Source organism: Heptranchias perlo, chromosome 27 (genome assembly GCF_035084215.1).
Source record: "Heptranchias perlo isolate sHepPer1 chromosome 27, sHepPer1.hap1, whole genome shotgun sequence".
In the NCBI taxonomy this organism is placed as follows: Eukaryota; Metazoa; Chordata; class Chondrichthyes; order Hexanchiformes; family Hexanchidae; genus Heptranchias; species Heptranchias perlo.
In genome coordinates this window covers 13,415,162-13,477,364 of record NC_090351.1, presented here as the reverse complement: position 1 = coordinate 13,477,364, position 62,203 = coordinate 13,415,162, and the positions used below count along the sequence as shown (strand labels likewise).

Genomic DNA, 62,203 nt, shown 5'->3' with positions numbered 1-62,203 from the left:
GTATTGATTCATTCAAATGCAAATTAGATAGATTTCTTTCAGAAAATATTTTGGGATACAGTATGTGATTAATTTGAGACAGGACATATAGTAAATGTAGCATGCTTGGGAGGAACAAGTGACTTTGGACTCTTGGATCCCAAAACCTTCCACCGCTGGAGATTTCCTCACCTCCTGTCTGGGTCTGTTGTAGACTAATTGATAGAGATTGATTGGCATGATTAGTCAACAACTCTATTACTATGTTCCTATTTTATCAACTATTTTTATATTACCTATTGCAAACATGCTTTTTCACAATCGTACATGTGCAGAATTTGACACCAGATTAAGTAGGTAGTATTTAGTATCATTGTCTAGTAGGGGCTCCAAACCAACCTTTGTACAGGGTCCCTGCAAGGCAAATATTGCTCCTGAACATTAATTTATGTTTTCTGCACAGATTTTGCTGAATGTACTGTGTGGTTCCAGCATACTTTGTTTTTATTTCTATCTCCAAGACTAGGCTAGCCGTAGATGCAGTATGCACTCTTGACCTCTACCTGCTCCCACTGCTGTTTGCCTGATGTCACTTTTCCATACAGGTCTTTCACAAAGTCTTTTACTAATCGTGACCCATTCCGTTAATTTCCCACCGTGCTGATTTTCAGCCATTTGGTATACGTGCTCTCTCTGACATCTTCTGTTGCTACACAGAAGCCACTCTTTTTAAAATGTTGATCATTGATCCTCTGATGATATATGACATCCTTCTTGCATATCATGTTGAAAAAGTATCCTGGCTTTACTTTTGGCCTTCTGCAGGATCCAGCTCTCAGTATCAAACAGAAGTATCAGCTGAAGTTTATTTTCACTGATAGCACATTTACTTATATTAATAACCTCGCACCTGTACACCCAGGCAGTTTTACCAATAAACAAGATCTGCGAGTCCCACTAAAGGGGAGAGGAGATTGTGATACCAATAGTTTATAGATGGACCAGTAAGGAGCTGACAAGATAAAACTACCAACAGTACTATGTACCAAGTAGCAGGCCCAATATTCCATGCCACAAACTTGTTACCGGTCAACCTGCTCCACTTTTACTGCTTGCCCACACTAAGCCCCTTCATAATCTGACAGCTCTTGTATTGCACCTCATATACCCATGCACACAATGGAAAGTCTTGTTATCAAACCACTGCAAGATAAACATGATCACTTACTGACATCCAAGGTGGGGTTCAGGTTGGGAACATAGCAGCAGTGACCCCTGTACTTTGGATAATACATGTGTGCAGTGACATTGGGCAGCTATGTGACACTAATCATTAAGAGATATAAGTGCTGGCTATGCTAACTGATGCATCCGTCACTCATTTGATAAATGGGCACCCTCTGCAGATCCGAACCAGTGCAATATTGGGAGGCCCAGCAGCAAGATAAATCCTGAGGAGGGAGCTGTGTTCACTGCTGCATTGGGTGGGGGTGGGGGTGGGGGGTGGAAAGAGAGAGTCTGGGGCAGCAGCAGCCCAGATTATTTTTGTGGGCCTGGAGAAGCACGCCTACTTCTCCTGGTCCCACAAAAATAATTTTTTCATCTACCTTTTAGGGCATCCATTTCTTGGCCGATAGGTTCCACAGACCGCAGTGTCCACGGCGAACGCTTCACTCAGTAGGCCGTAAAAATGGCTTCAGGGTCTGATCTATGTAAGACCCCGATTTAAATGTATTCATGAAGCTCCTGCCTGAGTCAGTCAGGCACATCAGCTGCCTATTAAACCAGCGGTAAGTCTACCGCTTTGATTTTAACTCCCTAACCACCTGATTTCCGCCAGGCAGAGTGAGTCAAAATCCCCTTTTAAGTGCGATCTGTGTGTTTTAGAGATTTCTCTTTCCAGTGAAATGATTTGCAGCAGTCCAAACAACCACAGAAACTTCCAACCACACATATTTTATTCTGGATTAATCTTTATTTCAATTGCCTGGTCTTTTGAGGTAAGAGGCTTCAAAAATGATCTTTAACATTAGGTACAGGACAAGAGAACCCAACTTATCCACAAGTCTCAGCGCCATTTATCATCTTCACATATTACAGAAAGCCTTCTTGTATTTTCCATGAGTTTCTAAAATAGGTTATTTTTGGCCCCATTAAACCTGAACTAATGATGATTTATATTGGCTGAGGTTCACTTAGATTTAATTTTCAATAGAAATCTCAGTCTGTAAGGAACAACTTTTAGGAGGAAAAAAAACACTGTGAAATTGGTTCATACAGCTGAGTGAAAGGTGTACTGCATAGGACAACGTAACAAACCTAGGGAGAATTGTCCCCAAATGGTGGTTGATAGCAGAATTTCAGCAAAGGGCGTTACACACTGGCAGTCCTTAATAGCAATTTTTATAACATGTATGCCATTGAATGCCTAATGGAAGTCATGAATGACACCACATACCACATTTCAACATAAAAATATGCAGTATTCACTGGTTTCATTTTTCCAACTTTTACATTGAAATTTAATTGTATGCTTCTTAGGACATATATAATGCACAACCTAAATACAGTATCAAAAACCTTACTGTCCTGAGACTCCTGAGATGTGACATAAAAATGGTGCCCATGCCTACTTTGAGACATTAGTATAATTAACTAGAACATGAATGGATGAATAAAGCACCTTGCATGTCTAGGCACCATCCCTAATTTCTGTTCAACCATAATGGAATCCTTTCCTATGGAGATAACAGCTAAATCTGAGTCTAACTTCCGAACATAGAATTATACACATACCTTGTAACTGATATGGTCACAGCAACTATGTAAACAGGGAAGCTTGCCTGGGATGTTCAAAATAAACAAAGCAAATCAAATTATGGTATTGAAATATTTCAAAATAAATGGCACAGTGCTTTAAAGTCCTGAGTAGACATTTGTGTCTGAGTTTCCTGTAGGTACTGTATTGAAGACATGGTGAGCGAAATATCCCAACTATTCACATGTCCAGGCAGATTTAAGAACAAGGAAAAGTGCAAATGTATGATCACCTGTCTATGGGACAAGTAGAATTTGTCATGTCTAGTACTCCGGTTAAGATCAAACTGCAAAGAATAAAGATGGAAATATTAGCGTTGGCATCCATTGACATAATAGGGCAACTATTTAAATTACAAAACTATTTTGTGTGCACCTGCATCTGAAACCCTATCTGTTGGTTTTGGAAAAAATTAATTAGGGGACAAGTGATGCATTTCCAGCTCCATGGCCAGAAATATATTCCCAATTTATAATATTTCAATGGCAGACCTAGCCAGCCAGGAGTGTATATTGACTACGCCAGAAAATTCCTGGTACGAGAAAATGATTGAAGGAGGTAATTCTTGTTCAGTTTTATTATTACATTTGAGGAAAATGGCTAGGTCCCCTTATTCTGATAAAATAATGTGCACGTTCTGCTGCTAGTAAGACTGTACAGCTGCGGACAATATCCAACTACATTGGTAAGTGTGATTTTAGCTCATCTTCCACCAACTCCACTAGGAGAGCTGCATTGGTTACGGATAGTTTTAACATTTCCGGGTTCCAACTTAAAACACATCCTTACACTGGTATTTAGAAGCTCTTTTAGTACAAAAATACTATCAGTGCAAACAGCACAATGTTAGAACCACATTTACCAGGTAGTGCATAGCCCTATATAACAAAAGTAATGAAAGGAGATCTTACTAACAAAAAACATTAACCAGAGGCCATCTGTTTAAGTGATAAAAAAGACAATTTTTAACATGGGACGCATAGCCTGAAAAAATACATACGTTAGTTTAGCAAAACATATACATGATAAAGCATATTTATTGCATCTCCCACAGACATAATACCCTAATAATACTAAACAAAAACGATTTAAAAAGGTTATAACCATTTGGTTCAAAAACTAATTAAACTGATATTTATATTTAAATTAGTATTAGAGTCTATTAGACTAAAAACTTAAATCCATTTCCCCAGGTACCTTTTGCAATCACTGCATTAGGCTCATTACAAATGTAGAAATAATACAAAGACAGTTGGCGGAAGATCTCTTTCAGTTTAAGAACGTAACAGTCAATTCAAAGACAAATACAGTTGGTAATGCACCCGGAGGGCACAAACACACTAATAACACCATTAGTGCACATTTAGAGTCTGAAGCAAATAGTCAAAAAGTGCATAAATCAATTTCAGACTTTTTGTTCTGTTTTTCTTTTTATGTTCCTCTTAGCTCTCCTGTCTTACTATCAGTTGTAGTTACTCATTGCCCACATGATATTCAGCAAATATGCTTGACATCTTAAAAGGAAGTATTTGTATTGCAATAGTCACACAAAATGTGATATTGGGATGGTAAAATACCAGTACCACATGAATAAATCACCCTGGATTCCTTTAGACAGAACGTCTATCAGGGCCATCATCGAAAGAGAAATATTTCCAGTTTAAATCTTGGGTAGGTATAGCTCAAGAAACCACAAATATATTTGGTATTTCTTTGTGAATTTAATTGGATGTAATCCCTTCACAGAAAATGTATGCAAAGGTCTCCGAGTATAGCCATTACATTAACAGTCTTTATAGTTTATTCATCATGTAGGTTTCCTAATTTCTACCAGCCATCAATCCCTGCACTATCCTGCTTCAACTCATGAACAGGCAAACAGGAAACTCTTCCCTGTTTTCAAGTGCTGGTATTGCTCAATACTGATTCACAAAGTAAATAATTAGCAATTAAAAAAAAACTAAATGTCAGTCAGGACATGCAGATATTTTTTTAAAAGAAAACTTCTACCAGCTTTCTCTGTTCACACAGCAATTATTTTACCAAAGAGAATCTGCATCCAGATTTTCCAGCAATCTCCCAGCAGAATGTGTGTTTGTGTTGAATATGAATCATCAATATTTTGGGGTAAAGCTCTCAAAATGATTTGCTATGTGAACAGCATCTGGGAATCAACTGGTATAAAGTAAGCATAGTGTCTATAACCCTCTATTATATCTGGCCAGGGTCTACTGGAAAATGTCAAACGGAGTCAAGACCTGTCTTGATATGAGAAATCCATTACTACACCATTGTTGTGCACTACATACTTGGGTCCCCCTGCAAATGTCATCGACGATGGTGCAAATATACATATTTGTTACCATTCCCTCCTCCTGCCCATTGTGACATTGGCCCCACATAAAATAAATCATAAAGACACTTCCCCTACATCTCTGTGGGTTTATATAGTGAGTAGCTGAGCCATGCAGACCAGCAATACACCAGGTTCATAAGAACATAAGAAATAGGAGCAGGAGTAGGCCAATCGGCCCCTCGAGCCTGCTCCGCCATTCAATAAGATCATGGCTGATCTGATCCTAATCTCAAATCTAAATTCATGTCCAATTTCCGGCCCGCTCCCCGTAACCCCTAATTCCCTTTACTTCTAGGAAACTGTCGATTTCTGTTTTAAATTTATTTAATGATGTAGCTAATCTTCTGAAGCGCAGAATTTGGTGATCTCAAGTGGAGTGGATTGGCAACTGGCGTCAGCAACCCCAGGGTATGGAGGGATAAAGTTAGCCACATTTCTCACTCCTGAACTCTATCCAGCACCCCTGCTGGAGGTTCACATCTGGATGTTGAGTTAGGGCAGGATTGGCCTCAGCTTTGATGCTTTCTCTCTGGTCAAACCTCCATCAAGGCTCACGTGATAAATTAAATAACGGGCCAATTGCACAGGGTAGCGGAGGTCACCTAGTGCTCTTGGAACTGTACCCCAGCAAGGAGTGAACGCCTCTAGGAAAGGACTAGAAGGGGGAAAATGGCAAGGGAAGAAAACATTTAAAACAAAATCACAAGGTATTTGGAAGAAAATGGATAAAAATCACTAAAACAAATGTAAAAATAAACAGAAAGATTATACCTATTTGAAACAACAGCAGCAAAACTCATTTCTGGATTCAGGTTCCGTGATTTAATTACGTGTCACTATTACAAAGTCCCCTGTAACTGCCCTTCTTCCCAGTTTTATGCTCCAGAACTGGCATTTCTTTCCGGTTTTCACGTGTCCTGCAGCACGCTCCATTGGTCAATCAATCAGCTCCTGCTCAACCTGTGCTGCATAAGAACGACTGAACTGACAGCCAATTGCAGTAGGCATCTCCAACTCTGAAGCACCACCAGAACACATCAGAAACCTCTGAGTTCCATGCAAGAGACCCAGCAATAAAATAATTCAAAATTGTAGTAGTTAAGTCAAAACTACAACTGAACATAAAATACAAACATGGCAAAAGTGTAATACTGCACATTAATTTGTGGACTTATGGAAAAATTCCCATCTGCCACTTAACCTACATTACTTATTGGCCGACGCATAGACTATCCAGTAATCTCACTGTCAAATTTGCACTGAACTAAATTTAGTAAGGGATCTACTTTGGAACAAGCCTTTCTGGTGTCATGCAGATAGAAAAAAAAACCCTGAATGCTAAAAATCTTAAATAAAATCAGAAAATATTGGAAATGCAAAGTAGGTCCTTCAGCATCTGAAAAAAATGACATGGTAACATTTCAAAGGGCCTACAACTGGAATTCAATCCCGTTTTTTCTCTTTTCAAAATGCTGACAGACTTGCTATGTATTTCTAATATTTTCTGTTTCTGATTACATCAGTTTGTATTGATATATATCATCAGTGCAGTAAAAATGGGAACTTGGTCTGACAGTGCAGACTGCCAGCCAGCCAAGAACCAATAGCTTGGAGACGCTGCACTACTGTTCTTGTTCTACTCGTGCAACCAAATTATAGAAGCATTCCATGTTAAAATGGCTCCTACAGATGAAAACTGCAGCATTTTCATATCTATCGGAATTCAGTACTCATCAGGAAAATTAGTTGTATACAGACATGCAAAAAATCTTTTTAGAAAGTTGCTACAACATAGAAATAGGAGAGGAGAAACAAATAAATATGGATGTATCCTGTGTGCCATTGAGGCACAACAGAGCACAAAGCAGAGCTGATCGGATATGTTGATTCCCCATGGGAGTGTAACCAGACATTACCAAATTAGCAATTTTCAATGCAAAGGTATCAACCAAATATTTCATTAATTAGCAAAATATAAGAACAATTTCATTGCTTCCATATATGGTTATAATTCACTCCTTAATTAGGGGTAGAGTTTATGGCTACATTATTGCCCCCCACCCACCCCCACCAAAAGGTCTTCATGATATAAATAGAGAGCTTCATTAGTCCTGGCGTGTGTAGATTATTTGGGTGGATTTTACCACAGCGAGGAAGGAATGCTCCCATGAAAGATCCAAGATTGTAAGCCTACTACAGATACCCTTAGAACAAATGTAACCGCAGTCTGTGAGACAAGTTAGGTAAGGGGTCAGTTTCTCCCAATCCTACACTTCAACGCCCAGCAGGGAATTTACAAAGTTGCCCTCAATACAGTTTGGTAAGCAGGTATGGCTGTCAGATACAGAAGTATGAAAAAAGTGACTTAAAACACTTGAATGAAATTCTTCATCGTTAAAGAAAGAATTGCATTTATCTAAGCACCTCATCACATTTCTGTGAAACTTCTCAAAGCACTTCACACAAAGTTCTTTTGAAAGGTGGTAAATTATCTCCAAAAATGCTATATCGGAAAGAATTGATGGCTAGCCCTGTAATTTTATGACATTCTTAACTAAGTACTTCTTGGAGCAAGTTCTTTTCTACTACAGACTGTTATACAGTATAAGCTACTTTTATTGCGGCAATTTATATAATAATTTCCATACCCTCTAATTATATCAAAATTAAGACCGGCAGAATGGATGTATACTGTTGGGCTCAGCATGCTCAGTACCATTGGATAGTAATGCAAAATTTGCTTCTGACCATGGTTGCATCTACCAAGTGGAGGTTTTAGTACTGTAACCAAGATCATAAATTACAACACAAAAATTTATTGCAGAACATCAATAGTGTTGTAAATGTGTACGCTTTCCTACATTCTTCAGCTTTAATTATTATAGTTCTGTTCTGCTGACTTCAAATGAGTCAGCTACAACTAGCCATATAAAGAACAGAAAATTCAGAAGAGGAGTGCCTAGTTACAGATCTATCATGTATCCACGCGCAGACCTATTTTGAAGAGAGTTCAATGGAGCCATGTTGGTGGTGGGGAAGGGAGGATTAAGCAGTATATTGCATGTGCAATGTTTGTCAATACATGTCCTTATAGATCTCCTGTAGCAGAGGATGTAGTGAAGTGTCTGCTTCAGTTTTCTTAATCTTCTGGACAAGCTGCGCATGCTCAGTCACTAGCTGGCGCAGGTCTGCCATTTTCTGAAGGAGCTTTGGGAAGAGGTATTGAGAGTCTGGATGGTTGGTTTGCAAGTGTAGGCTCAAGGCTTGGAGAATACTGTCCTGCATCTCTTCAATCTGCTTCACACTCATCAGCCCAGGACGGTCTACATTAAAAGAAAGTGAAAATCATTAAGGACTAATTTGTTTGCACAGCTGAGACAGTGATGTCCAAGAATAGAACATTTTCTACTTTATTCCTAGCTCTTTACTCTCCTTCCCCTCCCACATCTTCCTTGAAGGCAAACATTCAACTAAATCCAGAAAAGAGTAGCAGAGCCTAAGAGATTATAAACCTGAATTCTAGCACAACTTCCTGAAGCGGTAAGTTAAAGCATCCTGAACAGGAACTGGTGATGCAGGAGGCACAAATTGACTGTATTTTACATATTATAGTGCTTGCCTTTGATGGCAGCGCTGCAATATAAACAAGATGGGGCTAGTGGTATTGAAGGAGCTTAGAATCATGCCAGAAGATGGTTTTCTGAGACTTTTCCAAAGGCAGCAGTCCCCGCCAGCAGAATGTAAACTGCAGCCAATGTGTCGATGGATGCTGAGAGCTGCCATGCGTGGGGTGACCCTCAGATTGCCTGTCTAGATTCGCAATACAATTTTTATTTTTTTGCCCTATACCGAGAGAGGTCCTGACCAGCAAATTCAAAATGGTTTTAAACTCTAATTCCAATTCTGAGATCCTGGCAGCCAGGAGCTGAATCATGGTATTTACATTGTTGAATACATTTTCTGTAACCTGGCGCCAGACTCTTAAGATCCAGTTAATTGGTCTCACGGACACTTGGCTGTCCAAATTAAAAGAATATGAAACAGTTAGAATTCTACAGGCATAGTCAGTCTTCTGGTAACTCACACAAGTATTCATTTTTTATGCATGAGCTGAGACAATTATTTTTAGCAGGCTATTCAACTGTGGGGGAACCAATTGCCAAAGTGGATACCCTCCCTGCTACCCTGTCCACAAAAGAGCACTTCCAGCAAGGGTTACTGAATAGTGATCAGAAGTGAGAATCCTGGCTGATTTTTTTCCACCACCTCTGCTAGCTCAGCAGCTTGGAGACCAACTGTAGTTTCCCGACTGTTACCGCAGCTGAGATCAGTTAACTCAGCACAGACCAGAAACTCAACCTGAGACTCTATGGTCTTTACTGCACTGAGAGGTGCCTTTATCCATCAGGTCTTTGGGAAGCTCTTTTAACTTTGTTGCCCACAATATTGCAATGCATTGCTGTACTTTGTAATTTAGTATTTAATGACATGTTTGTACCGCAGAATCCATTCTGCTTGAAGTAGTTCCATAAAGTGTAGTGGCTGATACTGCCGGGGTGAGAGAAGCGAGAGAGGAGAGAGAGGAAAAGAGGGTGGATTTACAGCAACAGAAAAACAGATGTGCAAGATTGCTCATTACCTATTGTTTAAAAATCATAACCATGACCTTAATTTTCTATCAGCAGACTGTGATCAATGTTGGGGGACAATCTAAACTATCAACAATGCAAAAACTGCTGTGTTGGAATGTATTGGCCAGATAAGCACTGGGCCCAATCATGGGGAGTCTATAACGAGGATCTACAGGCATTTGGAGAGGCAGGGACTAATTAGGAACAGTCAGCATGGTTTTGTGAGAGGAAAATCATGTCTCACGAATTTGATTGAGTTTTTTGAAGGGGTAACCAAGAAGATAGATGAGGGCTGTGCAGTAGACATGGTCTACATGGACATCAGCAAAGCCTTTGACAAGGTACCGCATGGTAGGTTGTTACATAAAGTTAAATCTCATGGGATCCAAGGTGAGGTAGCCAATTGGATACAAAATTGGCTTGACGACAGAAGACAGAGGGTGGTTGTAGAGGGTTGTTTATCAAACTGGATGCCTGTGTCCAGCGGCGTGCCTCAGGGATCGGTGCTGGGTCCGCTGTTATTTGTTATTTATATTAATGATTTGGATGAGAATTTAGGAGGCATGGTTAGTAAGTTTGCAGATGACACCAAGATTGGTGGCATTGTGGACAGCGAAGAAGGTTATCTAGGATTGCAACGGGATCTTGATAAATTGGGCCAGTGGGCCGATGAATGGCAGATGGAGTTTAATTTAGATAAATGTGAGGTGATGCATTTTGGTAGATCGAATCGGGCCAGGACCTACTCCGTTAATGGTAGGGCGTTGGGGAGAGTTATAGAACAAAGAGATCTAGGAGTACAGGTTCATAGCTCCTTGAAAGTGGAGTCACAGGTGGATAGGGTGGTGAAGAAGGCATTCGGCATGCTTGGTTTCATTGGTCAGAACATTGAATGCAGGAGTTGGGATGTCTTGTTGAAGTTGTACAGGGCATTGGTGAGGCCACACTTGGAGTACTGTGTACAGTTCTGGTCACCCTATTATAGAAAGGATATTATTAAACTAGAAAGAGTGCAAAAAAGATTTACTAGGATGCTACCGGGACTTGATGGTTTGACTTATAGGGAGAGGTTAGACAGACTGGGACTTTTTTCCCTGGAGAGTAGGAGGTTTAGGGGTGATCTTATAGAAGTCTATAAAATAATGAGGGGCATAGATAAGGTAGATAGTCAAAATCTTTTCCCAAAGGTAGGGGAGTCTATAACGAGGGGGCATAGATTTAAGGTGAGAGGGGAGCGATACAAAAGGGTCCAGAGGGGCAATTTTTTCACTCAAAGGGTGGTGAGTATCTGGAACGAGCTGCCAGAGGCAGTAGTAGAGGTGGGTACAATTTTGTCTTTTAAAAAGCATTTAGACAGTTACATGGATAAGATGGGTATAGAGGGATATGGGCCAAGTGCAGGAAATTGGGACTAGCTTAGTGGTATAAACTGGGCGACATGGACATGTTGGGCCGAAGGGCCTGTTTCCATGTTGTAACTTCTATGATTCTATGGCCTGAAAAAAACGTGGTTCTTGCAGCAGCATTTATATTTACTGCTAGTGCCACTGCACCTCGGGCTGTGTGGGTACAGACCACTTACTGAGTTGGTTCTCTGTGGCAATAGAGGCACTGAGATCACAACATTTATACTGCAGTACTACAGCCAGAACCAGGGCTGCCTCTAATACTTGTGCTGTAATATATATTCATCCTTAAATGTTCAATTTAAAAATTGACTGTCAGTACTGTAACTTTATTTGCTGCAATAGTGCAATGTCTCCAGATCAGCATCTGTACAACTCGCAGCTTTCTCATGCCCTTACATAGGAAATGTTTCAGAGCGGTTATGCTGCTTGAGGTTTGTGTTTTCAACTATTTGCATACAATTTCTCACTTGGCAAATGGGACTTGCATACTAAACAAATAGGCTTGGCTGCTTCTCGGATTAATATCAGAAGACTAACTTAAGTTCATAAACCATGTCTATGAAATTGGTGAAAAATACATTTGCAAACATGATATTAACATTTTCCCCTAACAAACTTGGAAAATGCAATGAAATTTCACAAGTCAAGCTGCTTGTGGCTGAAATCCACTATGATAGTTGTAAATAAAATTTAAACTTCGAAGTCAAGCTTTGAGACCAGCTCATGGCTCAATAGGTAAATACACCACATACTGCAGTTAAAAATAAAACTTGCATTTTATGACACCCACTCATACAGCCTTAGAAGGTCCCAGGTTCATTTCATTGACAGGATAGATGCTGAGAGGCTGTTTCCCCTGGCTGGAGAGTCTAGAACTAGGGGTCATAGTCTCAAGATAAGGGGTCGGCCATTTAGGACCGAGATGAGGAAAAATTTCTTCACTCAGAGGATTGTGAATCTTCGGAATTCTTTAACCCAGAGGGCTGTGGATGCTCAGTCATCAAGTATATATTAAAATCTGAGATCAATAGACCTTTGGATGTTAAGGGAATCAAGTGATATGGGGATAGGATGGGAAAGTGGAATTGAGGTAGAAGGTCAGCCACGATCTTAATGAATGGCACAGCAGGCTCGAGGGGCCGTATGGCCTACGCCTGCTCCTATTTCTTATGTTCCTGGTCAGCTAAGTTAACTGATCTCAACCAGGGCAGCAGTGTGGGATAGTACAACTGGCCTATGTACTCCGTATCGGTAGGAAAAGGATAACCAGCCAGGATTCCCATTCAGAATCACTGTTCCATGAAATAGGAGGAGGGTGTTACAAGTGGCCTCAGTACCTTGATTTAGGAAGGTGACTATTGGCCAGGGTTCCCAGTCCTAACAGGTGACCTGTGACCCTGCTGGAGGCATGTTCGCTATCTGGGGACAGGATCAGACTTAGCTATGATGCCTTCCATAGTTGTATAGTCTTCTCACATTCAGTATCTAGGGTCACACATGAAGAACGACCATATAAGCAAGGTACCCATGGGCAACCATTGGTGGTGGAATTGTACCCCAATCAGAACAAGCCTTCAGGAGAAGTGTTGAGAAAATTGAAATGAAAAGCAAGAGAAAAAAATAGCCAATTTGCAAATTGCAGATGGTAGCAGTAACATGAAGGGAATCAGCATATGCAGATGGAGGCTGTGATGTGAAGTGAGTCAGTGCATGCATGTGGCATTGGTGATGTGAAGGGAATCCACGTATACAGATAGAAGCAGTGATATGAAGGGAGTCAGTGCATACAGATGGTAGCAATGTTGCGAAGGGCGTCAGTGCATGTAGATGGTAGCAATGTTGTGAAGGGAGTCAGTGCAGACAGGTGGCAGCAGTGGTGTGAAGGGAGTCAGTGCACGCAGATAGAGGCAATGATGTGAAGGGAACCAGTGCTCGCAGATATAAAGATGGTTATTTCCTTACCTCCGCATAAAATAATGGCCGCCACAAAAAGAGCCAAGTCGCTATCATCCAGTTCCAAAGCATTGAATTTCACTGCAAACTCAAACTTGGGTTCCATAATTTCACTGAATGGCTTGCGCAGGCTCCTCAGGAATTCCCGAGTCACAAATCCATTCCCATTAGCCACAAGAAGACCATCCTTATTCATAATTGATGCCAACATGGCAAAAATGGCTTCATGTACACCGTATTTTAGTAATGTCACCTGGTCATTCAGGTACAGCTTTAAGAATTCAGGGATGCACTTGGCAAATTCAGTGAGTTCTCGTACGGTTTCAACAGTTGTACACTGGCAACGATGGAAGACATGAACTGCAATCTCTTTGTTTGGAATTCCATTTACAGATTGTTTCCAAACTAGGTTTTTCTCAGCCTGCCAAAGGGTCTCCATGTCATGAATAACAAAAGGCTGAATTGAGGAGATAAAAAGGGTAAATTAGATTTGCTTGGTGTACCAACTTTGTGTACTACCCTATTGCCAAACAATTAGAAAAATGACCTAACTTTTTAATATATCAGGATATAATTGAAAGCACAATCAAATGTGAAGATTTTCTACAGCTCCAATAGTATACTTAATGACAATCCATTAAAAGGAATCTAGGAGAGCAAAAATTGCTGTCAAGTATTGGAAATAATATCACATTTTATTCAGCTAGCTGGAAGTGAGTGAAGAAAATATCTAATGGCCATTTTTAAATTCACTATTACCAAGTTCATTTCCCTCAATATTTCAAAATACTGATGGACAAAAGCAGCGGTACATTATCAGGGGACAGAGGGGCAACAGGCAAGATGAGTAAGGCTAGAGTTACACAGCACTAGGTACACGCTCAAATTGATGCGACACTCTCCTGGGGTTAGCCATCTGAGTTCTACAGTAACTTTTGTGTTGACATGCACCCAAAGCCACTTTGCATTGATGTGAAACTGGGAGTTTAACTACACCATAAAGCACTGAGGGGAAAAAAAAGAGTAAAAATGAGTATTTGCCCAATAACTTTATTATAAAACTGAGTCATGACCTGGACTAATAGTATTGGTAGAAGTTTATTTTCCTGATTCCCCACTCCGCTGATCTAATATACAAGGGAGTGAAGAGCTTACGGAATGCAAGAAGGATCTGAAAAGATAAAATAGGTATAAATTTTTAAAAATAAAATTAGTCAGGATTTTTCTGCATTGGTTATTTCAATTTGTTTAAATAATAATTTGACGTGCATATGTTGGTCAGATTTCATGCCGAGAAAAATCCATGATGTAGCAATTTGAAGATAGGCTCAAATTCTCTAAGAAAAATGATAAGAGTACTGGGGTAGGGGGCAGTCCCTAGAATTTCATAGATCAATCAAAAGGGGTATGTTACTGGGGAAGGGGGAATAAAGAGAGAAAGAAAAAACATTGGTGTGTATCTCTGTGAATGCGACCATGGTGCTTTATCCTTCCTGTCCGCAGTGTTCCATGATTCACCATGCCACCTTCCTCAAGCACATCTCCTCTGTCGTCCTGTTACATGGGATTGCCGTTGCATGATTCCACTCCTAGTTTTCCAAACATAACTAGAGCATCTCCAGCAATAGCTTTTCTTCCCACCCCTGCACCATGACCTTGGAATCCCTCAAGGATGTACTGTTGACCCTCCTCTCTACACGCTGACCCTCGATAACGCCATCTACAGACATCGGGAATACCATCGTGATCTTCCTCTCTCCCACTGCCATAGATTCCACCCCCATCCTCAGACACTGTCTCTAGCTGAACCTGGCTCTTTACAACCTCAGTGACCTGTTCATCCCTAAACTGAGCTTCTGACCCATATCCTCTCCACCACAGACACTGACTTCCAACGCTACAAGAATGCCTGCCTCTGCTCCTATCCGAGTTCTTTTGCTGCTGAAGCCATTATGTGCCATTATCATCTCCAGAGTCAACTACTCCAATGATCTCATTCTATCCGCCATAAATTTCAACTTGTCTAAAACTTTGCTGCGTATAGCCTGCCCATCACTCCAGTCCTCACTGACCTACACTGGCTCTCTGTCCCCCAACACCTCAAGTTTAAAATCTGTGCTCTTATACTAAAATTCCTTTGCTGCTTCACCACACACTACCTCTGCAATTTTCTCCAGCTACATATCCCCACCGAACTCCCCATTCCTGACTCCAGCTTCTTGGCAACCCCTGCACCCCCACACAATTGGTGGAAGAGACTGCCACAAGCCTGGAATTCCTTTTGTAAAACCTTCTGCCTCTCCATCTCTCTCGTCTTTAAAATCCTCCTCAAAACTGATCTCTTTGAATAAGCTTTTGGTCACCTCTCCTTGGTGTCCATTTTCCATAGGCAAATCTGTGAAGCGCCTTAGATGTTTTTTTTAGGTGAAAGGTAGTATATAAATTGAAGTTGTCTTAATAAAGTGAGAGAAAGTGGGGGTCAGACAGAGAGACAAAGAGAGAGAGAAAGACACACACACAGAGCACAAGTGACTCAGAAGACATGCAAGCATGTGAATCTGAGAGCGCATGCACAATTGAGAGTTACAGAGTATGTGTGAGTGCAAGACAGAGAAAGCGGTGTGACACAGAAGCCATGTGATACTGAGAAAGAACACGCATATGTCCAGGGGTGAGGGGGGGAAAAGGAGAAGAGGAGAAAGAGAGCGAGCAAGTATACCAGCTAGCCAGAGTACACAACATGGAGGACAGCATGCAGCAAGACAGCAAAAAAAGATATACAGTCAGACCAAGAGGGTGACAGAGAAATGTTTCATGCATATGTTGCACATCAATGACCTTTAAATATTCCCCAAATGCGGCGTGCGTTTATCCATTTTGCTGACCCATTAAGAGCATGAAGATCTGATTCGATCCCTGGTCTATGCTGTTAGCCATCACAGTCAGGGTGATGTTATAAGGGCTATTGTCTCAGCACCCACGGCTTAAGAGGAAAACTGGCCAGGATTTGTGCTCTTAACCACTATCCAGCGGCCCCCTGCTGGAAAGAAAGAAAGAACTTGCATTTATATGGCGCCTTTCATGACCTCAGGACGTCCCAACCACTTTACGGCCAATGAAGTACTTTTGAAGTGTAGTCACTGTTGTAAGGTAGGAAATGTGGCAGATAATTTGCGCACAGCAAGGTCCCACAAGCAGCAACGTGATAATGACCAGAAAATCTGTTTTTAGTGATGTTGACTGAGGGATAAATATTGGCCAGGACAAACTGAGAACTCCCCTGCTCTTCTTCAAAATAGTGCCATTAGATCTTTTACATCCAGCTGAGGGCCTCGGTTTAAAGTCTCATCCAAATGACAGCATTGTCGACAGTGCAGCACTCTCTCAGTAATCCACTGGGAGTGTCAGCCTGGATTTTGTGCTCAGGTCTCTGGAAAGGGACTTGAACCCACAACCTTCTGACTCAGAGGTGAGAGTGCTGCCCAGCCACGGCTGACATCCTGCTAGTGGTATACGTGTGGGCTTTGGATGAAGACAGGATTAGCTTCCAACAGCCAAGTAGCTTTTAACAGTGACTTTCCTGGCTCAAAAATGATTATTAGGCAATAGGGAACGGTATCGAAGAGTGTTCACATCAATGGAACCATATCCCAACAAGGAGCAGACGACTTCAACAAAGGAAGGGTATCTTGTGTTGAGTAATATATATAGGCATGACTTAAGAGCCAAGGATTACACTTTCACTTTCAAAAATAATTGACACTGGGCATAATTTCTAAATCAAATTTGCTACAGAGTCTGATCGTCCAATGTGTTGAAACACCCTATTCACGAGTGATTTAGGAACAGGTTTGCACAATACCATCTATAGCCACCAGATGTCTCCATATGTTGTAAATGTTCAAAAATACAACACAATAACGGGTCAGAATTTGCTCCCGAAATAACGGAGGAGCTTGACAGCACTCTCCGTTTTTAACAGCGAATCGAAAGAGCAACTTCCTGCATTTGCACACGGGCATTAAGACGTGGAAGTCGTGAACTTGCTCCTATTGGTTCGCCAGCGATTTGGCAGCTTTGAATTAAAGGGTCATCTCACGCTGCAATCATTGAAATCACTGAAAAATCGCAAACTTGCTCATCTGCCCAGCTGGAAAGTAACTGATTACGCCACTAAACAGGTACTCTTAAAAATACCAGGTTTAAACTCAGTTTCAAAAGCACGGTTAGTCTTAATAACTGCCAAGCAACTAAAAATTAAATTTTTTAAAATGTGGAATCTCAAATTACTCCTTATTTTAATGGTTTTGTCATTAAAAAGAAATTTAAAAATAAAAAAAATGTTTTTAAACTTTCCCTTCTGTCTCTTTAATTCAATTATTTCATTGGCTTTTTATTGAATAAAATTTAAATTTTTATTTACATGACTTCCAGAATACTAACTTTAAATGAATGAATTCTGCTTGCCTGCTTGTAGGCGTGACTTCTCTTCCTGACAGATTTTGTGGGCTTGTCTTCTATTCTCACAGACTGTTCCACACACATCAACTTAAGCTGTTCAGAGGCGGAGTTGATAGCGTACAATTTTTTTTTTAAAGTTCAAAATTAAGCAAGTGGACGCCACGGAACCCGCAGTAAGTACATTTGTTAATTTAATTCGCAGGAGCTGCGGCGAGCGTCGACACGCCATTCTGCGCAAGTTCTGGCCCAATATTTTAGGTACCTAATTCTTCATGGTATAGCATTGAAATTACATTAATATCTATTGGCAGAAAAAGTGGTACTGGGAACTAACTACAAATGGAAAAAAATTAAATGTGGTGTGATGATTTTTCCAAATTATATTTGATCTGGCCTTACTATCGAAATTCAATCTTTTTAAACTGCAAGAATACATATTTTTGGAACCCCACTAAGTATCATGCGTCAGTTTAAAAAAGTATTCTATTCCACCCATAATCTCTAGCATAGGATTAGAATGGGCTATTGCCAAGTCAGTATCAGAGAAAAAGTATAAATGCATGTAGTATGTCCAATATAACCAATATTATTCTAGAATTTCTTCAGCGATGGACAGACCTCAGCCAGTCAGTTTGCATGAGACCTACCACTGGGGTACTACCCTGCCATTTTCAACAAAACAAAAACATGTACAGACTATAGTCCTCATCATGGGGATGGTTTTGATTTGTAACATTTATAGAGTTTTCCTGTATGATCTGGCTCAGAGATGTAGGGTGGGAAAAGAGGGGAATGACTTCTTTAATTATTTAGGGAGCGTGTGGTCATTCCCTTCTCCTCCCCCAAAAATGCCCACACACACAATCTAGTGCAAAAGAAATGTTCTAAAAAAACAATTTGTAACAGAAAAGCATGCTAACCTCTATGCAGGATTCTCAATACCATGCCAAACTAACGCAAAGGATACAATTATTATACCACAAGACCGTTTATAACGTTGACACATTCATTGACACGCAAAATAAACATATAACTAGGCTCTGCATCTTCAACTGTTTGGGTTCATGGCATGGATGTTGACATTGTTGAAGGACAAAATTCAATAGCTGTACCAGTAGTAGCATTGTTTAAAAAGGGTACGAGGGAAAGGCCAAACAATTATAGGCCGGTTAGTGGCAGGCAAACTATTAGAATCAATACTGAGATAGGATAAACTGTCACTTGGAAAGGCATGGTTTAACGAGGGGTAGTCAGCATGGATTTGTTCAAGGAAGGTCATGCCTTACAAATCTGATTAATTTCTTTGAGGAAGTGCCAAGGAGGATTGATGAGGGTAGTGCAGTGGATGTTGTTTACATGGATTTTAGTAAGGCATTTGACAAGGTCCCACATGGCACACTGGTCAGAAAGGTAAAAGCCCATGGGATACAGGGACATCTGGCGAATTGGATCCAAAATTGGCTCAGTAACAGGAAACAAGGGGTAAAAGTCGATGGATGTCTTTGCAAATGGAAATCCATTTCCAGTGGTGTGCCACAGGGCTGAGAGTTGGGTCCCTTGCTGGTTTGTGGTATATATTAATGATTTGGACTTGAATGTAGGGGGCATGATCGGCAAATTTGCAGACGACACAAAAATTGGCCGTGTAGTCGATAGTGAAAAGGATAGCTGTAGATTCCAAGAAGATATCAATGGGTTGGTGGAGTGGGCGGAGAAGTGGCAAATGGAGTTCAACCCGGAGAAGTGTAAGGTAATGCACTTAGGGAGGGCAAACAGTAAAAGGGAATACGCAGTAAACGGAAATATATTGAGGGGGTAGAGGAAATGAGAGACCTTGGAGTGCATGTGCACAGGTCCCTGAAGGTGGCAGTACAGGTAGATAAGGTTGTGAAGAAGGCATACGGAATGCTCTCCCGTTATTAGCCGATTGTAAACAATTTTACAACACCAAGTTAAAGTCCAGCAATTTTATTTTAAATTCACAAGCTTTCGGAGGCTACCTCCTTCCTCAGGTGAGCTTGTGAATTTAAAATAAAATTGCTGGACTATAACTTGGTGTTGTAAAATTGTTTACAATTGTCAACCCCAGTCCATCACCGGCATCTCCACATCGTTATTAGCCGAGGTATAGAAGACAAAAGCAGGGATGTAATGATGGAACTGTATAAAACGCTGGTAAGGCCACAGCTGGAGTATTGTGCGCAATTCTGGTCACCACATTACAGGAAGAACGTAATTGTTCTGGAGGGAGTGCAGAGAAGATTTACAAGAATGTTGCCAGGGCTTGAAAATTGCAGTTATGAGGAGAGATTGGATAGGCTGGGGTTGTTTTCCTTGGAGCAGAGGAGGCTGAGGGCTGACTTGATTAAGGTGTACAAAATTATGAGGGGCCTAGATAGACAGGAAGTACCTGTTTCCCCTAGCGGAGAGTTCAAGAACTAGAGGACATAGATTTAAGCTGATAGGCAGAAGGATTAGAGGGGACATGAGGAAAAACTTTTTTTTTTACCCAGAGGGTGGTGGGTGTATGGAATTCGCTGCCCAAATTGGTGGTAGAGGCAGGGACCCTCAACTCTTTTAAAAAGTACTTAAAGTGCTGTAAGCTGCAGGGCTACGGACCGGGTGCTGGAAGGTGGGTTTAGAATGGGCACCTGGTTGTTCTTCGAGCCGGCGCGGAAAGATGGGCCAAATGGCCCCCTTCTGTGCTATATCTTTTCTGTGGTTGTATGGTTCTAAATGTTTCTCTATTGGGCATGGTTTAGCTCCAATACACCAATAGTAAATGTGTTCTGAAATATAGCCTCAACTTTGACTTCAGAAAAAGAGAGTGTTGGAATCTATATTTCTAGGAGCTTGACATTTGCCAGCACTCTTCCCTCTCAGTCAGAAGGTTGTGGATTCAAGCCCCATCTCAGGACTTCATCACATAATCCAGGCTGATACCCCAGTGTTGAGGTGAGGGAATGACTTGAGTTGTCAGAGGGGCTATACTTTAGGAGATGTCAAACTGGGGTCCCATCTGGCTGTTTTCAGATGGATGTTGAAGTTCCCATGGCATTTTTTGAAGAAAAGCAGGAAGTTCTCCTGGTGTCCTGGCCAACATTCCTCCCTCAACCAACAGCACCAAAATAGATTAACTGATCATTCATCTCAATGCTGCTCATGTGATCAAGGCTGCGTACAAAGTGGCTGCGTACAAAGTGGCTGTACCATTTTTTTACATAATAACGTTGCATTTCAAAGTAATTAAATGCACATAAAGCACTTTTGAGACATTTCTGAATGGCATGATAAGAGGCAATATAAATGTAAGCAAGTCCTTTTCCTTTCAATCCAGAGGCTTGATTCTGGAAAAAATATACTTAAATATTTTTCAGGGAACAGCAGAAAATTCTCCCTTTATTTTTGTTTTAAAAAGATTTGAATCATCCAGACTGTTTGGATTGTTAGCTTGGGCCAGAGCGGGGATGCATTTACCAATCTCAACTGTTTGCCACCATTCTCGTCTTTGGGCCAGGCAACTTGCAGGTGAATGAATCTCAATTCATTCACCCTCTGTTTTTCAGGTGCACCTCCAGTTTCAACTGAAGTGCCTCATTTGTGCTGGGGAGATGGACAAAAACAAGCAGCACTAACATCTAATGCCAGGCCAGATTACAGTTTAGCACAAACATGACATTACTTCTCAATACGAGTAATGCATTATTACAGACCTAACTTTACTTTCAATTGGGACTAAGACAAATAATAAATAATTCTGGTCTCATTTTCATTCTGGATTAAAATTAACTTCTACAACACAAGTAGTACTTTAAGCATCCATGCTGCCATGTCACAATTTTGCATTGACTGATAGAGAAAGCCTTAGATGCCATTTTTTGGCAGTTGACACCATATAGAGGGTGCAGCCTACCATTTCCTGTTCTTTTTAAAAAGTCCCCCATTGAATCCCAACACAAGTGTGCGGTGCCTTCTCTGAATTTAAAGGGAAGGAAAAGTCTAGAGAGAGTACTTTTTATTCAAAGTAACCCCCTCCATTTCTATCTGAGAGTAGTAACTATATATTATAAATCCGACATCTGCACGTACTTCCTGTCAACTTTTTCCATCACAAATTTCTATATCCACAATTATAATGGAAACTACCCAAGTATAACTTCCTCCCAGTGGGTGGACAGTTTGGGTTATGTCTACGCTTACCTTTTTTTCATTCCATTTTGGAGATCAACTTCCATGCATTTCTCTCCCATGTTTATACAGCTGCCTTATATGGGTCACTGTGTAAGCCCATCAGAGTGTAGTTCTGGGGGTGGGCCTGGGATTGCTGTGTTATGATGCAATTGCATGTAGTGGGTGGACTAGGGAATCTGAAACTGCGCAGGTGCCATGCCTCATTGTTTGTATCATGATGGAATTTTGAAACACAACAGCTGGTACAGTGAAAAAACCAGAGGAGATCATTGTTCTGAATAAAGATCAGGGGACCTATGAAAAAACAGGTCTGCGTTGCCACCAAAATAAAGCAGGTCAAGATATTTATGTTTGCTTATTATAACAGGGTCTGCTCTTCAGAAGTATCAGCTTCTTTTCTCCACTACCAACTGTCTCCTCTCCCTTGTCCCCTCTATCCTCACCTTCAAACATGTGCGAGGAGCTCATGGACTTCTTCGTCAATAAGATTCAGACCATCCATTCAGCTGCCTCTGCTGCTTCCACCCCTTCCCCTTGCCCACCAAGCCAAACCTACCCCCAAGCTCCCCTGCCTTTGTCACCCCGGACTCGACTATTGCAATGCTTTCCTGGCCAACCTACAGTCCCTCACCCTCCACAAAATTCAATGCATCGAAAACTCTGCTGGCCCATATCCCATCGTGCACCATCTCACTCAGCCATCACCCCTGCCCTTACTGACCTACACACCCATCCCCCAACACCTCCAATTCAAAATTCTCATTCTGATGTTTAAATCCCTTCATAGCCTCACCCCTCTCTATCTCTGTAACCTCCTCCAGCCCTACAATCCCCCCCCAGAACTCTGTGTTCCACGGACTCTGGCCTCTTGTGCATCCCCCCTCATCATTGGTGGCCGTTCCTTCAGCCATGTAGGCCCTATGCTCTGGAATTCCCTCCCTATTCCTCTGCCTCTCTACCTCCGTCTCCTCTTTTAAGACCCTCCTTAAAAGCCACCTCTTTGACCAAGCTTTTCGCCACCCCTTCTAATATCACCTTTTTGGCTCGGCTTCTATTTTTGTCTGATTAAACCTCTGAAGCGCCTTGGGACATTTTTCTACGTTAATAGGACTACATAAATGCAATTTGTTGTTGCTTGACTTCATTGGATGTGAAGCACTTTGGGATGTCCTGAGGACGTGAAATGCACTATAAAACTGCAAGTTGTTTCGTTCTTGTTTCTTATAAGTGCAGCCAATGTTAGGAGAACTAAACATTTGCGGTTAGCTATAGTCATGTTGTAAGAGCACCCATACTGATCACAAAATTCAGGCCAGGATCAACAAGGTTCTCTCCCTTTACTTACTGGGTCCTTGGTAGCCTTTCCACTTAGGATATCTCGTGCCTTTTTCTTAGTCATATTGAAGTTCTTTAGATATGCATCGTAAACATGTTTTGCCAGTGATTTCAGATCGGCTATTTGTGGATTTTGAACTGTTGCTTCACCAGCTAGAAGTCCCGCAACTAGCTTTTTCTTCTCTGCTTCAGGCATTCGGCCAAAACGGATGGCTGTTACCAGAGAAAAACAAAATTAGATTTGGCAAAGAATTCAGTTTGTTTTGGTTAAGTATAAAATTGGCATACTTTCAAATTATTTATTATTAGGCTGGTCAGTGAATAGCGGGTCTGTTTTCAACAAGTGCCAATCACCACATGCTCTACTGCTATAAGAGGTTTCAACACAAGCTCGTTAGCACAAATTGAAAACAGGCAGTGCTTCACACTGGTAACAATTTTGACACAGTATCCCTTTTACTTTAACCTTCTCCTGACACGCGGGGACCAGCAATCATACTGTTCTTCACGTCTGTTCTCCCAACAACTCCAGAGATAACACCAAAGTATAATAAGGAACTATAGAGAACAATAGCTGCGAGTGTATTACAAAGATGGAACACAAACTGAGGGGCTTGGAGGACATCATGAAGCACAGAAGGAGGGAAGAACAGACAGACATGGATTTACATAGCACCTTTCACATTCTGGTTTTTGTAGGCCAATTTACATACAGCAGGGTCCCATAAGATGAATGAACAGTTAAAATGTTTGTGATGGCATTGGTTGATTGATGAATATTGGTCAAGACACTCCCTGCTCTTAGTCATAAAAGTGCCACGTGCTCTTTTACATCCATCTGAACAGGCAGGTGGGACATGGGTTTAAAGCCTCACCCGAAAGACTAGAGCAAAGCTTGAGGAGTTGCAATCAACTCTGAGGTTCAGCATCTTCAATACATTCATGAGATTTTTTTTAAAAACCAGACTCGCCTGGTTGATTTTTTTTTTGCATTTCTTTTCCTTCCTCTTCCGATAATGATCAGGAGCAGAAACCCTGGCTGATTTTCCTCCCTCCATAGCCTGGGGCACAGCGAAGCCAATTCTTACAGCAAAACTGCCACATTAAACCCAGATCAGTTAACTCAGTACAGATCAAGGCTAAACCTGGAGCTTTCCTGGCACGTATGGAGCACTAGGCACAATCATTTTTAAAGACTGGATTAATTCCTAATTGAATTAGAAATCAATAATGACGTTAAGCAATTAAAGTGAATCAGCAATGAAGTTGTGGCAAGTTATCAACTAATACTCTGATTTAAGGATATTTCTGCCACGTTGGCTGCCTGTAAAGCACAACTTCAATATAAAATAAAATGTGTTAACACAAATACTTTATAAAATCACTCAATTCTCTATTTGAAAAATTGTTAAACCTGTCAACTTATCATCACATGCCTGAATTTTCATTTGCTTATTTTGACAACATTCACTGACCATTATGTGACATTCCTAATGCCAGGCACTTCTGGAAGCGACAATACTGGCACTTATTCCTGTTCTTTTTCTGGATCTTACAGTTACGATCACATTTCTCGTACTCCAGCTTCATGCGAATTGTTCTTCGGAAAAAACCCTGGAAGTCAAATTTTGTTTTAATTTTTAAACTATGAAGTGAGACAGAAATGGGATTTCAAAACGGAGTACACGGCTCATTGATAAATCCATGCAAATTTCTGATTAAATAAAATGCTAGCTTGGACAACATTTTACTCCTTATCTTACCAAGTTGTTGGGTTATTTATAAGTTATTTGTGTTTTCCGTTATCACCTGTAGAGTAAGCCAGAACAGTCTCATTTTGAAACTCTAGAGAGTAAACAAGGATTAATTAAAAATTATCTATATATATGTACATATTAAAAGTATGCATGCACTCCCTGGAACTATCACAATTATTTCTTGTAACTTTCCTGTCATGCCTACACTACACCTATCTAAACTTACATACTTAGCTTTGATTGAGTCCTCCTACCTCCCATCTCCAGCCACTCACCCAGGACCTACTGAAAAGCTTGCTCCGTATCAGCCCTCTTTCCCACCTCATTGCTTCTACCTCTTTACCTGACCCGAAGCCCCACTGGGCCATTCCTGCTGCCTCTCCAACCTGAACCCTGAAAGAAAAGCTATGTTCCTGCCATGATCAGGAACTAGCTTCAAGTTGATTTGAATGCTTTTTTAAAAGTTTCAGTTTGCCATATAATAATAATGAGGCTTCCTAGTTTGGCATGGAAAAGCCTTTTGGTTTTTTAAACCTGGGTAGGGAAGGAGAAGGATTCTCCTTCACCCCTTTCCATCTGCCCAAGCACTCAGGCCTTGCCCCTCCCTCCTGCTTCGTCCATCCATTCGCAACCTCTGCCTCATGTACCAGTGCCTTCCTCACCCTAGTGATGCCTCCTGCACTTCTTACTAGTCCCAGCCCATTCCTTCCTCCCAACTCTGTCCTGTCATATCCCACCCCCTTGCTGAGCATCTATGCCTTTCACCACTCACTGCTGACCCACTCCACAACAAAGCTGTTAAAGTACTTTATGCCAACTGGCAGCAACACTACATTGTCACTGGGGAGAAGGGGTGGGTGTTGAGAGTCAAGGTCATACCAAGTGGTCATGATGGTTGAGGAGATTTCTTAAAAAGTGCTTCCCCAGCAGAGATCTGGGGAAACCTGTATTATTCTAATAAAAACTCAGCAATATCTATTTAAATAATGCAGATTTAACCAGATCACTGCTGTGGAAACTTTTTTCTATACTTCTGGAGAGCGCAGAGAAGAATAACTTGGATTAATATAGCATCTTCAACATCCGTGCTTCAAGAATAGATATTATGCTGAGCCAGGAAGGGAAAGGTTAGGAGCAGTGACTGAAAGTTTGGCTGAAGAGATGGAATTTGAGAGGGTGCTTATCGCAGGAGAGAGAATTGGAACGATGGAGAGGTTTAGGGAACAAATTCCAGAATTTAGGACCCAAACGACTGAAGGTTCTGTCACCAATAGTGGGGGAAAGGAAGGGGAATTTTTTTTTATTCGTTTATGGGATGTGGGCGTCGCTGGCGAGGCCGGCATTTATCGCCCATCCCTAATTGCCCTCAAGAAGGTGATGGTGAGCTGCCTTCTTGAACCGCTGCAGTCCGTGTGGTGAAGGTTCTCCCACAGTGCTGTTAGGAAGGGAGTTCCAGGATTTTGACCCAGCGACGATGAAGGAACGGCGATACATTTCCAAGTCGGGATGGTGTGTGACTTGGAGGGGAACGTGCAGGTGGTGTTGTTCCCACGTACCTGCTGCTCTTGTCCTTCTAAGTGGTAGAGGTCGCGGGTTTGGGAGGTGCTGTCGAAGAAGCCTTGGCGAGTTGCTGCAGTGCATCCTGTGGATGGTACACACTGCAGCCACAGTGCGCCAGTGGTGAAGGGAGTGAATGTTTAGGGTGGTGGATGGGGTGCTAATCAACCGGGCTGCTTTTTCCTGGATGCTGTTGAGCTTCTCGAGTGTTGTTGGAGTTGCACTCATACAGGCAAGTGGAGAGTATTCCATCACACTCCTGACTTGTGCCTTGTAGATGGTGGAAAAGCTTTGGGGAGTCAGGAGGTGAGTCACTCGCCGCAGAATACCCAGCCTCTGACCTGCTCTTGTAGCCACAGTATTTATATGGCTGGTCCAGTTAAGTTTCTAGTCAATGGTGACCCCCAGGATGTTGCTGGTGGGGGATTCGGCAATGGTAATGCCGTTGAATGTCAAGGGGAGGTGGTTAGACTCTCTCTTGTTGGAGATGGTCATTGCCTCGCACTTGTCTGGCACAAATGTTACTTGCCACTTATGAGCCCAAGCCTGGATGTTGTCCAGGTCTTGCTGCATGCGGGCTCGGACTGCTTCATTATCTGAGGGGTTGCAAATGGAACGGAACACTGTGCAATCATCAGCGAACATCCCCATTTCTGACCTTATGATAGGGGGAAGGTCATTGATGAAGCAGCTGAAGATGGTTGGGCCTAGGACACTGCCTTGAGGAACTCCTGCACAAAAAGCTAGAGTCAAGAACCAAGTGTTTGGGGAGGGGGGGTGCAATATAATGGCATAGATTGCTTCACTATCATAAACCACACATGAGCTGACTCATTGAAAAAAACTGAATACTCAAAAGTATCATGACTATTAACAGTAACTTAACCTTCACTATTATGACCCTGATCTGTGTTTGCACGTTCCTGTGTATGAGAGTTTGGCAACGCCTGGATTATCATACCTACATAGCTAAAATTCAGTGAACAGACACGAATGCAAATAAAAATTCAAAGTTTTGAATTTTGGAAAATCGTAACTTTGGGAATATTTTGAATAAAACTTTGATCGTTTACATGCAGGAAATTGCACTGGCTGAGGCTAAACTTTGGAATTTTCTTGATGAATGAAAGTTATTGAAGCATAAGTTGCAATTATTATAATTCTTTCATTGGTGGCCTCTCTTGGGTGGAATTCCTTTCCAGTAAGGTCACAATCCTCAATAAAAAGTTAACTTAACCACTCTGAAGAAGGGCCTGCACCAAAACATAAACTTGTTTTGTTCTCTCTACAGGCGCTGACTGATCTGCTAGGAGTTTTCAGCTTTTTCTGTTTTTGTTGTAAATAGCTACAGCAATGAGATTCCTGGGGAAACAGTGAAATGAGATGGAAAGCCCGAGGATCAGGTATTAAATTAAAACAGGTTTGAAAATGAGGATATAGTTAAAGTCTGAAGTTACTGAAGTAAATGTTCATATCAGAGGGTTGCATGTGGCTAGGAGAAATATGAAATACTGTTCTTGAAGCTTGCGTTAATCTTTGTTGGAATAGTGTACAAGGCCAATGATATAGAAAGGACATTGGAATTTCAACTGATTGGAAATCAACCAAAGAACTTCCTGGAATTGCCTAAAATCTGCAAAAGGAATTTCAATTAAGCACAGCTGGGGCTCTCCATGTATGCTGCAAGTACAGAATTCTAGTTATACTGTCCGCTTGTATCCCTGTGCAGTGGGGAAACAACAGAGCTTTGAGTATGGGCACTCAAACACATGCATGAAGTGTTGCTCATTGGGCTCTAACTTCAATCAGCTTCTACTACCTAAGAATAGCCAAGGTTGCTGACTCATGCTGCGGTACAACCTCACACAACTGGCCATTCATCATGTGCAAGTCTCGACAGTAAACGTCAGCAGGCTATTTGACTGTGGATGGCATTACAGCCAAGCCAGGAATTTCCAGCAGGAGTCACTCTAATGAGGAGAGATAACCTGGCTAATTTTTCACTTCAGTAGCCCAGGGATACCAATTGTAGCAACCTTATCACCACCTTGGCTAAGATTAATTAATTCAGTTCAGACTGGAGTCTGAATCAAAACTCTGATCTTCCTAGTTTGTACAGTTCAGTTTAGGCAGCACACTTACCAACTAAGCCATTGGGAAGCACATCTTTTAAAGTTAATTAAAAGGCAAATTTTGCACCAATGCAATATTAACACCAGTCCAATAGAAGCCAGCAGTTTGATTTGTACTTCTGCCATCAGGTGCAGTATAGACAACATACAATTGATTTCAATAAACTGTGACTTTTTTTTCTGAAACTGTATTCCCTAATGAAACTGCATTAGACAATTGGTAAAACTCATCATAGAATTACATAGAAATTACAACACAGCCTATCCATATTGGTGTTTATCCTTCACATGAGCTGAAGACCTAATCCCATGTGCTCACTCTGTTCCCATAATCCCTTTGATCCCCTTTCTTTCAATCATTGATCTAACCTATCTTAAAACATTGGTATCATCTCTGTATGGTTCAATAATCTTAGAATTTTAAAGAAGAATCATGACAAGATTTTCCAATTTCCTGTAATCATTATGCAAGTTAACTTGTTGACTGTGAAATGTGGTTAAGGTCAGTGTCTATTTCCACCTCTGTATTTTTATTCCAATTCTCTTACCATATGTGGATCAAAATGTACAGGAGTACCTGATCAATAAGAATGTAAATCAGCTATAAATGTTGTTTTTAAAATCAAAAGAAAGTACCCCCTACCCCCACTATTGAGCACAAAATTCTGGCAAGTGGGCAACCTGATCCCAGGCCTCCACTGTTTCAAAATCCAGTGGCAGGAGATGCTCGAGAACAGCCTCTGGTGATCCAATAGTTATTTTTTCCCCTTTCCTTGGCACCGCTCCATGATGGCACAGCTGACAGCAGAATCTCAATTTGTGGGAGGTCTGAGCTGAATGCTCACGTTCCACCACTCTGTCATGCACTGCACAACCACACCCTCAAATTTTCTACACTTTTGAAGTCTGATAGATTTTCTTCTGTTTTTCTCAATGACTATAGTACTTTGAATAAATTGGTTTTATACCGCAATAATCAGAATAAACATATTTTATTTTTTGGTTAAGTGACAAAGTCACAGTGGACGGCTGTATGCTGCCTAAACTAAAAATCAATGTAAGTTATATTCCCTGGATAGCCTCACCCACTAATATAGTAACTGCCTCAGAGAATTCCAGTATACCACAAGGAGAACCCACTGGTTAAAGAACACATTCACTATACCCATGTCCTATGTGCTCTTGAAATGAACATGGATGACATCCCATAACATGCTCTCAAGTATTTTCCTCACTACAGACATGAAGCCAATTGGTCTATAATTTACAGGTTCATTCAAATATTCTTTGAGAATTCTATAGTGTGTGTGGTTCAGCTAACCTGTAGATATTTAATTCCTGGGGTTTACTTCATGACTCATGCTTTATTGACCACATGCTACAGATTCCCAAGTCAAAATGACCAGATCTAGAATTTATCTAGTCTTAATTTGTGAAGATTTAGAGAAAAAACTATTTAACGTACCTCTCATCTTTTGTATAGTATTTTTAAACAACGTATTCCTTAAGGAATCAGTCTACTCTAACATACTCTCTGCTACCTTCCAGAGCTGAAAAGGTGTTTTGGATCCCTCTTGCTGCTTTCCATAACCCAACTTTCTACTGTTCTCTTACCTCTTCTAATACTCCTTTTAGTTATCTTTAATTGGACTTTTTTTGTTTAAAAAGAACAAAAAATTTCCCTTACTCATTTTACTCTGCCAATTCTCTCCTCTGGGAACTGACTCCCTGCTGGGGTGTCATTTCACAGTCAATGGTCACCTCTGGCATCTCCCAAAGGGACCTTTATTTATTCTTGAGCCTCGACAGTGAGCATCAGCAAGCTATTTGATAATTTGACAATTAATCCAATACTGGCCTGATCCAATGACCACTTCCATCAGTGACCACTGGAAAATGATCAATAATGGGAACCCATCCTGATTTTCCTCTTCCTTACTAGAGGTGGTGAAGCCAATTGAAACACTCGTATCACCACTGCAGCTGAGCTCAGATAACTCAGTACAGATGTTTAAAAATTTCAAAATATACTTTATTTCATTGAATTTAAAAGGTACATACAGTTCAAAGTAAATATCACAATTCCAAACCAGTACATTTCAAACCAAGAACACCACAGATCGTACAGAAAGCGATTTCCTTATTACAATTCAAACACAGTATTTCTTATGACTCGTAGCGTACAATACAAGGTGAGTCTCTTTCCCCAGAAAGTCTTTGCATAGGTCCCACCTCGCCTCAGTGCGTCCCACAGCACGTACTCTTGGACCTTGGAGTGTGCCAGTTGGCAACACTCGGCCGTGGGCAGCTCCTTCAGTTGGAAGACCAGCATGTTTCGGGCGGACCAAAGGGCCTCCTCGGTGAAGGCAACTCAGTATAGATGACTAGGGATCAAATCTTCCTGGCCTGTATGTCTCACTTACTCACTAGATAAACTTGCTAAGCAATCTGCTCTAATTTGCCTTTATATGATTCCAAGCCCTAGCTGCTTTGGGTCATAAAAATGAATTAAACTTGGTCTTTTAGGTATTTTTGACCTTTTCACCCTTGCCGTCTTGCTATTGCTCCTCCCTTTTCCGCATAAAAGAGCAGATTTGTACCGGATGTAGACTGATCTGCATTCAACATTGAAGTTAAAGTTATACCCAGACATCTGTCTGAAACCTGTCTAGAGTCAAATAGAAACCAAAACTAAAGGCTTTACATATTAAATGAGCTTATATTGGGCATTGGGCATCTGTTAAACGATCATCTGAATAAACTACTGGTCCACTTAGTAATTGTATGATTACAAACACAATTAACTATTGAAAGAAATGTTACTGAGAGAAAGCAAACAATAGCATTAGCTGCCAATATAATTCATCAGTCTTCTTATTCAGATTTAAATAAACAAAGTAAATCCTTTGAATGGACACTTAAATCAAACTGTTTAGATAATCCTCCATTATGTAAATAAGATTAACTGCTAAGCAGCCTTTACTGTCTAACCCAACTGTGCATGAAAATACCTATTTGCAATTTAGATTATTAAACAACCAGGATAAAAATTCAACTGAGGGACGCGAAGAGACAACAAGACTGAATAAACAGCAAATTAGCAAGCATGTCCACCAGGTCCTCGACACCATAAGAATTTGCATTTATTAGGCACCTTTAATGTAGTAAAACATCGCCAGATGCTTCACAGAGACATGAGGAAAACAGACCCAAAACCGAAGGAGTCATTAGGATGGGTGGCCAAAAGCTTGACTAAAGAAGTAGAGGGAGAGTCTTAAAGGAGGAATGGAAAGTGGAGAAGCAGAGACGCTCTTGCCAGTTTTTTCCCCCTCCCCTTCCTTGCCTTCCTCTTTTTTCCTGAAGCTGTTGACTCCATGGTGGAATACAGTTCCATGGATGCTGCTCATCTTCCAGTAACTAGTAAGTGGCCACTGTTCATGTGTGAGCTTGGAAAGTGAAGTTCAACAAGCTACTCAACTATGGGGGGCATCAATGGTACAATTTTAAAGGGGGTGCAGGAACGGAGAGACCTGGAGGTATATGTGCATAAATCTTTGAAGGTGGCAGGACAAGTTGAGAAGGCTGTTAAAAAGGCTTACGGGATCCTTGGCTTTATAAATAAAGGAATAGAGTACAAAAGCAAGGACGTCATGCTAAACTTTTATAAAACACTGGGTAGTCCCCAGCTGGCTAATTCTGGGCACCACATATTAGGAAAGATGTCAAGGCCTTTACAGAGGGTGCAGAAAAGATTTACTAGAATGGTACCAGGGATGAAAGACTTCAGTTATGTGGAGAGACTAAAGAAACTAGGGTTGTTCTCCTTAGAGCAGAAAAAGGTTAAGGGGAGATTTGATAGAGGTATTCAAAATCATGAAGGGTTTTGATAGAGTAAATAAGGAGAAACGGTTTACTGTGGCAGAAGGGTCGGTAACCAGAGGACACAGATTGAAGATAATTGGCAAAAGATCCAGAAGACATGAGGAAAAAAAAATGTAGGCAGCAAGTTGTTATGGTCTGGAATGCACAGCCTGAAAGGGTGGTGCAAACATTCAATAACAACTTTCAAAAGGGAATTGGATAAATACTTGAAGGGGGAAAATTTGCAGGGCGATGGGGAAAGAGCAGGAGAGTGGGGCTAATTGGATAGCTCTTTCAAAGAGCTGGCACAGGCACGATGGGCCGAATGGCCTCCTCCTGTGCTTTATCATTCTACGATTACAGTGAAGCCTGATCCTGTCCTCAACTGACATTCACACGTGCATATGTGCCAGTAAGCACCAATAGATGGTGATCTGGAATAGGAACTCTAGTTGATCTTCCCCTCTCTAACCAAATTGCTGCGTCCCAACTGCTGCTCCAGCTGACATCAGGAAATTCAGCAGAGCCTGGGGTTCAAACCTGGAACCTTTCTGGACTACATGGCTCAGCTACTCAATGGATAAGTTTGCTAAGCCTTTGGGGGAGCGACTCCTGTCTTCACTTTTTTTGGACTTTCATGTTACTCAAATTGCTGACTGCTGGAGCTTTCAACCTATTTAGACAATACAATACTTATAATTACTTTTTGTGTTTCCTATCAGGAATTTACTATCAAGGGCTGTTTGACTGAACTAAAACAGAAAGTATGATAGAGATTAAATTAAAGGCAAACAAAGGTGGCAAAGCCAAGTCAGCATTTTCAAAACGAACAGCTTGCTCAAGGCACCTCAAAACTGCTGTGTCCCACAATTGCTTTATTTCATTCTAAAGTACTTCTCAAAATAATTAACATGAAAAAGAGCGAATGAGTCAATGGGTTGGCAGAGATTGAGCTGCATTCCCCAACAAGATATCCTGTTTCTTATATCAGTTCACTTTCAGTATTTACTGAATCACTAAAATCTCAGTAAGTTTCACTAATTGCGGGACCCATCTCCCCAAAAATGATCTCTCCAAAACATTCTTTAAATAAAAATCCAATAGGTGAGACAAAACCTAGTATTTAATTAAATAGCACATTCTATAAAGATAACACATCAAAATTTTCTTATTTATATTTTTTCCAGATATCAGTTTGGGGACATTGTCCATAGTGCTCATCACACCTACATCTATCATTTTTATAGTGATTGTACCCATCACAGCAGGAGGGTTGGGGTTGGCTTTAGCCCCATCTCCATGTAAAGCACCATCCGAGAGGACTAATAAACAATCCACTCCCAGCCCTCGGCCAATGCCACTTTTGAGATGGCCACTGGAAGCTGCAGTGTGCATTAAATAAAGAATTTCTCCCTTGCAATAGTACCCGGGCACTTAAGGATTGAGTGTTGCTTTTGAAGGAGGGTGAACATTAGATGTTTGATTTATGTGTTACTTAACCAAGATATAGGGATGTGGATAACCTATTATTAAGCAATTATTGTCCACTTTGTAATTTTTAAACTTTACAATTCCAATTTCAAATACAGTATATAAAGTTTTATACCATTCTCTTTTTACTACTGTATGTGTTCAAAATAATTTAGTATTAATTTAGGTTTCTGTTGAAGTAAGGTTACCTCCATTTATTTCCCTTGCTTACAGATGTCACAGTTTCATTCCTTGACTTACTCCCAATCTCACATTTGCACTTGAGATAATTACAAGGAGGTGTATGAAAATATGCTGGGATGACTTGCCCCCGCCTTTTCCTCTGTCTATCTGGGGTAATGCCTGCTGTCCTTCACTAATAGTAAGGCCAAGACTGAGAACTTACGGTGTAGGAAATCCTAAACATATTCAGATGTCGCACACAAATTTTACAATTTGACAGACTGAGCTTGCAGAAAAGGTATATAAAATGCCATGAAAAAATTGAAACAAAGCACAATGTAGAATACTTACTGAAGCTTTGCTAATAGAATATCTAAAAAAAAAGTTGGGATTTCAGCTTATTTAATGATACAATTTTCAATGTTGAAAACATCTGAACCAACAGAATAGTTTCCTCCTGCCAATTCAGATTTTATTTGCACTAGAAATTAAATTATTCAATAATTTAAATTAAGCAATGTGGATAACACAATAAAGTCAAAATTTCAGCTAAAAATTGAATTTAGATCATTTGAATTAAGCAACTTTGAACTAAGGGTAGACTGTACTGGTATTAAATGTAAATATCATACAACAAAATATCATTCAGCGCAATAAAGGTTAGCTGCCTTTTTCTAAAGCCATCTAGTAACTTGGATTACGTACAGCAATCTTACCTTTCTATTGATCTGAACATATTAATACAGCAGTAAGAAAGTGAGAAGATAGCAGTCTTTATAGGTCAATGCTCAACTTTCATTAGATGATCTATGCTGGCATAAAATGCAAGTGAACATTTCTACAGTAGCACGTTACATGTCAAGGACATAATAATGCACAGTACCTTGCAACCTTCACACGCATGTACGCCATAATGGAAGCCCGAAGCCTTATCACCACATATTCGGCATTCAACATTCACTCCAGAGGTGGTGGCCTCCTCATTGGTGACTTTGGATTGTACAACTGATGGACTTGCAGCTTCCATTACATCTGAGAAAGGAAATACATTAGTTCCAAAAAAAAAGGACTGTTCAAAAATTTTAAAACTGTTATATGGGGGTATGTCTGATACAATTCAGTTCAGCATCTATAACCATAAATAATTTTTAACCCCATTTTTAGTTATTTCCCCCCATCATTTTACAATCTCTCTCAACTACGTATCATTACAGAGTAAGATGATGGGAAAGCAAACTGCTTTCATGTCTCTGCTTGTGCTGATCTACAAGAGTATGATAAGAGGGGGGTAAGAGAAACACTGGTTTAATTGGGGGGGGGGGGGCAGTTAAATCAAATTTTAAGATAGATTCATACCCTCACACACAAACAAAAAAGCTTTCTTATTAATTGAACTGAATTCTTAAACCACTGATTTTTAAATCCTTTTGTTTTCTAAAAGCTTTTATGGTTGCAGGGATAAGGCACTTCCAAACAAGAGGGGAGAGGGGAAATAAAAATCAGAGGGACTCATGTAACTCATTACTGCCCAAAACTGAACTGTACTAGCAGAGGCCTTGGAATGGGAAGAGGCTGCCTCTCAACCTCTTTGGGAAATGGCTCATTATAGTGTGTGTTGTAGAGATATTTAAAGTCAATTTTAGTGTCAGAAATTGCTACGTAATACCAGTTTCTTTCATCTTGTTTAGGGAACTTAACTGTAAAAGCTGTGAAGCTGTTAAGAGTTATTTGGTTTGATTCTTAATTAAAAACAACTAACAGTGCCATTGTTTTATCTTCTGCAAGACCAAACCCAATTTTTAAAAGGAAAACAATGATTACATTTGGTAGAGTTATGCAAAAATCATTATTTAAATTCTACATTTTCTTGGTGATTTGGTTTTTTTGCTCATTGTGGTGAGGAATATTAAGAATGGAACTCTATCACTTTTGCATAGTATGTCAGAATCAACAGGAGAGGTACAGAACGGTCAATAAGGCTCTATCTACTCTGTCCCTGCAATAATTTTCATTCCTCACTGGGGTACGGTTCCACAGTACCAGTCATCATCCAGCACCTCATTCAAGTAGCCTTTATTCACCTATCGGCCTAGTCAGTAAGTACCAGCAGGTTATCCAATTATTGAGAACATCACAGCTGAGCCCAATCTCGTCTTCACTCAGCATCCACACATGCAGACTTACAATAGGGGGTTGTTGTACAGTGATCACTAGCAGAAACTCTGGCTGATTTTCCTTTTCACAAAATGTTGTGGCCAACTGTAGCATCCTGGATAATGTCAGTTACCTCAGCCGAGACCAGGAATCGAACCTAGGCCATTTCTGGTATGCACGGCTCTGAGATGGAGACTTGACCTTTGAGCCATCAGGACAACCTCCGTTACACCAGTTAGAATTTTTCTACTTGTCCTATCATCTTGTCCTTTTCCATATGAGGCATGCAATTGATGCTACACTATACCAATATGCTGCTCCCACTAGGAAATGGTTTGACACTGCCCAATCTGATGCCATGAAGGACCCTTGCAGTTTGCAGAACGACAAGTCTTTCAACCAATTACCGTGGACTATATTTGAATCCAAGTTCCAAAGGTGAAGTCAGTATGCTAACTCAGTGCCCCATGAAATCATTTTAGAGTTATCATTCAAAAATTATTTTTATAACACTTATTTTTATTAGATCGATCCCAGCATTAAAAACACTGAAATCTCATTGACAGGAAACTTATCTGTAAATTAGTAGTGATCAACAATGCCATTGCAGAGTTAACGTGCTTCCATTATCTCGATATAGATACGTATAAACAGGACACCAGTAAATGCCATATTCCTAGGGGAAGCAGAATTAATTTTTTCCTCAGGTATTCAGAACAATTAGCAAGTAAATGCTACTTACCCTTAGTTACTCTCAAAGTTAGAGCACTGCTATTAAATGAGCCAATAGCTATAATACTTTAAAAAAAAAATTTTTTAAAGCAACACTTGACATTATTTCATTACCTGTTTGACTCCTGGAAGCTATTTCAGTATCTGGTCCCAGAGTTTCATAATCTGTGGTCTTTGAATCTATCCCATCATCCCCCTCCTCCTTAGAATCTGATGACGCATCCTGTAGCTTTTCCATGACCTACTACCCACTTCCTCAGCAATGTGACTCGAGTCATATCCTTGACGTGTGCATTGCTGGCACAAACGCAAATTGGTCAAAGCCCCGATACAAAACATTCATAGACCTGATGAGATACAAACATAATTTTAGAACACGTTTCCCTGCAACAAATAAATGGCACTGAAGCTGGGTTTGGGGCAATGAACTGATCCTTTAAAAGGGACAGGATGACTTGTACTTCTTGGACTGGATCTGTTTGTGATAGAAAAGGTAATATTTCTAAGACTATTTATAATAGTGGCAAATTAACCTACATGCACATGTTTATGTATCATTTTTAATTAATGACTTCTTCACACCACAATCTGGACATGCTCACAGAACTGTATCTAAATGTTCTCACACTGCTATATATTACCTAGTTTCAGAAGCAGCTGCAACAGGTTCAACATGTCATGACACCGTACATGGCTCTTTTTAAAAAAAAAACTATAGACAGATGAAGACAAGTAATACACATATTTTTCCTATAAACAGTTGGTACCTGTACCAGATTATGATCGGTCAATCACAAAATTATTTGACACTTTTTTTTGTTGTGCAGCAACTCACACGGTTGTAGTTCTGTACTGGCTGCTTTGGGGTCAGCCATTTAAACAAAAGATGTTGTGTGGTGTCTACCAGGTGTCTGATTTGACACAAACAAAAAACAAATGGTGAAAGTAAAATGAAAATTTCTACAGTACTTCCTGCTGATGGGATGGAAATTGGTGTGCACAAAGACTTTAAAGCACAAGTACTTTTAAAGCATGTATTTAAGAGATTTAAGTGTGCGTGCATAATGACACATATGAAACAAATTCAAGCAAGAATTTTATTAGGTTTACCACACCTGTTTTACTTGGGACAAACTTACAGTATTTGACACTCAATTTAGGGAACTGAAATAAACAGTCAAACACATGAAAGAAAGATTGAAGAGAAATTTCTCCCCTCCTCTGCCAAAAACATTGACTCCTTGCTGCTGTACTGTTCTGTGGGCAGTGCCTTTGATACTTTGCCCAAGAGGCCATTCTTCATTTCTGAGCTTGACTATCAGCACTGGCAGACCATTCAACCACAGGGAGCATCACTGCTAAGCTAGATTTTATCCTCACCCACCATCCACATATGCACATTTACAACTCTGGTCACGGAGCATGGATCAAAAGCAGAGCTTGGCCGAGTTTCCCCTCCCTTACCCCAAGGAGCTCAAGCCAACTGTAGTCCCACCATCATTACACAAGTTAAATTAGCACATATTGGAAACCAAACCTGGGACCTTTCAGCATTTTAAACAAGTACATAAAAAAATTCACAACAAGAAATATATAAATACAAGGTTTAAAACTATAAAATTATATAATACCAGAATGAAGTATGATACGCGATCATAAATACAGGCAAAATTCAACTGCAATTACTTGCGTACCAACTTATACGTCCAATGACAAAATATGGTCAACCACAAATTTAAAGCAAAGAGTAGGCACTACAAAAATGGAAACCAAAGTTTTTTAAACCATGAGCTTAGGAAAAAGGCCACTCCAGGAGTTCGGAAACCAAACCAAACACCATCAAACCCTCTTATCAGACATACCAATGAAAATGAGACCCAATGGTTGAAGAATTTAATTTAATAGTTGAGTTTGGAGGTGACAAAGGCATAGATAAGGGTCTCAGATAGGGACACAGAGTTGGGTGATGTTACAGAGGTGAAAGTAGGCAGTCTTTGTGATGGAGAGGATATGGGATTGGAAACTCATCTTGGGGTCGTCGAGATTGTAAACAATCTAGTTCAGCCTGAGACAGTAGCCAGAGTGGGAATCAGTACCATGGCTACAGAGGTTGTGGCAGGGGCCAAAGATAACAACTTTACTTTTCCCAATGTTTAACTGGAGGAAATTGTAGCTCAACCAAGACTGGATATCGGACAAGCAATCCAATGACACAGAGGCATTGGAGCAGTCCAAGGAGGTAGTGGAGAGGTAGAGCAATCAGTCATCAGCTTACATGTGGAATCATAGAATGGTTACAGCACAGGAGGCCATTCGGCCCATCGAGCCTGTGCCAGCTCTTTGAGAGCAATCCAGTTAGTCCCATTCCCCCGCTCCTTCCCCGTAGCCCTACAAGCAGCCTTCTCAACTTATCATGCCACCTTCAAAGATTTGTGTACATACACTACCAGGTCTCTTTGTTCCTGCACCCCCTTTAGAATTGTATCATTTAGTTTATATTGCCTCTCATTCTTCCTGCCAAAATTTATCACTTCGCACTTCTTTACTTTGAATTACATCTGTCATGTGTCCGCCCATTCCACCAGCCTGTCTGTGTCCTCTTGAAATCTATTACTGTCCTCCTCACTTTACTACACTTCCAAGTTTTGTGTCATCTGCAAATTTTGAAATTGTGCCCGGTACATCCAAGATATATATATATATATATATATATATATATAAATAAAAAAGTGGTCCCATGTCTGAGGATTATGGTCACCAAAGGGCAGCATGCGAATGAGGAAGAGGAGAAGGGCAAGAAAAAATCCTGGGGGGGGGGGCTTCAGAGGTAAAGGTTGGAAGGGCTGGAAGAGAAACCATTTCCAGAAATGCTCTGGCTATAATCGGATACGTAAGAATGGAACCAAGTGAGAGCAGTCCCACTGAGCTGGAAAACAGAGAGGCTTTGGAGAAGGATAGTGCGGTCGACTGTGTCAAAGGCTGCAAGAGGCCTAGGTTATGAAAGTGTATAATGTACCATAGTCACAATCACAGAAAATGTCATTAGTGACTTTGGTTAGGACAGTGTCGATACTGTGGCAGGGGTGTAAACCTGATTGGAGAGTTCAGAGAGCTGGGAACGTATTTAGGAGGTGACAGTATGTTCAAGCACTTGAGAGGAAAAACATTTTGAAGATGGGAAAATAGTTTGCAAGGACAGAGGGGTCAAGAATCTTAATTTTCAGGGGTGGAGGGGGTGGGTGGTGATGGTGGTTTTGAAAGGGAATCCCAGCAGAGAGCAAACCATTTACGATTAGCTAATATGAAAGCCAAGAAGGGAAGTTGGGTGGTAATCAGTTTAGGGGGAAAGGAGTCAAAGGAGCAAGATGTCGGTCTCAAGAATGAGATGAGCATGGCAGAGATGGGAGAGAAATGGGGTTACAGGGCTAGGGGTGGGATGATTCTAGAGTGGCAGGCGATTTTGGCAAAGGAGAGAGGGGCCCAGTAGAGCCTGATATGGTCCAGCTAGATCTGTTGATAGATAGCTAAGCCAATTGTGTGCCAGATAAGCTGAAGTCTGTGCCCTTTGGTCTTGAGAGAAAGAAGAAGGGGGCCATACCAGGGGGCTAGGAGACAGTAAAAGTTTTGCTGGGGACATGGGTAAAGGTATAGGTGAGGGAGTGCTTGAGCTGAGATATCATGGTAAATAGACAGCCAAAGGCTAGGCAGTTGTCAGTTTAAAACTTCAGCTCATACAAAACTCTCCTTTCCTATCAAATCTACACCAAGTCCTGCTGGCCCATCACCCCTGTCCTCACTGGTCCCCCAACACCTCCTATTTAAAATTCTCATGTTTAAATCCCTTCACGATCTCACCCCTTCATCTCTGTAATTGCCTCCAGTCCTCCCATCTACATTGCCCCCCCCCATCCCCCCACCAAACTCTCTATTCCTGTGAATCTGGCCTTGTGCATTCCCCACCTCCCTTCACCCCACCGTTGATGTTCATGCCTTCAACCGCCTAAGCCTCATGCTCTGGAATTTTCTCCCTAAACACCTCCGCCTCTCCACCTCTCTCTCCTCCATTAAGACCCTCCTTAAAACTCACCTCTTTCACCAAGTTTTTGGTCACTTGTCCTAACATCTCCTTCTTTGGTTTGGCATCTATTTTATTTTTTACTACGCATTTGTGAAGCACCTTGGGACGTTGTTTTACATTAAAGGCACTATATAAGTGCAAGTTGTAGTTGTCTAACTGAACAGTTGCAGTAAATTTGATACATTAGGCTCCCAAACCATACAGGTATCCTCAACAGCAAATCTTGTTGGAGGAAACTGTGGGCTTCATATGCGGTGTGACAAAATACATCTGTGCATTTCAGTAGTTGAAGCCAAGCTGAGGAATGAGAACAATATTGAGCACTCAGACAGCTAGCTCTCAACTAATAAAAGCTGTTGTCATTTAACTAACTTTAAAAAAAAATACAATTTTAATATGTTTTCATAAATACAGCACTCAGGTAAGAGATTTTGGAAAATCAGAGTAATTTCATGAGGAATTTTATTATACATTACCATCTACTTCAGTGAAAAGAGGCCCTGATAGAAAAATAATAAATTTGTGACTGAGGATAGATCAAGGATATAGGGACAATGGGCTTCAAAATACTGAAACACGTCTAGCAAAGGAATTCCTCTCATGATGGCAGCAATTCAGTCATGATGCTCCGGCCATCATGGTGTTGGGCAGGCTTGATTGACCAGCTGGTCCTTTCCTGCCCGTCAATTTTGTATGTTCACTAATGAACGGTTGACAGACAATACTCCCCACTGTTAGTGCACATTTTCTGTCCTATACTATTGTGTGCATTTTTGCCCGCTCACTTCCCCAAGGCCCTAATTTCCTCACTGGGGTACAGTTGTCCCCCAGTACCTCACCAAAGTGTCTATATTCATGAGTCTTGACGGCGACTGCCAGACTATTCAACTGTGAAGCAGCCTTCACCTGCTGTCCATACACTTCTACTAGGGTTTGCTGGATAGTGGTCAGGAGAGGGCAACCTGGACAAATTTCCCTTTTCTGACAGAGCGATGCTGCAGCCAACTATGGCATCTCTACCACAGTGTGATTGAGATCAGCTAACTCAGCACAGGCTGAGATTGAACCTGGGAACTTCCAGATCAGGGGTTCAGAGGCAGATCTTTTATTTCTGACCCATCATAGTACTGTATTCTGCATTTTTAAACATACCTTTTTTTCTCTCTTCCAAGTGCCTCTCACACTCTCTTCCAGCTGGGAGAGTAAGATTCAAATACACTAATGACATATTTAGTTATTAAACAATCAAACACTAACAAACACATGATGCTTCAAATTTAGTTAGCACATGTGATTTGGCAAAGGCATTGCAGAGTCTATTTACATGACTACATATTGTAACAAGTCATAAAACCACTTACATAAATCCTATGAACACTTTCAGCCTATAGTGAGATCTCAGCATTAAGCCTTGAGGACCATAAATTATATATGTTCACTAGCAATAAATGATCACCTTATGTGTCACACAGAAATGTTAAAAAGGACTTCAAGAAAAGCTTAGTGCTGCACAACTCCATTGAGTTCAGAGGCCTAAATGCACTTGCTCTGTGGGCCAAATGTATGTCCTCAGTGGTAATAACAGCCTAAAATTGGATAGAAAGCACCATCATAGTGAATAATCACCTTCTAGGCCACTTACAATACACAGTTTGCACTGATGCAGAACATTGCAGAACTGAATTAAATCTAACCATATAATGTAATTCATGTGCAAAATCACCCAAATCACATTTAAGCACAAGGTGAAAGACCACCTACAGAAGGTACTGCTGCTTCAGCCTCATACCCGCTGCAGTATAACTGCAGCTTTATAATGAACATTCATGCATGTGAAGCTAGAGCTTACAGTGTGCCAAACCTGCTTACTTCTTGCTTGGTCAATTAGGTGCAGCACTGTATTGGGCTTAGTAAATAAGAAAACATTGCAGGCTGGATGAAACATTCTGTCTGATTCTTCAGGACTACTGTTGAATCAACTCTTCTAATTTAAACAATTAGAAAGCATATGTTCAGCTCTGGATAAAGTGATTCAGCACACTCAGGTTGGCACACTGGCTTTATGCTGTGCGACACTTCCCATGTAAATTCTACTTGACATAACATGAAATAAGGATAATGGCAGTTACATATCATAATGGAAATTGTCAGATTTCAGCAAGCTTCCACTCAGATAAAAAGAAAAAAAATTCAAGAATTAAGATTGCTTAAGTGTCATGCTTTAATATGTGGCCATGTATAAATAATTCCATCTTAATGTACTACTATATTTAGCAATATTCAAACAACGATTGCCAAAATATTTATGCAACTCAAGTATGCTGCATTAAATTGCAAAGCTAAACCTGAAATGCCTTTTCAGTGTCAGCATTGGAAACAGTGTTTGTTTTTTTCTGTTGAAATTACAGCAGGATTTCCCAAGTCAACAACAAACCTGTCAGTTTCAGGTCAATTTCACAAAGTCACAGTTGGCCAGTGATCTCTGTACACACAAGCTTATGAAAGACCTTTGCAAAAGGAAATATAATTTGAACTGTTGTGTGAATATTGCTTCTGGGCCCAGTTTAAGAACCATATAACATGCTGAAGTAGGATTGAGCTTCACATTTGACCTAGTCAGATACGATTTCAGCCACCAAAACATTCATAAGACTAGCACATAAGTGCTGAAGGAAGCAGAACCCGCCCCCATTTCCACTTTCTGCACATTTAACCAACACAAAGGAGCAACCTCTAATGTAATCATTCCCACAAATTAGTAATACATATCCAATTATACAAGCACTGGCAGCAATTATTATACTTTTATCTTGTAAGTTTTTTTAGTTTACAGCAAGCATAGGGTGAAACAATAGGTGCTTCTGTTCCAGTCTAGATATGATTACACTGTCCACAGTTCCTACAAAGGAACGATATTCATTCTGTTTACTTAGAATTTAATCCAATCCGGTGAAACTAATATCTTATCAACATTTTATAAAACAGAGACCTAGAATCTCTTGCAATGACATCACTTCCATTTTATCATTTAAGATAAATGTAAGTTGAATACTGTTACTTTATTTTATATTCCCTTAGTCCCTTTTTGAATATTTCTTTCTGCTGATTTGTATAACAACTGCAAAAGTCTTATTTAACCCTGAACACTTAAACATTGCTCAAAGAGATTCTCCTCTGTGTTCTTCTGGCTGCAGATGGTCCAACAGGAATTGGCAAACATTGTCTCTGTGGGGAGCCAGACTCTGGAAGGGTTCAAATTTACATCTCGATGGAAAGTCCAATACCAGCCTGCTCCAAAGTGATTAATTTGCATGTTATGCCCTAAGTATATCATTTTGGGGTGAAACAAAATAAAAACCCCATTTTCAGAGACACAAGGAGGGAATTTTAATCCCCCCATGACAGGTTGGAGGGGACGCGGGCGGTGGGGGGGGTTGGGTTGGGGAGTTACATTGGTAAAGATGCGAAACCCAACGCCCAACCTGCCACAAATGTGCCCGCTTCCATTTTAACCGCAGCGGGTTTGGGGGCGTCCGAGTAACCCACTCTGGAGAGGTGGGTCTGTCATTATATGTAAACAAGGCTCCGTTGTTGACATTTTGGCAGCCATTTAATGCTGGCCGGCCAGGTTTCCCAGGGCTCAGGAAACCTAGCAGCTAAAGGGAGGTGGGAGCAGTCGGATCCAGCAGGCAAGTGCTTTTTAGAGCACTGCTTGTGCTACCCCCCTGCCCCTCAAGCACATCATCTGCCACAATCAGCCAATCCCCTCCCTCTAAACCTACAATGTTTCCTGGTCCCCTGCTCCAGTCTTGCTTAAAAGCTGTTTAATCTTCAACTTTTTCCAGTTCAGACAAAGGGTTATTGACCTGAAACGTTAACTGTTTCTTTCTCCACAGATGCTGCCCAACTTGCTGTGTATTTCCAGCATTTTCTGTATTTATTTCAGAATGTGCAGTATTTTGCTTTTGGTCAAAAACAACAAGTTGATCAGGAGAGAGGGAGAAGAAATCAAATTAATTGCCAAAAATCTAGGTTTCACTGTCCAGTGTTTGCATCAGTCCATTATATTTATTAAAGTATGAAAATTATCAGTATTTTAAAAAAAAATTTAAAGTTTTATCGAGCGAATCGAGGTTCTAAAGCCACTGACTTATTGTTTCACTCCAGCCTTTAGTAATTCACCTTATTGCAATGAATGGACTGTCAAAATGGCAGGCTTCCAAAGTAAAATGCACCCACAGTCATTAGAATTAGAGCTTCATGCTCATACTTTTTATGGATTTTCATGTATGTTGCCCTACTCCTCATGCAACAATCTCTCTTATCCTCACTTTTTGGTTGGCCACTGCTTCTTCTAATTCAAGTATCTTTTAACTACACACAACTATATTAATATAGTTATGTAACTATAGTTGTAAGCCACTGCATAACAGAATTATACCATGACCAAAACCATTGCTGTCTATCAGCTATACTCCAATTAATAATCAAAGTCAGCAACAACTTCACACACATTTTGTGCAAATAGGGATTTTACAGGTATTCTTCAAATTACCACCTTTTTATGCTCAATTTCATGCTAGTGGCACAACTGTTTTGTTTGCATTCCAGCAAAAACGCATTTGCCCTATTTGCCACAGCAAGAGCTCTGCAATCCACTGAGACGGACAGCACAACCATGGTACCTATGGTACTGCCATTAGCAGTGTGATGAATTCTAGATGATGGTACAGCACCCCTATCTCCGCTTTCATAACACAATATCCTTCTTAATGTTATACACAACTAGAAAAAGTACTCACTCAAAACAACTTTGGTACAGTTTTACTTAAGAAAAATAGTACTTCCCACAACCTGGGAAGAAAATGGTCTCTGTTGTGAGGTTATTTTCTTCCCTGGCAATATAGAACAGCAGCAGAAATATTTCCCAATAACCTTATTAGTATTCATTTAGCTGCATCAAACATCACTGCACAGAATAAACTAGCCCATTTTAGGTTATTTGGTTTTTAGCATACATTCTGTAGATGTGGGGACTAAATTGATATAAAATAGAATTGAATTCTAAGTGCAGCATTTTATTGGTAATTCTATTCAACTCAATCACTTTTATATGTATTCACGGGGGGCCTCCAACATCATGTTGTGCAATAAAAATGCACTCCTTTAAAAAAAACATAAACCCATTTAAAATGAAACTTTGTTACTTGCTATACATTTGAAGATCAGCAAAAAGCTAGACACTAATTATTTGATTATAAATTGTCATATCAACAACGACATGTATCCTAATCGCTGTATAACCTTGGTTTAAAAGTTTGTTGTTTCACAATATATTCATATATCAGCCCCCACAGATTCCGATATAGCAAAGTTTGCAGCAAGTCCAATTCTCAGAACATAACTCCAAAAATTCCAACAAACCATGTATGAAAGTGCAGCGTGTGACCCAGCAGATCAATGCAAGCCACTTGGGACAGCACAGTACTAAAACATAAACGTGTCCCAGAGCAGCCAATTCATGAAAAAAAGCTGAACTTTAGTTTGCAGATTAAAATACTATTGGGTAACCTCACAACCAAAGCATTGGTGTTCTAAAGTGCCATGCAGTAGGCACGAGTTTCTGCCTGGTATTCCCCACATCCCCAACTGTGGTTGCTGTTATGCTAGTAGCAATAAGTTATAGAGCAACACTGGTAAATACCTCGAACAAGATTATCCAGCCATCTACTCTGTCAGGGGAAGAAAATAAATATACATTGTGGTATAATTCAACAGTGTAAGACAAGCTACCACCCCAAACCAGACGTAGAAACTTGACTCTCAGCTGGAGTTAATTCATAATCGCATCGGCTGATGCACTTGGTGAGACAGCTATTCAGACCTCACAAATATAAAGCTTACAATGTAGTTCATTGAATAACAAGTGAGAAATCCCACCCGAGAGTGAGCGGCATTCATGAAGTAGACGCCAGCAAGAGGGGAGGGGAGGGGGGCGGTATCCCACAGAGAGGAGAAGGTGGCTAAAAAGTTGAGAGTTGGAGGTGGTGCTGTAATAGGATCGCTACCCCCCCCCCCCCCCGCTCCTCCCCTCAGGTGAGCCCGGTTCACACCTGCCCAGGTATCGAATCTCTCTGCTAGAAACTGCCCGAGCAGGATCCTGACAGCGGCAAAACTTTCCGAGAGTTAGAAAGTTCTCCGGTGCGAAGAATCCGCCCAACAGCTGGAGCTGAAGCAAAGATGATGCAAGTGAGGCCGGGATAGTGGGGGCCGCCGGGCCTTGTGTTTTCTTTTCAGACCTCGCCCATGGGCCACTCACCCCCGCTTCGGCTTTGATATCAAACCCCCACCCCCGCCCCCCCTCCTCCTCCTCCTCTCTCCCGTACTCAGCCTAACCTGCTACCGGTCATAGACGCCACAGTCCTAACTGACAGCTCAGACAGCGAATTAGATGTGCGGAACCTCCCGAACCAGCCAATCAAAGCAAGCCGGAGGCGGGATTTCCGGCCCCAGGTCCGGTTGTTGCACAGCGTCAGCCCGGCTGTCCTGTGAGGCTTTCAATCATCCTTCCTGTTATAAAAAGAATCTTTTTTTTACAAATAAAAAGAAAAACCTAATTCATGGAACTCACTCGCGTCATTTCACTTGTTAAAATCTAGCCGGGTCGGAAACTCTCTCCTCCGCCTTTGCTCGGTCACTTTTAAAGCGGCTCAAAGTTCTCTCCCGTAATGTTTACGTGCGCAGCAGCCCAAGCGGTGACAGCGCCACTGACGTCATGCAGCGTGACAACCTCGCGCGACTTTCACGCGCCGTGACGTAACAGCGGCGACCGGGTGGTTTGGGGCGGGGCTCCCGGTGTGACGTAACCTGCTGCGCGCTCGTCGGCGTCTGCCGCCTCGGAGACGAAGCGCGGTGGGTTCAGGTCGCTGAGTGACTGCGTGGGGACCGACCGCTCCCCCTTCCCCTCCCTCCCAGGGTCCGTCTGCCTTCCATTTACAAATAGGGTGATTTACTCTCTCCCCCACCTATTCATTAGAACCATAGACTATATCAGCGCAGAGCGAGGCCATTCGGCCCATCATGTATGTGTTGCCTCTCAGAAACCGTTCACCGCTTAGACCACTTCATTTCTGCTTTACCCCAAACCCTCTTATTTTTTTTTCTTTTCTAATATTTATCCAGTAACATATTTTAAAAGCTATTATTGGAGCCGACTTCCACGTCCTGGAAACTCCTGTGCAGAAAAAAAAAACCTCCCCCACCCTTGCTAAGTTTGATCGTGATTTAAATTTCCGTCTTCCAGTTACTGACTCACTGAACAATGGAAATATTTTTTCCTGATCTTTATCAAAACCCTTCATAATTGTGAACACCTATCATCTCTTAATTTACTTTGCTCTAATGAAATGAGGTGCAGTTTCTCTAATCTCTCCCAACAACTAAAGTCTCTCATTCTTGGAATCATCTTAGTTAAATCTTTACTGCACCCTCTCCAGGGCCTCTTTCCTCAAGTAAGGCACCCGAAACTGGATATAATATTCTTACAGCAGCCCAACCAATAATTTATATAGGTTTAGCATTACCTCTTTGCTGTTTTACTCTATACTCCTATTTATAAAACCTAAGATTCCATTTGCTTTTATTTTACTGCTTTATCAACTTGTCCTTCCACTTTTAAAGATTTGTGCACCTGAACCACTAAGTCTCTGCACCTCTACTTCTTTTAAAGTTTTACCATTTAATCTGTATATCATCTTATTCATCCCCCCCCCCCCCACAAAATGTATCACCTTGTATTTCTCTGCATTAAATTTCATCTGACCTCTATGTGCCCAATATACTAACCTGCCTATTCTCCTGAAGTCACTTACAGTCAGCAATAATGGTCCCAACACTGACCCCTGGAGGACACACTGTTTACATCCCTCCAGTCCAAAAAAACGTCCATTAAGCACTCGTCTTTTAACCAACTTGCTCTCTATGCTGAAAGTGCTGGAAACAATTAGCAGGTCAGTCAGCATCTGTGGAGAGAACAGATGCACTAACTTTTAACATGTGGACCCTTCATCAGAACTGCAGATGAACAGCATTTTAAAAAAAACAGAACAAAGGAAAGACTGAGGGGAAAGCAGACACACAGGAGAGAGGAAATAGAATGACCTGTCAAGTGCTTAGATGAAAAATAGGAGATGGTTAAATGGCTGAAGTGATATTAACATGAGACAAAAGGAGGCATAATAAAGAAAGAAGTTACATTTTACAACCTCAGGACATCCCAAAATGCTTTGCAGCCAATGAAGTATTTTTGAAGTGTCACTATTGCAATGCACAAAAGGTTATATTCTCAATTCTCCGGAGTGGGACACAGATCGTGTGAATAGCTAAGTGGTGGGTAGACAGGTAGAAAGGGAAACGTGAAAAATTATTTGGGGCTTCCCTATGTTGAGCTGGAGAAAGATTTCTCTGTTCAGACGCTGACAGTCTGCTGTGTATGTCTCACATTTCTTGTGTTTGTTCTTATAACTTAGCTAACATTTCATAAAGATTATCCAATTTTTAGGGATGAATTTCATAATTATAGTTAATCCACTCAAATTTTGCAAAGATACAACAGCACTTTGAATAATTAAATACTTATGTGTAATATATTCTGTATTTTCTGTTTAGATTGATTTGCTGAATGAATAATGAAATGGAAGTACGATAGAAAGATCTGGAGTTTGTAGAAATCCTGCGCTGAGCATAACCCTAATTCAAGTTTTAACAAAATATAACCATGTTTATCAGGATTCAAGAGTACTGAACTTTTCAAAGTTAGAATGTGCCTGGAGGTGTTTGACTTTTCTAATTAAGAGTATAATTAATGGATTTGACCAAAGTTCTGGTTCTTAACTGCTTCCATTCTTAGTGTTGTGGAGGAAATTAGTACAAAGTGTTACTGTTTCTGCAAAAGTAGTATTACATTGTGAGTTGGAAAATAAGCCCCCCCGTAAAAAAAATGGTAAAAACTTCTGATGCAGAAACACTCGTTAAAGTTTCATTGAGAATTAGCAAGTAAAGAAACAACTTATTAACTTTTCTGTGATGATAGATTAGCTCTAATCATTGCCAGAAAGTCTGAATGCTATTTAGTTGTACCAGAATATTGTTGTATTACCAAACTTATAATGGCCATGCTTTGTGCATTTTGCTGTCATTCTGTTTGTCTGGCATTTATTTAATTTGCATTTTGCTTATGGAATGCCACACGGGAAGGAAACCGTTTCCAAACTGCATTTTAGTTTCCCCTTTTGATTTAACCTTTTTTATATATATTTAACAAATCTAATTCCTGCTCATCTCCAGACAGTACAGATAAATGATTCATGTTCTGCCGTAGTAATGATTAATGGGTCTGACTTAAAATATTTTGTTCCAGCATTCATATGTTGGAAGCAAAATTTTAGAAGCTAATTATAACTTATAATTACAATTTTAGCCAGCCAAAAAAAACAAGAAAATCAGTACTTGGGCCAAGAGAGGGTCTATACACATATGCTGAAGTATTTCCAGATACTTAACTGAGGATTTTCATGTAATAAAATTTCAGTTATTCATCCTCTATTAGGGACATTATCAGGCATTGACTGTATTCAGAATCTTGGCTGGCAACATCTGAAATGACGCCAAATGTTAGCAAAAAGGACTAAAAATGAAGTAAGATGGCCATAGAAATTCTACAGCATTTATCCATTATATATTAAAAAAGGTGTGTGATCTCCACCTTACCACTTTCAGCTCCCCTTCCTTTGTCTCTTTCCCCATGCGCTCGTCCCACCCCCTCTCCCATTCCCCTATTTCACCCCTCTCTCCGCCCTTTTCCAGTCCTATTTCACCCCTCCTCTCCTCTTCCTTTTCTCCCCCATTCTGCGCCTCCTCTTTCTCTTTCTCCCTACCTTTCCCCATTCCCCTCCCTCCAAACCACCCTCTCCTCTCCAGCCTCTTTCTCCTCTCTTCTTATTCCACCCTCCTCACTCCACCCCCCACCCCAGTTCCTTCTCTCTTCCTCTTCCCCAGTTTTGCCCCTCTTCTTACCTTTATCCTGTTGCACCCTTCTTTCCCCTGTTGCTCCACTCCTATCCCACTTGCCCTTTCCTCCTTCTCCTAGCCCCCTCACCTCTTCCCCTCCTCTCCTCTTGTCTCTTCACCTCGCCCCTTCTTCCTCATTCTACCCCTCCTCTCCCTGTGCCCTTGTTCTGCACCTCCTCTCGTTGTCCCTCAATCTCGCCACATCCTTTCCCTATCCCCCCACTCCTTCCTTCCACTCCACCCATCCCTTCTTCCCTTTTCCACATTCTGCACCTCCTTTTCTCCCGTTCAAACCTCCCATCTCCCCTCCCTCCTTCCTCCCGGTTCCCCTTCCCCATCCCTCCCTCTCCTCCCTCTCCTTTCCCACTCCCTTCCCCTTTTCTCTCTACAGCCTCTCCTTCCCCCTCCTCTCTTTTCTCCCTTCTCTCCTCTCCTCTCTTTTCTCCCTTCTCTCCTCTTTTCTTTTCTCCCTTCTCTCCTCTCCTCTCTCCCTTCCCTTCTCTCCTCTCCTCTCTTCTCCCCCATTACTGGGAAAACTCTTTTCTGCTCATTCATGTATTTTATGTAAAGTAAACCAGTTTGTTGGTTAACAATCACACCTTGTCTCACAAGAATGTTTTCAGTTCATCTTTGTCAAAGGCAGGAGAAGGCACGTGGCAGAACGTGAGGGATTACAATAGTCAGTACAACCAATCAGAATTTTATGTTATGATCCCCTCAGGTAATGTTTAACTAGGTATTGGGCAGTAAACATGCACTGTGGATTGTAGGGAACTCATGGGGGGTGATTTTAAACCCCAAGAACGGGTGGGTTGGGGGCAGGTGGGAGTTGAAAATAGTTGTTTTTTGGGTCGCGACTGCAACCCGGCTTTATTTCCGGATTTAATGTCGGCGCGTAAAAGTACAGGCTTCCCACTGGGAATGCAAAGTCTGAAAACTTTGCGGTCGCGACCCAAAAAAACAACTATTTTCAACTCCCACCCGCTCCCAACCCACCTGTTCTTGGGGTTTAAAATCACCCCCATGGTGTGCTTGCATGAGTGACTGGTGCTGCACCCTAGAGAAAATCTAGTGCAAAATCCATAATGCCAACATAGTAGCTGGAGAAACAAATGGGCCATGGTAATATTTTGAAATGACAAAGCATCCTTAATGTACAAATATTTTAATTGCAAAGTTGGTGTCATAGACTATTAACCTCATACCCTGCTGGACTGTTGTGCAATAGTATATTCTCCTTGTGAATCATAAGAACATAAGAAATAGGAGCAGGAGTAGGCCAATCGGCCCCTCGAGCCTGCTCCGCCATTCAATAAGATCATGGCTGATCTGATCCTAACCTCAAATCTAAAGAATCCTATCAGGGTGGGTCACTGAGAATTAACTAAAAAGGAAACTGCTGTTAGGTCAAAAAGGAATCCTGGAAGTCAAAGCCAACTGTTACTTTGTGTGGTTTTGGTCTAGCAGTGAGGAGCATGTATGGAATATGGCTCCATTGGTGTGCACCTATGTACGTACACCCTGCCAAGACTGTTCTGTGGTCTGTTAATGAGTCAGAATGTTATCTCGTGCTCTCTCTGATGAGCATTTGCTTTTTCCCAAGTTTTGTTATGAAGTTTTCAAAAGATTGTGCTGTCTGAACTGGATCGAAACTATTATTTTGGATTGATTTCTGTGTTGCTTTTACTGCTTGCTTCTGTAAATAGCTCATGATTGTTCATGAATGATCCTGTTTGATGGTTACGCTTGTTACAAAAGTATGAGTTATATTATCCACCTTCAGTGAGACATAGTGGAATTCCCATATGTTATCCAGTAGCATTAAAAGTGTTCATTAATTGCCCAGGGCATGCTATCCCAGAGTACCTCATGCATTAGGTCAGGTTTCAGTTCATAGGGAGTAGACGGTTTGCACTGGCACAAGAAAACTATTTGGAGTGAGCTTGAATCGTAATACTCTCCATTTAAACAACTGGCTTCGCTATTTTTAAGATTGTTGTTGTGCGTCAGTAACAAAGTATGATGTTTGGACAATGATGGATGTGTGCTGGATGCTAAATTTTATGTGTGAGACATCAAAGGAGTGCTAGATTTTCAGTTATGGGGACAACTTGGAGAAGGTACATTGGGCTATGATGTTGGATAAAAATAACTGCACTACTGAAGGAAAAACAGACTATTTTTAAATCCATGATAAAAGACAAGGGGCTTTTTGCATCCCTAAGATAAAAAGGAAGGATTAAAGTAAAGTGAAGCTTTAGTGGCTAAATATTAGATATTTGTAGATAAATCAACCTAGATCATTGCATATGTCGTTAGGAAAGTAGGGATAAGTTTGTATTAAAAAAACACAACTTAGGATAACTAAAGCCAGTATTAGGATTGCTAAAATGGGAATTAGAAAAAAAGGACAGTGGTCAGAAAACGATTAAAAACAGTATTGGTCCTTTGAGGAATTTATCAGGGCAGGTGTGGTGTGAAGCTAAAGCTATGGCTGATGAGCTAAGGAGACACTTTGCTCAGTTTTCAATTCTGAAGACCGTACCACAGTCCCGGTATTACAGGATAGGTGTTAAGCTAAAACTCTTTCAATAGGAAGCAACTGCAGAAATGGTTTTAGCTCTTAAAGATGATAGCACTGCCGGATCCAATGTCATTTATCCCAGCGTGCTAGGGAGGTTGTATGTGAGCCGCTGGACCATGTATTCAGGAGCTCATTGAGGTCTGGGTTGATTGTCATGGATTGGAGGGAGGCTCATGTGGTTCCATTATATTAAAAAAATGGATGAAATCAGACCCTGGTAAATATAAGCTTTTGAGTATGACATTGATTGTTGGGAACTGTTAGAAAGCATTTCACAGGATTTATAATATGATAATATGGAGAGTATGATTATTAGGTAGTCCCAGCATTGCTTTAGGAAATATAGATCCTGCTTCACTAACCTGGTTGTATACTTTGAGGAAGTGACCAAAATAGTGAATGAAGATAGTCCAATTAATGTTGCATACCTTGACTTCCAAAACATATTTAATAAAGTACCACATAAAGAGGCATTAGAAAACATTAGATCTCATAGGATTATAGGATATCTATTACATTGAATAGGTAGCTGGTTGAAATTATGGTTGCAGAGGGTTGTTATTAATGGGAGTGGATCTGACTGTGGTCTTGTCATCAGTAGAGTTCCACAAGGCTCTGTATTGGGACCACTGCTGTTCATCTTTTTCATTAATAATTTAGAGAAGGGCTTAAATTGAATTATTATTGCTCTGTCTCATTTCCACTGTTTGGTGGCCTGTAATGCACACGGAGAATTGTACCATTTCCCTTCCCTTTCCTTGACTGTATTGAAACAGATTTTACTTTAATACAATCCTGTGAAGTATCCTGACATTCTAGTATTGTGATGAAATACTCCTACCCACTCCTGTTTTTCCTTCTCTCTTTCTCCTGGAAATGTTATAACTAGGACTTTTAAGTACCCTGCCCTGCCCAAACCTAAGCCACGTCTCCATTATAGCAACTAAATCATACTCTTTCATATTATTAATGGTTCTAATACTCCAGTGTTTAGACTGCTTTGTGCATTCACATACATACCAATCAATCCTGACTCCAGTTTTTTGGAATGCTGACCACTATTCTTTTTCCTGGTTTCCTTATTTGACTTTTTGACATTCATTCCCTTTTCTACAACAGTGTTTTTATTTCTCATTATCTCAAAGTTTCTTTCCCTTTCTCCTCTGGTAATATTTTCTAAGTTTATTTCAGCAAAGCCTTTTGATTTCTATTCCATCTTTATTAATCCCACTCTCTCTCTCTAGTCCTAAGCCTTGACTATCCCAACTCCTACCGTACTAGTTCAAATCCTCCCACTGCTCTATTTACCTTCTCTGCAGGGATATTGGTACCATTTTGGTTCAGGTGAAGGTTGTCCCTTTAGTATAGTCTTCCCTTGTTCCAAAACTCACTCCAATGTCCCAAGAATGTGAGGCCTTCCCTCTTGCACCAGCCCTGCAACCACTCGTTGACCTTCCTAATCTTCCTCTCCGTAGCCTGTTCCTACATTGCACAGGAAGCAATCCAAAGATTACTAACTCTTGAGGTCCAATTTTTCAGTCTGGTGCCTCACTCCTTAAATTCCTTCTTGAAGACTTCAGACTATAAACTATATTTTTTGTTCCAACTTTGACCATAAGTTTTCCCATCTGTTTCATAATGTTCTTCAACTTGGGATCATCAGCGAGGTCTAGCTCCAAGAGTTAAAGTTATTTGGAGAAATGCAGGCTTAAAGGGGACGTGTTTGAGGTTTTTAAAATGATAAAGGGATTGGACTTTGTCTGGTTAAATAGGTCAGGCTGGTTAGATAGGTGATTTGAAATGGATGAAGGATGGTAGAACTAGAGGGAATGAATATAAAATCCATAGGCAAAGGGTTAGATAAGAAAGATTTGCATTTATATAGCCCCTTTCATGACCTCAGGTCGTCCCAAAGCGCTTTACATACAATTAAGTACTTTTGAAATGTAGTCAGTGTTGTAATATAGGGTGCCAGGAAATATTTATTTACACAGTCATCACCTTTCAGAACAAACTGCTGAAACGTGTGGTGGGTAAGGAGTCACTACAGTCCTTTAAAAGGGAACTGGACAAGTTCCTGAGAATGGACATGACCAGTTCTGGGGTAAGTTGCTGGTTAGTTGTGATCATGAGGTTTTATGGGCTATCACCACCTTCTGGTGTTTGCTTGATTTCCTTACGCAGGAGAGCAATCTTCCTGAATTGACCATTTTTTCCCCCTCTCCCTGTAGCTAGCATGGTTAGGAGGTGGGCGGACAGGGAAATGGATTGGACCATTGACTCAAAGGGGTTTACTGGTCCTGATGGTACTTTTTCAACCTTCTTTCATATGTTTGTATGTAAAGCAGTAATCTCATTGCAGGATTCAGTTAATGATCATAAGTTGATTCAAGGTTCACTTTTGTGATTTCTGACACCATTTGAATCCCTTAATGATATGGTCATTTCTTATAGTTAGGGGCAGAACATCCTACAGTTTCATGCGGTTTTTACACTACCTTTTCTTCTGTGCTTTCAAAATTGCTACCACAGTTCTTGACCACAATTACTATTTGTGCAGCCCATCCCAGCGGGTCCAAAAGGCTGAAAGAAAGAAGCAGAAATAACCCAGCAACGCAGAGACAGAAAATCAACAATGAAAACAGAGGGTGTAAAGCACAAGAGAGAAAACAATGGACATATGATACAAAGAGAAAAAGATTTTAAAAACTGCACTTGGTTTCCTCTATTCCGTTTCTAAATTGATCCATATGCACACATTAGATTAAAATATACCTACAATTTAAACATTTCCACACTTTCCTTGGTGTGTTTCCACTTGTTTGTATGTCTGCATTACAGACATGAATGACTGATGAAAGAGTGTTCTGGGCAATAGGAGAATACATAGAAAAAGTGTCATGAACACTAGGGGAGCGACCAGGAAGTCTACAGGAAAGATAATGGGAATACCTGCAAAATAAATAATCTGCAAAAGAAAAAAAAATTGTCCCCAATTGCTCATGAGTTCTAGAAATCACCCTGTTCGTTAAAATAAAAAAGTAATACCCAGGTGATGTGCAGTGACATTGTATTTATTCCTGCCCAGAACACTCTTTCATCAGTCATTCACGTCTGTAATTGTTGACCCTCTACATCCCAGCCAGGAGGTCCCTACATCACTGATGATATTATCTTGAGGAACAGCTCCCTCTGTTGGATACATATTCAATTAGAAAATCTAGTCTTAAATACCACACCAAATTTATGATCACTCGACTTGTTGGCAGGTGGTGAATTATAAGGCACCAGTTCATTGGAGTGATTCCAATAATGTCATGAATTATAGTAGGAATTTATCAGAATCAGGAAAACCTCAAGATTGAACCACTGCTTAAAATCACTACCAAAAAATTGTTTTTTAAAAAATTATATAGGAAATAGCACATTTTTTTTAAAAATGCATAATTTGACTTTTCTTATTATGTTGCAGGCATGCTGAGCACAGAGGAGGTGGTTCAGTGGAGACTGACGAGTAAACAAACCACGACACGACGTAGGAGGTTGAGATATAATATGACGCGACTGATGCCCCACTATGACAACGATAGCTACAGTGCTGGTGTCAGTAAAAACCGATTCAAAGCACAAGCCACGTTCACTTCAACTCCTAATTTGGCAATAAGTTGTTAGGATGAGAGAATGTAATGCCACCTGGGCCAGCAGAGGACAATCTGCTAAGCTTGTGGTTGAGGCGACATTGTTGGTTTTATGTGGAAGAGAGAAGTACTTTCTAGTACAATATTATCACTAAATTTAAATCTGAAGTGGTGCTGCCTGTATCACGGACTAACTCTGAAATTAATCATTGGTGTTTGTACTTCACGTCACACAAGTGCATTTTTTGCCTATACAGATGATTTCCTAAAGATCATTTTGTGTAAAGGAAGACTGCTTCTCATGGTAAAGTGACATTTAAAAAAAAATGAATATATATCTTTAAGTAGTCTACATTTAACTGTTATTTCTCTAGCTGTTAAGCGTTGAGGATGTACACTCTATGGAAAGTCTCCCGACTGAGACCTTTCGCTAAATTGCTGCCATTGAACGCATGTTATTTTCTGTAAGTTTATCATTTCTCACATCTGTGTTATGCAGGAAATTTATTCAGGCTGTATCTGTGAGGTTCAGTAAACTCTGTGAGTGTGATTGTGTGTGTGTTTGTGGGGGAGTTAGTAGATGAGTTATTTTTACACAAGATTTTTTTTTTTACTTGCAACTGAAAGATATATCATTGCTCTCTGCTTGAGTTTTATGGCCGAAAGGGCCAATGAAACTGTAGATTGTGACATATGACAACCTGCCACTCATCTTAAAAATGTATCTGCTGATGAAGTTGCGGTGCAGTGTGACCTAAGTAAAATCTTGCATGTAGTGGTACGATACAGGAAACAAGAGCTAGCTGGCTCTGACCACAGTGAACATCAAGCCTCCTCAACCTTGCCTTGCTCACCCACACGCCAGAACTTACTGCTAATCCATTTCCGCATTAATCTCCAGTGAGCCAGCAGTCGTAGATTTGCAATATGTTGTTCGCTGTCCAACTATTTTGTTGCAAACCAAAGCCAGAAGAACCCAAAGACAACAGTGATTGAGATATAGGTTATTGTAATGTTTATTTTAAATACTGTGGTTTTGTTTTTTATAATTTTTGTTACCGGAGCATGTTGGATGCCATAAGACCAAGGGAAACCAGGCATATAATAGTTCTCAGCCAGCCATACATCCACCAAAAATTCTTCTCAATCCTGACTGACCTAATCTAATATTGTAAACAATTTTACAACACCAAGTTATAGTCCAACAATTTTATTTTAAAATCCACAAGCTTTTGGAGGCTTCCTCCTTCCTCAGGTGAATGTGGAAATGAAATCCTCGAACCTATCGCATTTATAAATCACAGAACAATGCCTGGTGATTACAGACAGTCTTTTCAACTGCCCGTTGCCAAGGCAACCAAAGTGTTCAGACAGATAGGTGTTACCTACAGGGCCACCGGATATACAAACAGCCAGAACTAAAAAAAAACAGATGATGTGGAGATGCCAATTAAAAAAACAGAGCGAGAGAGGCAGAAACATAGAAACATCTGAAAGGAAAAGACAGCAATTGACCCGTTATATTAAAAACAGATAACATTTGTTCGCTGGTGGGGTAACGTGTAGCGTGACATGAACCCAAGATCCCGGTTGAGGCCGTCCTCATGGGTGCGGAACTTGGCTATCAATTTCTGCTCGACGATTTTGCGTTGTCGAGTGTCTCGAAGGCATAATCTAATATTAGTTACATAAATCTATCCATGGCTACCCCCACAAAAGCTGGCCTGCTTGCAACAAGCTGGCATGTGAGCGAGGCTTTTCCACGAACTGAGAATTATCCTAAATGCTTTGTTCCTCTGACTCCTCTCTGCAATCACCCCAACCCCCTTCCTTTCACTCTCCCCACCCGTGCTGTCTGAGCTTTCAGCTGCCTCGGTCCTATACTTGTAGCTCCCCCCTAAATCTGTCTGCCTCTGCAAATCTCTCTGAATCTTTAAAACCCCCCCCCTCAAAACCCATCTTAGCTAAAAACCCTGACCTGGCCTTTGGCCGCCTCTCCTAATCTCATCCTTCCTGGTTCAGCATCCATTTTCATTATGTGTATTTGTGAACCACCTTGGGACTTTTTTTTACTGTTAAAGGTGCTGTATAAATGTTTGTTGTCTGGTGACTTTTGTGGGGCTTAAGCCGACCCATCACTTTGATCAAGCTTTTGGTCACCCTTCCTAATATCGCGGTGCCCATTTTTGTCTGATTATGCCTGTGAAGTGCCTTGGGTCGTTTTTCTACATTAAAGGCATTATATAAATGCAATTTGTTGTTGAACTTTTGTTTCTTTTCAAAAGGTTTGAAATGGTCACAGCTATCAAAGTCTTTTTAAAATATTAATAACAAAGAAAGACTTGCATTTATATAGCATCTTTCATATCCTGAGGACGTCCAAAAATGTTTCACAGCCAATGAATTACCTATAAGATGCAGTCACTGATATTTCATAGGCAGATGATTTGTGCACAGCAAGATGCCACAAGCAGCAGTGATCAGTTAATCTGTATTTGGTGGTGTTGATTGAGGGAGAAATGTTGGGCAGGGTCCCAGGAGAACTCCCCTGCTGTTCTTCAAATAGGGCCATAAAAGACTGATGACCTGGCTGTTTAACCATCACCTCCAAGCAGTTTGACGGTGCCTGCTCATGCTCCGATGTGCTGTGCCATGAATTGGCAGGGAGCAGATTTACAAGAGGAATTCATCCTATGGCATATTCCTTGGATGTGCCAAGTCGAGGTGGGCACTCAGCCAAAAACAGGAATATTGTCATAGAGGAGCAGGTAAAGTCACCTTGCACCTTTTGCGCACACCTCCTCGTGACTGAGTTAAGGAGGTGTGCGCAAAAGGTGCAAGGTGACTTTAGGGACAGCAGTAGTGTAACCTGGGAGCAGCGTACTCTCCTGTCCTATCAGCTTCAGAGTGATGCATGGACCTGGGCGGAACCCTAGCGGATCAAAAAGATTTTTCCCGTCCTCTCCTGATGGTACTAATTTATGCCGTGATAAAGTTCCACAGGCACCACTCCAGCCCTTCACTAAAGCAGCCATTCTTCACATGTGAACCTAGTCAGTGCATATCGACAGGCTGCTCAACTGTGGGAGGCACTACATCCAAAACGAATCCCATCCTCACTAATGTCCACACATGCACTTTCTAGTAAGAGTCACTAGGGCAGAACACCTTGACTGACTGCAAGGGACGGGTGCTGAGGCCAATTGTAGCAACCCTACTACCACCCCTAATTAATGGGGTGGGGGGGGGGGGAGGAGTTGGAACACGTTTCCACTTTGGCACTCAGAGCCAGTATCGAGCATCCCAAATCAGGTGTAGAACAGGCTTTATACAAGAACATTCACACTACTAAATTGTGTATTAACCCCGTCAGAACACTCACCTAATTTTTTTCCCTCCACCATTCTGAAAGAGATAGTGATTTTTTTTTGCTGATTTATGAGCAGTTTTGTGCTCTGGGGTTGTCCACCATGAAATGGTTTCACTCCTATCTTTGCAGGTAGCCAGAGAGAGGAGACTTTCATTCCATCAGTCTGGGCTGGATTCAGACCCAGGCCTGAGAGGTGAAGAGCTGGTAATACTGACTCACTAAAGAAAAGAATTTAATATTTTCAAGCACCTCTTGACTTGGTTTCTCAGGCACATTGCTTGGCTGAACCAACAAAAATGCAGTCAGCAGACTTTACGCAGCAGTGCAAAATAGAACATACAGTAGTGAAACAACAAAAAATACATTCTACAGAATACAATTATCAGGGCCAGAGTGATCTCCTGGATTAATTTTGATCGCCTAAGTGGGGTCGGAGAGGAATTTCCCAGATTTTTTTAATCCCCAAATTGGCCTGGGTTTTTTATCTGTTTTTTTTGCCTCTCCCATGTTAATTGTATCGATGTGATTTATATCAGTTATTGTTAATTGTATTCAAGTGGTGGGTATCAATTGGGGACTCTCTTGTATCCATTTATAGAAGGGTGTGTAATGTTGAGCTGTGTGAATAAAGGCTTGGAAGCAACTGAAGACCAGGTTCTAGTATTCTATCCTTCACTACCTGGCTATCCAATTTATAACATCCCAGGAGATCACATGGTTTTGGTTGGGAGTGTATATATTGTGATACACAAGCTATCACAATTGTGTGGAACAGGCTGGATGGTCATTGTTCGTATGTTTGTAATAACCCTGGGATACAGAAGGTATTTGCTACACCTGTTGAATCAGCATTGCACAACGCAGATCTTGTTATCCTCAGAGAGATCCTCCAAGCACTACCCAACCAGCCTTGTGATGGTGGCTAACTTCAACCTGCATTGAGACCATCTGAAACTCTTCTCAGTGGGCGGTCATTATGAACTCATCATGCTCTACTTCCTCTTAAGAATTGAATGTTTCTTTGACTTGATATGAATCAGCCCCCAACAGATAATTGTCTACAATCAGAAGATAGAATTGCATGCGTGTGTTTTTTCTTGTAGACTAACAGAGCCGTATTCCATGAGGAAGTTTTAAATGAGATAATCATCATTTCTAACAATGTAACAGTTGTATAACGGAAGAAGTAGTGTTAACACCGAGAGTTTCTGAAGAGCCTCTTAGGATTTACATTCAAAACCAAGTTCTCCTAAACAAGTCTGTTTCCATTCCCGATGACTCACCAATTGAAACTTGTTTAATGGTTAACAATAGTCTGTTTATTTTTGCTTCATACAGTTTGGACCCGAGCAGCAATCACTAATCCTTTATCTGAGATTCTGACGGCTAAACACTGAGAGCATTGTGAATGGGCAGAATGAAGTGTTTGTAGAGATTCTGTTGGCTTTATGTCTGTGACCTGAATAAATCTACTTCAATTTGAAAG

The 62,203-nt window shown here is 40.9% G+C and overlaps 1 protein-coding gene across 3 annotated transcripts; it reads right to left on the bottom strand.

Moving 5' to 3' along the window:
* Window positions 1–1,934: 1,934 nt before the first annotated feature.
* LOC137344415 (peroxisome proliferator-activated receptor delta-like) lies at window positions 1,935–47,825 on the bottom strand. 3 transcript variants are annotated; one of them, XM_068007365.1, is made up of 7 exons: window positions 47,689–47,825; window positions 37,094–37,326; window positions 34,977–35,125; window positions 24,609–24,747; window positions 23,144–23,346; window positions 13,156–13,603; window positions 1,935–8,476 (listed from the first exon to the last, which is right to left on the bottom strand). In XM_068007365.1, exons 2-7 carry the CDS (start codon window positions 37,215–37,217, stop codon window positions 8,229–8,231), a joined length of 1,311 nt encoding a protein of 436 aa, XP_067863466.1. In that variant the 5' UTR covers window positions 37,218–37,326; window positions 47,689–47,825; the 3' UTR covers window positions 1,935–8,228. The 3 variants fall into 3 exon arrangements, with proteins under 3 accessions (XP_067863466.1, XP_067863468.1, XP_067863469.1); XM_068007367.1 differs by lacking the exon at window positions 47,689–47,825 and having other exon boundaries at window positions 34,977–36,923; window positions 37,094–37,182; XM_068007368.1 differs by lacking the exons at window positions 37,094–37,326; window positions 47,689–47,825 and adding an exon at window positions 24,897–24,978 and having other exon boundaries at window positions 34,977–35,062.
* Between the last annotated feature and the right edge of the window lie 14,378 nt (window positions 47,826–62,203).

Bases quoted from the DNA above. Each gene is read 5' to 3' on its own strand.
- LOC137344415 (XM_068007365.1), bottom strand. From the start codon at position 37,217: ATGGAAAAGCTACAGGATGCGTCATCAGATTCTAAGGAGGAGGGGGAT. The intron at 24,748-34,976 runs GTACTGTGCATT...TTTGACTTCCAG, and splicing joins ATGCGTGTGAAGGTTGCAAG to GGTTTTTTCCGAAGAACAAT. The intron at 13,604-23,143 runs GTAAGTAAAGGG...TCCTCAATTCAG, and splicing joins GAAAGGCTACCAAGGACCCA to CCTTTTGTTATTCATGACAT.